General features: G+C 33.3%; 6 protein-coding genes and 1 long non-coding RNA gene across 8 annotated transcripts; 2 read left to right on the forward strand and 5 right to left on the reverse strand.

Moving 5' to 3' along the window:
• Window positions 1–1,772: 1,772 nt before the first annotated feature.
• Window positions 1,773–6,955, forward strand: LOC111989325 (BTB/POZ and TAZ domain-containing protein 3). The gene is given in 7 exon segments (XM_065775679.1): window positions 1,773–1,893; window positions 3,195–3,548; window positions 3,551–3,585; window positions 3,879–4,009; window positions 4,119–4,428; window positions 5,616–5,929; window positions 6,509–6,955. Coding segments are annotated over 6 exon segments (1,224 nt in total). The 5' UTR covers window positions 1,773–1,893; window positions 3,195–3,244; the 3' UTR covers window positions 6,639–6,955.
• Window positions 6,956–14,833: 7,878 nt separating this feature from the next.
• Window positions 14,834–18,943, reverse strand: LOC111989363 (uncharacterized). Of its 2 annotated transcripts, none has more exons than XR_010629833.1 (5): window positions 18,111–18,943; window positions 17,072–17,284; window positions 16,866–16,931; window positions 16,202–16,261; window positions 14,834–15,153 (listed from the first exon to the last, which is right to left on the reverse strand). It is a non-coding gene; the product is annotated as an uncharacterized LOC111989363 (long non-coding RNA). The 2 variants fall into 2 exon arrangements; XR_010629834.1 differs by having other exon boundaries at window positions 14,834–15,117; window positions 18,111–18,942.
• Window positions 18,942–22,596, reverse strand: LOC136068479 (putative disease resistance protein RGA3). The gene is made up of 2 exons (XM_065775664.1): window positions 19,023–22,596; window positions 18,942–18,964 (listed from the first exon to the last, which is right to left on the reverse strand). The coding sequence occupies exons 1-2, from the start codon at window positions 22,594–22,596 to the stop codon at window positions 18,942–18,944; spliced, it is 3,597 nt and encodes a 1,198-aa protein (XP_065631736.1).
• Window positions 22,597–23,811: 1,215 nt separating this feature from the next.
• LOC112016737 (uncharacterized) lies at window positions 23,812–33,722 on the forward strand. Its single transcript, XM_065775680.1, has 17 exons — window positions 23,812–24,149; window positions 29,115–29,222; window positions 29,316–29,370; window positions 29,469–29,600; window positions 29,688–30,296; window positions 30,396–30,542; window positions 30,655–30,768; window positions 30,859–31,767; window positions 31,870–32,040; window positions 32,129–32,232; window positions 32,325–32,409; window positions 32,494–32,580; window positions 32,723–32,824; window positions 32,897–33,040; window positions 33,139–33,248; window positions 33,337–33,406; window positions 33,493–33,722. The coding sequence occupies exons 2-17, from the start codon at window positions 29,119–29,121 to the stop codon at window positions 33,625–33,627; spliced, it is 3,078 nt and encodes a 1,025-aa protein (XP_065631752.1). The 5' UTR covers window positions 23,812–24,149; window positions 29,115–29,118; the 3' UTR covers window positions 33,628–33,722.
• A 979-nt stretch (window positions 33,723–34,701) lies between these two features.
• LOC112016736 (glutathione hydrolase 1-like) lies at window positions 34,702–37,341 on the reverse strand. Its single transcript, XM_065775665.1, is given in 5 exon segments — window positions 34,702–35,143; window positions 35,256–35,761; window positions 35,764–35,770; window positions 36,746–37,103; window positions 37,295–37,341. Coding segments are annotated over 5 exon segments (1,158 nt in total). The 3' UTR covers window positions 34,702–34,903.
• A 2,091-nt stretch (window positions 37,342–39,432) lies between these two features.
• Window positions 39,433–41,205, reverse strand: LOC112016641 (protein FAR1-RELATED SEQUENCE 5-like). Its single transcript, XM_024049170.2, has one exon. The coding sequence runs from the start codon at window positions 41,203–41,205 to the stop codon at window positions 39,433–39,435; it is 1,773 nt and encodes a 590-aa protein (XP_023904938.2).
• A 1,396-nt stretch (window positions 41,206–42,601) lies between these two features.
• Window positions 42,602–44,489, reverse strand: LOC111989344 (wall-associated receptor kinase 2). Its single transcript, XM_065775681.1, has 3 exons — window positions 43,864–44,489; window positions 43,537–43,759; window positions 42,602–42,851 (listed from the first exon to the last, which is right to left on the reverse strand). The coding sequence occupies exons 1-3, from the start codon at window positions 44,482–44,484 to the stop codon at window positions 42,613–42,615; spliced, it is 1,083 nt and encodes a 360-aa protein (XP_065631753.1). The 5' UTR covers window positions 44,485–44,489; the 3' UTR covers window positions 42,602–42,612.
• Between the last annotated feature and the right edge of the window lie 27,600 nt (window positions 44,490–72,089).

Genomic DNA, 72,089 nt, shown 5'->3' on the forward strand with positions numbered 1-72,089 from the left:
CTATGTTTAGAACTAGAAGCAACCTTAAAATAAATTGTAAAATTATCTATTGACCTCTTTTATTTAGCAACGCGTGAGATAGAATTGTTTCCTTACTTTGCTTCACCTAAAACAAAATTGTTTTTTAGAAAATTTTAGTAGAAAACAACTTTACTTCATATCAAATTAAATAAGGAAAGTTAAGAGATATTTTTCATTTGACCTTCTTATTTTTTTTAATACAAATAAAAAAAGTACGGAAAATTATCTTCACATAAGATATTCTATTAAAACAAACGGAACTCATGTATAAGACAATTTTCATGAACATTAGTCCATACCGAAAGAAATTGAGGGCAAAAGGAATATTTAAACCCCTTTAGGTACTAAACTGATACAATCGATAATTTAAGAATAAAATTGACTATAACAAAAAGTTATGTACCAAAATCATATTGCGAAAGAAAGAACTAAAAGAAATAACATTTTGAGCATTTTTTTTTTTTTTTAAATTCCACTAACTTGATAAAATTTAAGAAAATGGTAGAACAAAAAATCGACCAAAAAAAAAAAAAATATATATATATATATATATGACAACGAATATCAGATTCAATTTCAACAACCCACCCTCCCATGCATAAATCTGAAATTCCATATTCTCTCCTCACTTCCATTTTATCCATATACAAAAATTTAGACTTTATGTATTACTAAATGTCTTAATCATAAGAAAGGAAAAAATACTACAGTGGACTTATGCATCAAATAAATATCATGCATTAATCATTGAAGGTTAAGAAGTTTCACACTCCCAAAATTTAGAATCTAGTAAAAAATTGTATCTTATAAATACACTAAATTTTTTAGTTCAAGTTAAATTGTTTTGGAAGCCAAGCCTAGCTTTTATGAAGGCCATGACAAAGACTTAATTTTTTTTTTTGTAATTTAAAACGTATGTTTTAAACTTAATGAACACAATTTCGAACTAGAATGAAATCTTGCTTACCTCAATTTGTTTTTAGGGAATTAATTTGATTGGAGGCCAACAAAATTCCAGGACAGTGAGGAGCCAAAGTTATAACGTGTTCATAGCAAGCCAAGGATAAGTGCCATCCTTCATATATCTGGTGAAATTTGAGGTTAGTGAATGGCACCAAAATACCATATTGTGACAAAACAAAATAGTGGAGGGTGGAGCCAGATAAGATTGAATCTTACCAAACCAAATTAGAGTTAAATGGCAATGACAACAATTGGAGAATCGGAGAGATTATCAATGCCAGATTTCATAATTATATAGAAAAATCTAGAATTGGACTTATAGCATAGTTATTAAAAGTGGATCATATGCTAAATATAGTTCAATTATAGTTTTAATCAGTGTTTTCCGGGTGGGTTTTTTTTTTTTTTTTAATAGTTTCTAAGTTCTAGAAGATTTTTATTTATTTATTAAATTTTTTTTTTTTGGGGGTGAGCATATTTTACTAGAAGAAAATTATTTTGGCTCCATTGCTTCTTTGTGTTTTTATTTTAATAAAAATAATACCCATCAAATATTTTCCCTAAAAATCAAATTAAGTTCGTTTTTTTAAAAGTGTGATTTTTTGTTGGAAATTGAAATACATTTCCACCTTAAAAAGTTAGGATTTTTCTCATCAGAGAAATTTTATATAGTAGAAGAAAAGTTTAGGACTTTTACTTGAGGATGCTTTTGTTATTATGTTTTGAATACTATGATTGATTTGGGTTTTGATTTTTGTGAAGATATTTGAAGGGGCTTGTTTGGAATATTATTAATAACTTTTTTAAAAATTTGATTTTCAGGTTCTATAGCTCTGTACCATAAAGCTTCTAGGAAGAATTGCACAAATCTCAAATATTTTTGTGTGAGATTTGCTGCCTTTTCTGAAGGTAACTCTCCCCATCTGGTGTGTATGTATTTGATTGCCGAGAAACCTTTAAAAAGTTAATTAAATTTAACCCACCTGTGATTTGGGTCAAAGTTTGATCCACCAAAGAGTGATTTACCCACTTGGGTCTAATTTACACAGATTGTAATGTCTACACTAAACTCATGACTCATGAGCCAAAACTAAATACAGTTAGACCCAGGTGGGTTAAAGTGTAAATTTTTGAATCAGGTTGTTTAATTCATACTTGACCAGAACTTTTCCCCAAAGGAAAATAATTTTTGTAAGACTTGGAGTTTTTTATTTATTTTCTTATACTTCCTTGCCATTTAAGAAATTTCTACCATGTAATTATCGTTTGTTTTGTATTAATGGTTGACTAGCTGCCAAGCTTGGTTTCTATATAAAAATTCCTTTTAATTCTTCATATTCTATGGATATCATCTATGTGTAATAAATAAAAAGGAAGTCTTATTTATTATTTATTTACATATTATGCATGTTCTTGTAATCATTATTCAATATGTATCATTTGCAAATGTTTAATTGTTAATGTGTGTGTGAATGTGGACTTTTGTCTTGAATTTGACACTTTAATCATTATCGTAATCTCCAACTACTTTTTTTTTAATTACTTTTGTCATCAATGGAATAGATGCTATAATCCTTGTATGTTTTCGTTTGGTACTTTTATGATTAATTCTTTTTTTTGATAGGTAAACTTTTATGATTAATTCTTCTAACACATTCCCTATAAAGGTTACAGTATGTATGCGCATTTCAATGTCTAAATTTGTGTGAATGGCACATGGAAGGTTTATGGAAGATTCATTTAAACAATTAGTTATAATTTTAAGTAAAGTATCTGGTTAGGGTGGATTCTGAACTTTTGTGGCAAATTAATTTAAGGTTTCCTGGTATTGATTTTTGTGGGCATGGAAGAAATCTGTAACCTCAAAGCAAAGCAACTTTATGAATGTTCTACAAGTCATAGTAAAGGATGTATGAAATTGATTCTTTTCCTATTTGATAATATGGGGTGTTCTGCTTTGTTTGTTTACTTCTGTTTGGCATTCCTTTTCTGAAGAAGTTTGACATTATGATGCAAACTTTAGATCCCATTTAAGCAACTATATATCTAGATTTGTTTCCAACATAATCACTGTTTCATTAATATCATCGTCAAATACCATGCATGCTATGTTCCCTTTGTTTCATTGATACTCTTTTAATATCATTTTGAACTTTAGCCACTTGCAATTAATTGACACTTCTCATAATCTGTTTTTATCTTGTATGCAGATCCTTGATTAGAATTTGATAGCTGTGTAGTGCATAATACCTAGTATTTAATGGCTTCATCAGATCTTGACTATCCCTGGCCATCCTCAACTGGTGAATCCTTCTGTGGATCTTTTAATATACACCTAGAAGAAGATAATCCAGCCGATATTTTACCTGTGCTGGAAGTTCCCTCCTCTTCTGTATCCTCTAAATGTAATATTCCAAAACCACCTTCTCTCCCTAGTAAATCCTGTATTAGAATCAAATATTCCAATAGGCTTTCAGAGTGTAGCTCTGTCCCCAAGGAAACAAAAGATACATGGGACAAGCTTTTCAAGGAAGGATATGGTTCAGATGTCTATATTATTACAGAGGAAAATCATATATTCTGGCTCATTCCAGTATTCTGGTGAGTCGATTGAACTTCCTTTATAATTTTGAGCTAGCCCAATTTTTATTGCTGGTCCTGACTTAATAGTGTAAAGACATTCACTTGAAAATATTATACTGACAAAGTTGCAGCCTTTTCAATTTCTAGAAATGGTGGTTTAAATGAGGCAATGGGACTATTGAAACTATAATTAATCATCACATGCAAATTCTGGAATTTCTTTATTTTAGTTGCTGAGGAATTTTTGAACAGGGATGGGCCTAAAGGCTTTTTTTTATTTATTATTTTTTATTTTTTTTTTCACTATGCAGAGTGTTGCATCTCCTGTGCTGGGGAATATTCTACAGCAATCAAAAGTTAAGAATGGTATGAGATACATAAAGATTCCCGGGGTGCCTTATCAAGCTGCCTATGCTTTTATTCGTTTTATTTACTCGTCCTGGTATGTTGGAGTTGTCCTTTTCCATCTTTTTGCATCCCCATCTCTCTCTCAGATAGCGATTCTAGCTAAAATGCTCAAAGTTATTTCTTCTTAATATATTCTAATGCAGCTATGAAGAGGATGAAATGAAGCAGTTTGTTCTTCCATGGTCTTTGGTTTTATCACACTCCTACTCAGTCCCATCGCTGAAAAGAGTTTGTATATATGTTCTGGAGCAGGGCTGGCTGACCAAAGAAAACGTGATAGATGTACTTCAATTGGCAAGGAATTGTGATGCACCACGGCTCTCTTTCATTTGTGTTCGTATGATTATCAGAGACTTCAAAACTATATCTTCAACTGAAGGTTGGAAAGTAATGAAGCGGGCTAATCCTGCACTTGAACAAGAACTTCTAGAGTGCCTTGTTGAGGCAGATTCAGTAAGTCAGTTCCTGTTCTTTGTTCAAGGAAAATTATATCTGTCATCATGAACTGAGCATGGAAATTTTAATGGATATATAAATATATGCTTTCTATAATTTATGTACGTTAACTATCTGTTGAATTTATAACATTAAGGCAACAAGGAAGGTTTTTGCACTGGTATGTGGTAGATCCCTGGCTCAACAACCTCCTAATGGATCCACAACATACTAACTTCCTGGTTAGTTAACTTTTAAGCCTTGTAAAAAAAAAAAAAAAAATCCTACCTTTACTTTCTTACTGTTGGGATCTGCACAACATATCCTGCAATGGACTATCTACTTGGTCCTAGCGTGTAAAAATATCCAAATCTATGCCTTTCATAACATTAATATAGAAGATTATTTACTTTCCCCCCCTTCCCCCACCCTTCTCACTACCCTTCACATACTAGTACAAGGACCACTCCATTTGTTGAAAACTACTCTTATCTTTTTTAATCAATGGATTAACTCTATGTTTTTTCCCCTCAAATTAGGTAAAGTACATTAACTTCCCTTGTGTTTTGGGGAAATGTTAGAAATCCACTTTGATTTTTAAAATTTACACTTACTCCTTGTAGTTTTAATTTTCTTCATATAACCAATTTGGATAGTAAGCATTATATTGAGGTTATCCTGGATGAGAATTTAATTTGAAAAACATGTATTTTGACTTCATTTGTAATGGACATAAATGATCTTAAGGACTTATTTGTTAATATAAATCAAAACCTCAAAGAGGTGGATTTTCATTTATAAAAATAAGCGGGTTTTTCTTACATTTCCCCAAACCTTGAGGGAGGCTATTATAGTTTACCCTTTTTAATTTTAGGTCAATTTAAAATTATTTACATTGTATACTTGTCAATTTCTGACTTTCGTAAGTAGAAAGCTCATATTCTTTAGATCATTGATAAACAATTTGTTGGACNGTTTTTCTTACATTTCCCCAAATCTTGGAGGAGGCTATTATAGTTTACCCTTTTTAATTTTAGGTCAATTTAAAATTATTTACATTGTATACTTGTCAATTTTGACTTTCATAAGTAGAAAGCTCATATTCTTTAATCATTGATAAACAATTTGTTGGACAACGAATTTTTTTGTTCTCAATCATCAGCTTACATTTCTTTCATAATTATTTTGTTGATTCTTTGTTTCAGAGAAAAGAAGACCGATTGAAGAAAATGGAAGAGAAAAAGGTGTACTTGCAACTGCATGAGGCGATGGAAGCCCTCCTTCACATATGCAGGGATGGGTGTAGAACAATAGGGCCTCGTGACAAGGTTCTGAAAGGAAGCCAGGTTGCTTGTGGTTTCCCAGCTTGCAAAGGGCTTGAGACTTTAGTCCGTCACTTCTCCAGTTGTAAGACCCGAGTTCCTGGTGGATGTGTTCACTGCAAGCGCATGTGGCAGCTGCTTGAATTGCATTCTCGCTTGTGCAATGACCCTGATTCTTGCAAGGTCCCTCTTTGCAGGTAAGCATGAAATTTCTATCTTTGCCTCTATGCCCTTCATTGTCTGGGGAAAGTATATGATTAGTCCAATCCCCACTTCCCCAAAAAAAGAGTAATGAAAGATGTAGAATGTCATGTTGTGCACATGTCAGCCAAAGTCTCAGATTAACATTTCCTCAATAAGATCATTATCAAAGGTGAAAACCTCCTATTGAATGGCATTCAGGTTGAATTTCACCTAAGTTATTGACAGACATTAAAGAAAAAAAAAATCTATTCTAGAGACTTGAGAGTAGTTAGTTCAATCACTTGGGCAATGCTCAGTTGGCATTGAACCAATTACTTGGTAACTGGGTAGTGCGCTAACACTGGCAGAATCCTAATCTTAGTTGTGTTTATTTTGAGTGATTGATTTGGGCAACATTCCTATATGATAAATTTGATAATTGTCTTAATAAGATTATTTCTGTTCTCCTGCTTCTAGGCATTTCAAGTAAAAAATGTAGCAGCTCATTTTGAGTGATACATGTGGACAACATTCATATATTATAAATTTGATGATATTGTTAATAAGTTCTCTTTTTTCCCTCTTGCTTCCAGGCATTTCAAGGAAAAAATGCAGCAACAGGCGAAGAAAGATGAGGCTAGGTGGAGACTGTTGGTTAGCAAAGTGATATCTGCAAAGAATTCACTGGGGCCATTCTCAGGTCGGCGCTCTGCTTTTTTATGACCTTCTATATGAAATGCACCTTGTATATTCTAAAGAATGTGAGGTGATTAATGAAGCATCTTGGATTTGTTGGGGGAAAATGAATTAACGGGAGGTGCATAACCCCGGTCCTCGTAAGAAATAATGAAAATTGTGGAAAAAATTAATTAGATTATGTGTCCTTGTGGACAAAGAGAGTTTGTTTGCATGCAAGTCTTTTGGGGACTAAAGTTATAAACCAAAAAGGTTACCAAATTAAATTCAGTTCAGGTTGTGAACCATTGACAAACAAACTTATAAAATGCTTGTAATGGCAGCACAAGTGTCTGATTTTGTTACTGCATGATTGATGATGTTAAATTCTGTTGAATGTGCCACATACCAACCTGAGGCCATATTTCGCTTGACTTACGTAAAGTGGACAGAATAAGTTTATTTATAAGGCTAACACTTAAATACAGTATTTTAGTTCAAGTATTTTAGGTGTTGTAACTTGGGAAATTTCAATTAAATTCAACTTGCTAGCCATGGAAGCTGTAATTATACTCAAGGAAGTGCATTGGCCAAAAGTCCCATGATTGTGCTACACTATCGTATACGTAATATGGTTGAATTTATTTATAGAACCAAAGATATAATGTCTTAAGGAAATATACCAAGTTTTACCTTTTCTATATAATTACAAAACATGTTGAATTTATTTATAGAACCAAAGATATAATGTCTTAAGGAAATATACCAAGTTTTACCTTATCCATATAATTACAAAACATGTTTCAAAAGCATCCACTATGAAACTTCAAAAAATTCAATTCCTTTCGTATATCTATCTTCCTTATGCAATATGATTTTTCATGAAATTTGAATGATCCAAAATGGAGCATAAGGATGCAGGGGAAAACTGGATGTAACTTATGTATGCAACAAAAGAAGCTTCAACATGTTTATTTAGAGGAGCCAGTTTAATTTGCTTTCCAAACAAGCCATCAAGGTGCAGCCTAAGTGGTTGGAAGCTTGGGGTGAGCTATAGACCCTGACATCTTAGGTTCGATATTCACTAATGGTTCTTTTGAATTACTTGATACACGGCTCTGGTGGGTGGGAACGCGTATCCATAGTTTACTCTCTAAGAATGGGTCCCTAATAGTTCTTTTGAATTACTTGATACACAGCTCTAGTGGGTGGGAACGCGTATCCATAGTTTACTTTCTAAGAATGGGTCTAAAGGACCTTGCCTTTGTGAGGTTCTACGTCAATTTATAAAATAAAATAAAAATAAAAATAAAATAAAATAAAATAAAATAAAATAAAAAGCACTTCCCCAATGGAAATATATATGAGAGCAAACCTAGCCTATTTACGGTGGTATTATACCCAGTGGGCAAAATACTTAGCGGCCTATAATGAATAATTGATCCATACTGTTCAAAATACATAATGTATAAGCATGGCTTTCAGCATCTTTGCAAATCCTTACATGTTGAACCAGACATATATGCATATGATAGAATAGATGAGTAAAATAAAGAGCTAAAATGCGTAAGAGATATACTATACATAATGACACTAGTTCCTTTTGATGTCCCGTTTTGAAACCACATTTCTTCAAAGTATTACTTTTTAAAACTTCCTTTTTCTTTTAGAAACAGCTCTTTTAAATGGTCCATTTTTAAAAAGCAAAAGAAGTAAGTCGTAGCTAATAACTACTAAATCATATATAGGAATTTGAACCATAGTTTTCCTAATAATTAAAAACAAGATATACTATTGTGTTATAAAGTAAATAAAATAATGAAAAACAAGATATACTATTGTGTTATAAGGTAAATAAACTCAAATTCTTTAATTATTATATACAACAAGTTAATCTATATCTATACCAATAGGACAAAACTTAAGTACAGTACCTTAGGTGCTGTTCCTTTGGTTCTTTTTTTAAGATTCTACCATGTAACTACTTGCTTAAAAAAATACACTTTCTTCTCATGAGAAAAAATTCAAATGGCAAAATCTTAAAAGGAAAACCTAAGGAACAAGATCTAAGTAATGTACATAAATCTTTCTTATACCAATATTATCTATATCTAAAAGCTAAATTGCAACACGTTATTGTTGCTACGTTTCGGTTGAGTCACATCAGTGGCTATTTTATCATTTTCTTTTCATTATTTCTTTAAAAAATATTTATATAAATATCAATATATGTAATAATGCATTATGCCTTTACTCCATCCCAAAACTAATTATAACTTATCAATCATGATATGATAATCAACTTTCACAAGCTTGTCTTTGCACATTCTTCAACCTCAATTTAACTATAATAGAAAATAGGGATAATTACAATTTACCCACCTGTGGTTTGACCCGATTTCTATGTGCCTACCTGTGGTTTAAAGTTTGACACTTTGCCCACATGTGCTTGTTACCGTTACCCAGCCGTAACCCACCTCTCCTTCAGCCGTTACTCTAACACATGATATGTCAAAAACAAAAGCCTAAACAGATCAAAAGACTCCTCACATGAAGAACATACACAAATATGAAGAACATTAACCCAGCAAACTAATACAAATCAAATCAAGTAATATCATCCAACTTGCTCACCAAATTAACTTGCTCACCAAATTAAGATCCCAGATCCAAGGCAGTAAATTTATAAATAAATAAATAAATAAATAAATAAATAAAAAGCAAATTGCAACAGCACCCAAAAACAAAAAGCAATTTCCAAACCCCATTTCAAAAATCATACATTACAGCACAGAGAAAGAGCGAGAGACACACAGAGAAAGAGCGAGCGCGAGAGAGAGAAAGAGTGATCTGCAAAACTAAACCCAAGCATGGACCGCCTCTCGGAGAGAGACAGAAGAAGCAAGCGCACCAGAGACGATCGCGACCGAGACCACAAGCACCGATCGTCTCACCACCACCACTCTTCTTCTTCTTCTTCTTCTTCTAAAAAAAAAATCTATTCTAGAGACTTGAGAGTAGTTAGTTCAATCACTTGGGCAATGCTCAGTTGGCATTGAACCAATTACTTGGTAACTGGGTAGTGCGCTAACACTGGCAGAATCCTAATCTTAGTTGTGTTTATTTTGAGTGGTTGATTTGGGCAACATTCCTATATGATAAATTTGATAATTGTCTTAATAAGATTATTTCTGTTCTCCTGCTTCTAGGCATTTCAAGTAAAAAATGTAGCAGCTCATTTTGAGTGATACATGTGGACAACATTCATATATGATAAATTTGATGATATTGTTAATAAGTTCTCTTTTTTCTCCCTTGCTTCCAGGCATTTCAAGGAAAAAATGCAGCAACAGGCGAAGAAAGATGAGGCTAGGTGGAGACTGTTGGTTAGCAAAGTGATATCTGCAAAGAATTCACTGGGGCCATTCTCAGGTCGGCGCTCTGCTTTTTTATGACCTTTTATATGAAATGCACCTTGTATATTCTAAAGAATGTGAGGTGATTAATGAAGCATCTTGGATTTATTGGGGGAAAATGAATTAACGGGAGGTGCATAAACCCGGTCCTCGTAAGAAATAATGAAAATTGTGGAAAAAATTAATTAGATTATATGTCCTTGTGGACAAAGAGAGTTTGTTTGCATGCAAGTCTTTCAGGGACTAAAGTTATAAACCAAAAAGGTTACCAAATTAAATTCAGTTCAGGTTGTGAACCATTGACAAACAAACTTATAAAATGCTTGTAATGGCAGCACAAGTGTCTGATTTTGTTACTGCATGATTGATGATGTTAAATTCTGTTGAATGTGCCACACACCAACCTGAGGCCATATTTCGCTTGACTTACATAAAGTGGACAGAATAAGTTTATTTATAAGGCTAACACTTAAAGACAGTATTTTAGTTCAAGTATTTTAGGTGTTGTAACTTGGGAATTTTCAATTAAATTCAACTTGCTAGCCATGGAAGCTGTAATTATACTCAAGGAAGTGCATTGGCCAAAAGTCCCATGATTGTGCTACACTGTCGTATACGTAATATGGTTGAATTTATTTATAGAACCAAAGATATAATGTCTTAAGGAAATATACCAAGTTTTACCTTATCTATATAATTACAAAACATGTTTCAAAAGCATCCACTATGAAACTTCAAAAAATTCAATTCCTTTCGTATATCTATCTTCCTTATGCAATATGATTTTTCATGAAATTTGAATGATCCAGAATGGAGCATAAGGATGCAGGGGAAAACTGGATGTAACTTATGTATGCAACAAAAGAAGCTTCAACATGTTTATTTAGAGGAGCCAGTTTAATTTGCTTTCCAAACAACCCATCAGGGTGTAGCCTAAGTGGTTGGAAGCTTGGGGTGAGCTATAGACCTTGACATCTTAGGTTCAATATTCACTAATGGTTCTTATGAATTACTTGATACACGGCTCTGGTGCGTGGGAACGCGTATCCATAGTTTACTCTCTAAGAATGAGTCCCTAATAGTTCTTTTGAATTACTGAATACACAACTCTAGTGGGTGGGAACGCGTATCCATAGTTTACTCTCTAAGAATGGGTCTAAAGGACCTTGCCTTTGTGAGGTTCCACGTCAATTTAAAAAAAAAAAAAAAAGCACTTCCCAAATGGAAATATATATGAGAGCAAACCCAGCCTATTTACGGTGGTATTATACCCAATGGGCAAAATACTTAGCGGCCTATAATGAAAAATTGATCCATACTGTTCAAAATACATAATGTATAAGCATGGCTTTCAGCATCTTTGCAAATCCTTACATGTTGAACCAAACATATATGCATACGATAGAATAGATGAGTAAAATAAAGAGCTAAAATGCATAAGAAGATATACTATACATAATGACACTAGTTCCTTTTGACGTCCCATTTTGAAACCACATTTCTTCAAAGTATTACTTTTTAAAAGTTCCTTTTTCTTTTAGAAACAGCTCTTTTAAATGGTCCATTTTTAAAAAGCAAAAGAAGTAAGTCGTAGCTAATAACTACTAAATCATATATAGGAATTTGAACCATGGTTTTCCTAATAATTAAAAACAAGATATACTATTGTGTTATAAAGTAAATAAAATAATGAAAAACAAGATATACTATTGTGTTATAAGGTAAATAAACTCAAATTCTTTAATTATTATATACAAGAAGTTAATCTATATCTATACCAATAGGACAAAACTTAAGTATAGTACCTTAGGTGCTGTTCCTTGGGTTCTCTTTTTAAGATTCAACCATGTGGCTACTTAATTAAAAAAATATACTTTCTTCTCATGAGAAAAAATCTACATTGCAAAATCTTAAAAGGAAAACCTAAGGAACAAAACCTAAGTACTGTACCTAAGTCTTTCTTATACCAATATTATCTACATTTAAAAGCTAAATTGCAACACGTTATTGTTGCTACATTTCGGTTGAGCCACATCAGTGGCTATTTTATCATTTTCCTTTTATTATTTCTTTAAAAAATATTTATATAAATATCAATATATGTAATAATGCATTATGCCTTTACTCCATCCCAAAACTAATTATAACTTATCAATCATGATATGATCATCAACTTTCACAAGCTTGTCTTTGCACATTCTTCAACCTCAATTTAACTATAATAGAAAATACATGTAATACAAATACCTAGGATGGCGACATCATTTATTTATTTTTAGTTTATAGTTACTTTAAAAGAAAGTCTCATTCCATAATTGTATTCATATCTGTATGCTAATATAGTATTTAAGGCCAAGTTTTCTAGTTTCGCTCCTATTTAGAGAACCATATGTCATTTTTCAATAACTTCAAGAGATAGAGATAATAAAGGCCAAATGATTTTATTTTTTTTCATTTCTTTTTGTTTTTGTATAAAATATTACATGCAAGTGGTTTTCCTGATACGCTTTTTTGTGGTATACCAACATTCTCTACATCTTTCAAAAAAAAAAAAAAACTCTACATGTAACTAAATTTGACTTGAATAAAACCTTCAACAAGTACATAGAATCATAAATGCATACATAATAATTTAGTTAAAAATTTGATTGATGTTACTTTAACAACAAACCACTTCCATCATGTTGGAATACATTACTTATCACATATTATGGTTTTTACATCACTTTATTAATATAATTATTATTAATTTTTTTGAGTTATGTTTACTAAGTACGGTTTGGAATTTGGTCCAATTCGGTCAATTTCGGTTCATTCAGTCCACTTTGATCAATTAGGTCCATTTTAGTTTATTAGATCTATCTTGCTCCATTAAGTTCATTTTGGTCCACTCTGGTGTACTTACTTAAAAATGGGAGAAAATAGGTTTGAATTAAGAGTGCTATCAGTTATTTGAGCAATATCAATTTTAATTATTTGATAAGTTTTGATTATTATAATAATCTTTTTAAAAGAATGAGAAATTTGAATAATAGATTTGAAATTTAAACATTTTAGTTGTACCAAAATAAATTAGGCAAATATAATGCATAAGAACAATAGCTAAAAAAATATGGAACATTCCAAAAAAGAATAAGATCAATAAAAAACACCAAAAATGATAAACTTATATATATATATATATATATATATATATATATTAAAAATAGAGTCATAAATTTCTTTTAAAAATTGTTTAATTTTTAGGGAGAACAAATTATTTACAATAAAATTTAGAGAATAAATCATACATTATACCCATCTCAAAATAATTATATATTCTTATATATTGCATAAGTTTGCGACTACGCGACTGGTAATCTATAACAACATTTCTTTCTCATTCTCATGTCAGTTGCAAGGCCTATAAAGTGGTCCTTGTGACATTGAATAAGAAAAATAATAAGAAATGAAGTGTGGTTTATTGATTTGTTCACAGTCAATGTATATGGCAATAGAAGAGTAAAAGACTATTAATTTTCATATTGCAGCAGATTATCATAGATTCTCCTCGTATACAATCATCTTTAACACTTACACCATTTTAACTTCTAATTTGAATGAAGGAGAGGGGGACAAAAAAAGAACTGACAAACATCTTGGCTTTAATCTAGCTTAGGCACCTAAAGCAGCGAAACCATGGGTTGCCTAACAGGAAAGCATATCTTTAAAAGAATAAAAAAATCCATATTAGAAAATTGTTGATTAAGTAAATTGTACACATCTCTAGCAATTAATATGAATAAAAATTTCAAATTCTTTAAAATTTACGTTTGTTTCAAACAAAGTAACTTCTGGTAGAAGATGAAATTGAATAAAGTCCAAGATACATTTTTTTTTTTTTTTTTGTTGTGAAAATGACTTGTTTTGACTAAGGGTGTACACAAAAATTTTATGCTTGAAATTTTTTACCTATTGACTATGATCTTTAACCATCAAAGTAGCCAACAATATTGAAGGGGTGATTAATAAAGATAACTAGCCATAACTAGCTTTAGGTCTAAGGATAGTTAAAAGGTTAGCAGAGAACATTCAAAGTCACATGATTAAACATTTTCTAGTATTCTTCCCAAGCTTTGAATGTAAAACCAAATGTGATGTTCCAAAACCATTTCCCTAAACAAGAGAGAACAATAAACATTCTCAAAGTCACCTATGATTAAAAATTCTCAAACCATTTCCTCTAATGTTATTTTTGGATTTCCTCTAATTTTTTTTTCTTTCCCTCAACTTGAATACAAAAGATAATGACTTTCAAGTAAAGGAAGGCAAAAGTTATGAATGTCATAAAAGTGTCTATTTACTTTTTAAAAAAGACAATATTTTGAACGTGGTGAATTGGAGTAATCCAATATACATCCATCCAACACATGGAAAGGGTATAACATAATGAACTCAAGCTCAGTGCAAAGAGTAGAGTTGTCAATTTCTTAAGTTCCAAGAAGTAGCTAACCTCTATATAGAGATCTAATATATATAACCATAGAGGATTGGCATTAGGGTATGGTGAATGGAACAGGTTAGGCACCAAAAATTGTCTAATTTGAAGATTAGCCTCTGTCAAGAAAAATAGCCAATTAATTCAACACACAATGGAATTATTTTCTTTTCTCTCTTTTGAGAATTCAATGGGTATTTCAAAAAACTAGCAAAACATAATAACCAATATTTAAAATTAAAAAAAAAAAAAAAAAAAAAAGAAGAAGAATGTAGAAACAACCCACAATCAAGACACCAAATTTTTACGTGAAAACCCTTCAATGGGAAGGGAAAAACCACGGGACCTAGTCCAGTAAAATCTTCCATATAGAATAATGTGTTTACAACAATCTTTCTAGAACAAATGCTAGAGTCTACAAAAACATTAAAAAATAAAAAAAAAAGGCCATTCTTGGATTACAAAACAATAACAATAACAACTAGAAAAGATCTCACGAAGTGGGTCCTACCATCCGTGCAAATGGAGAGGGATTTCAAGCAACACCAGTCAACATGAGGCTTTCTTTGTCAGGAACAACATTCTGAAACTTCATCAAAATAGGAGTTGACCTTCCAATTTGGCTTGAAAGTAGCTGGTTTTGAAGAAAAGTTTTATGAAATCTTCAACTCTAACAAGCAGATCAGAGTTTAATGAACATGAAAACACAAGGGAAAGGGATAATTCAAGAACTGCACAAATAGAGCTAAAATTTAAAGATACACAAAAGCTATGCAGTAAAATATGTTGAAAAATATGAATTAAAGGTTTGACACTAGACTCTTGGAAATCATTGGCAATATATATAAAGCAAACAAGTGAAAGCAAAGTGGAGAACAAATCATGAACATTTAGTTGACTTCAAAGTGAAAAACAAGCAGACACAAGGAGGTTTGAGAGACAAACCAGATTTAAATGATTTTGACCTTGGAGTAGGATGCATCAAAGGTTTATCTTATTCACTGGAACATGAGCAATTTTAGACCATTTTGTGCTAAACTAAAAGACCTCTAATTTGGGACAATGAAAGATCACCGGTATTTGTAATTTTGTGACACAATACACTTACACCACTATAGAAGATATTCTCACTATTCAGTTATGTGATTTTCAAATATGTTACTGTAGTGTTCAACATAGATGAAGAGTAGAAAAAAAATTAAGCCACCCACATATATAAGAGCCTATTTTACACTATTGACATGTTACTGACTGAGAAAAGACTGACTCTTGTACTTTTCCTTTTACAATACAAAAGAATTCCTCTGATTTTAAATTTTAATTGTGTATTGCTGGTAAGAAGAAATTCAAGTGCAACAAAGAGGTTCAAGATGCATCAGGGTTGACAAATTTTATAAGCTCCAATTACAATTTACTTTCTGGATAATCACTAATATCATTTATATATTTGTACATGTACATGTTTTAGCAAGGAGCAGCTTGCTCTATATATAATATAGTCCATTGAAGTACACCTCTAAGGCTGGATCTCTGATAATAAGCTATTGTTAGAAAAATTGTTCAAATGAACAAAAACCTAGTGTCATTTGAAGTGTATGTATTAGTACTATTTCAGAACTAGGCAAAGACATTTGTAAGAAAATAATAACAAAAACACAGTTTCTCATGCATTATATTATGAAAAGAAAAATGCCTTAGTAAAAAGGAGAGATAAGTACCTCGACTTGTTCCAAATAGATTTGAACTATCTCCCAGTTGAAAATAACTACAAAATAGCCCTTCAAGAGCATGATGCCCAAATGTTGTTAATAACTTAATAAAAGCGAGTATATCAGTGAAGAAATACTAGGTCACTTATTTTCATTAAAAAAAAAAATACTAGATCACTTATTTTATTAAAAAACAATACTAGACCACTTATGAAACACATATAAGAAAAATAAATAAAGAAGAGAGTAGGAAGTCAGCTTGTGAGGTGTTTATCACTTGCTTTCTATGATGTCTGTATTATTTGAATTTAGGCAATCTTAGGACACAAGATACCCTTTCCCTTGGCATATCCTTCTTTTACATGAAGGCAACTAGAAATCAGCAACTTTGGTGAACAGGTTAAGAAATACGGTGTGGCAATAAGGAAAAACTAACATATTCCAAAGTGAAACATTAGACAAAAGGGCATTGGAGAGAGTTTATCTGGATATTCAAAACAGGGAAATCTGAAGAACATTGTGCTGAAGTACACCTCGAATTAGGATATGAAGGATAATTGGCATCTGTAAGTAGTATAAATAATTTAACCTAGAGAAAAGGGGAATCTTAGTAGGTTTTATTGGAAGAGGTGAAGGAAGCGGGAGGGTAGCCTTCAAATTAGAGTTGAAGTACCTGCAACTATTTGTGCTTAAGTAGATCTCAATTCTCCCGGTAAAAAATGAGTATCTGAAACTATCCCTGCAGACACATCATTCCCAAATTTGTGACTAACTTCAAGGAAGTGGAATATGTTAGGAAAGATAAGCTGATATTTTAGTAATATGAAAAAAAATTGTTGAAGAAGGGAATGGAAGGAAGTCTGTTTTAGATTGACTTACCAGTGGATTTCTATGATAAAATATGAACAATCTTTCTATTTGTATTATATTTGGACAATCTTGGACCACCCTGGCTCTTTTCAGTTTTCCCTCGGCACATCCTTTTAATGGGGACAACAAAAATCTGCAGTATCCACTATATGGTGAGGCATTATATCAGCTTTTTGCAATCATAATTACAATAAGCAGGTCTTGAAAAGAACCTTCCTTTTCCTAATAGAGCAAAGTATTAGCACCATTAGTACGTAAAATTACTTTTGATAATTCCAAAGGAATTCTGATAGATTCAAAGGAATTCTAAGGAGTCAATGGGCTGGAAAATCTCCGGATGTTCTTGATCTAGTAAGGTGAGTCCTGAGAAAACAAAGAAAATCAGCAGAGAAGACCGGTGGTAGCCGGCCTTTGATTCTCCGATGGTAAAGTTAGAAATCTGGAGGATAGGAAAGCTTTCAGTGTTTTACGTTTCTCAAATTCTCTCTCAGGAAAAAGAAAGAAGAAGATCCCCTTACCTCTGCACAAACAGGCCTTTATATAGCAGTAGAAATTAGTTACTTCTGCCAATCGTTGTAGAGTTTGGAGGATTCAGTGGGTAACTTCCTTAACTGCCACAAGGGTTACCTCTTCAGAAACTGCGTTGAGACTTGAGCGATACAGCTTTTGGTTGAAAGGGTGCTTAGACTTGCTGTGAATTGACCTCGTCCGTCATTAATGATAGACGAGGTCTAGCTCTTTGTTAACCCATCTCGTCCGTCACTACTGAAGGACGAGATATGCAGCCCGCTCGTCCTACACTGAACGAGCGTGCATGGGTATTGGTGTAATGGAGGGACGAGGGTATTAAACACAGCTATGAGCACTGAGGTGGACGACCATAAGGACGAGTGTTTGAACTTGGATGTTTTCTGGCACCATCAACTTTAATTCCACAATAGCTAAAGAAATCTTTTACTATGTACAAAGCATGATTCTATGTCATGTTGATTCTAAATAACAATTCAACAGCACTGTGCAAACAAACACAAAAGATTCATGAGTTCACCATTTTATATATTGTGGCCAGGTACATCCATAAAATTTGGCAAACTTATTTTCTTCATGCAAATTCAGGACCACCTGGCTCTTTCCCTTCACACATCCTTCCTTTAGATTTGGACAATAAATGCTTTGCAGTTTCTGCAAAATGGTGAGACATTGTGTGGGTACAGATGCATCAAATTTTCGAAATCATAAGTAGTGTATGCGGGATATAAAAGATCCTTCATTTTTCTACTAAAGCAGAGTATTAGGGCTATCAGTAATAGATAAATTAATTTTAATTCCACAAGTACCAAAAGATCTTTCCGCTATGGTGAAAGCATGATACTATTTATTATTATGAATTTCAAAGCTCAAAGCATGATACTATGCCATGAATATTCTGAATAAATTATCAAATTTGAGAAACAATACAACAGAATAAAACTAGGCAAACACAAAAGATTCATGAGTTCACCATTAAAAATTGTATGTGGACATGTATTAATATCCAAAAACGTTGGGGAATATATATTTTCTCAAGGTAAATATCTAATCAAATCTCCACAAAATGAAAGAAGTACATAGTCTTGAATCCAAAGTGAAGAACAATCTTGTCAAGTCATTAGAAAATGAAAAAGTGGGAAAATTTTATGTAATGAAAGTATCACTCTAAAATCAAGAAAGAGAATAATAGTTTCTTCTTGACTTCGAAATTTCCTACACTTTATACATGGCTCTTAAAATCAGAAATTCACTGTTAATTAGTTGCGGAGGAGAAAAGAACAAGGTTGGTGGTGACTTGGCAGGTTAGATGGATAATTGTATTGCATATTTGCATTATTACAATACTATCTCAAGATATAGATTTCATAAAGGCTNAGTCGAGTAAGAGAAGGCAATTCTTTTAGAACTGGAATTGATATCAAATTAGAACAATCCCTAATTTCTAAATCGGTAAGAGAAGGCAATTCACGCATATCTGGAATCGATATCAGATTAGGACAACCAGAAATTTCTAGTCGAGTAAGAGAAGGCAATTCTTTTAGAACTGGAATTGATATCAAATTAGAACAATCCCTAATTTCTAAATCGGTAAGAGAAGGCAATTCACGCATATCTGGAATCGATATCAGATTAGGACAACCAGAAATTTCTAGTCGAGTAAGAGAAGGCAATTCTTTTAGAACTGGAATTGATATCAAATTAGAACAATCCCTAATTACTAAACAGGTAAGAGAAGGAAATTCTTTTGTATCTGGAATCGATATCAGATTAGGGCAACAGGCAATGATTAAGACGGTAAGAGAATGCAAATTTCGTAGATCTGGAATTGATAGCAGATGAGGCCAATGGTCTATATACAAATGTTGAAGAGACATACAGGATTGTAGCCCAGGTGGTAGAACTTCATCACTACAGCATAACCTTAAGCGTTGAAGAGAGGATGCGATACCTTTTATACTTGGAAAGGAACTCAGGTTAAGACACGCTTCTACATGAATATCCTCAAGGCAATGAAGGTTGCACAGTGCACGTGGCAATGTCCTCAGTTCGTCACAGCGAAATATATGGAGTGATCGGAGAGAGGTGCAGATGGGCCATTCATGGCCACGTGGCAAGATTGACTTCAAATCAGCACAATTCCATATTCTCAAATCCATGAGACTCCTATTTTTTTGCAAAAAATGCTCTGGCAGACAAGCAAGTTCTGAAATTTCCCAAATCTCGAGGGACGTGAGTGTGGTAAGCTCGCTAATAATCTGTTCAAATGCCGGGCCTCTGATTCCGGAAATAAATAATTTCTTAAGAGACGGAAAATGATGTGGAGCACTTGTTAGTTTCTCGCATCCCCAAACCTGCAAACGCTCAAGGCGAGGAAATATCATTCCTAATTCTGCTGTTGGTTCCGTCACGTCATTCCATTCTTCTAGATTACGCATGTGACCCAAAACAAGTTTTTCCAAAGCTGGGAACAACACGGTGCTGCCACTGCCACCTCTACTATTACTTGATCCCTCACCATTAGAACTGCCGTAAAATTCAGTTCCTATGCATCTCACGTTATACATTTCCGCTATTCCAAGAACTTTGAGACTGGGTAAATGTCCAAGTGTAGGAAGTTTTTCACACTTGCTACAGTAGCTTAAGCGAATCTCCAATAGATGATCGAAAAGTAACAAGCCACCCCTAATATTATCACTCCCCAATAGCCATGAAGGGAACTTCTCACCTTTGAAATATTTTATCTCTAAGCTTTTCAAATTTGGGTGAGGCTGAAAGCCTTCCAGTACATCCTCATCATTGTTGTTGCCTTCCCTTTCATCCCACCAAGACCAAAAGAATTCCAATTTGTGTACTTTTGGTTTTTCTGCTAAATTTGCAGTTTTGGCTTCTTCTTTATCTTTCACGTGCCCTAAATTATAAATACTCAATTCTCCTCTGAGTTGGCTTAAGCATCCTAGTTCTCCAATTTGACTACCAATGTCTTGACCAACGCCAAAGAAAGGCAGTGTTTGAAGGCAAGTCAACCGCCCAATATCAGTCGGCAATTTCATTCTGCCACAAATGCTGTCGTAGTTGTCAATATCAATATGTCTCAAGTTAATCAAGTTTCGTAGATCTTTTGGAAGCTCTTTGAGAAAACAACAACCCTTGATTACTAGAGTTTGCAAGTTGTAGAGCATGCAAACAGAATTGGGTATTACTTTGATGTAGGTGCCCTTGATGCGAAGAAGCCTTAAATGTCTCAACATACCGATGGACTCAGGTAGCTCTTTTATGCATTTCCCAGATAACGATAGACCACGCACGCATTTAAACTCCAATAATTTGTCTCCAAGATCAACCCAATTCAAAAAAACTGTGCGTAATCTACCCATGCCATCTTCAGATAATGGGATTGCAGGTGTCGTATGGCCATCGGATATAAGAGATAAACGTCGAGTATGAGAGACATCAATGTCATCCCCCAAATTGCCCTCCAAATGCAAGGTTTCCCCTTCTGAAATTGAGAGCGCAAGATCATGCACAAGATCATGCATCTTGCAGCTTCTAATATCACCATAAGAATCCCTTCCTAAATCTTGAAATAAGGAATTTGCCACTAAGAAATCAAAATACTTGTTACCAATATCCTCTATCACTGAAATACTTTGTTTAGGTGTTTGAAGGAACCCTTCAGCCATCCAGAGTTGAATTAGTAGTTTCTTTCCAATAATAAAATCCTTGGGAAAAATTGAACAATATGCAAAACATTGTTTTAGAGATGGTGTTGGGAGATGATCAAAGCTTAACTTTAATATTGGAAAAACTCCATTATTGTCATCCATTGAATCCCAAGTTTTACTATTTTGAATCAATAACCATTCACTTTTATCCTCTTTAAAGCGCATCATTCCTCCTAGAACACTTGCAGCCAATGGATTCCCTCCACATCTTTTAGCAATCTTTCTTCCAATATCCTCCAAATCTGGAGTTACTGGAATTCTTTCATTTGCAAATGCCTTCTCCTTAAATATTAACCAACATTCATCTTCTGATAGTTTTTCCAATTTATATATGAGACTTGTCTTCATGATTTGTGCCACATTGTCCTTACGAGTAGTTATGAGAATATTATTTCCATTATTTTGATTAATTCCCAACAAACTACTCCTTAAACTATCCCATTTCTTACGATCTTCATCCCACACATCATCAAGTATGAGAAGATATCTTTTTCCCTGCAACTTCTTTTGAAGGTTTTGAAGTATAGCGTTTTTATTTTCTAACCCACTACAATTATGGTCAAGGGCTTCAAGAATCTCTCTTAAAATCCTTTTAACGTCAAAATTTTCAGATACACATACCCAGATCTTTTCATCAAAATGTTTCTTTACTAGTTCATCATTGTAAACTAGTTTTGCTATAGTTGTCTTTCCGAGACCTGCCATACCGACAATAGGAATGACAGAGATAACTTGTTGATTGTTTGCCCCAATCATCAATTTGACAATTTTTAAGACATCATCTCCTCGTCCTACAACTTCTGAACCATCAATAAAAGAGTCTGTCTCCCGGTCCAGACCAGTCTGGGGGATTGGGTTCAAAGACGCTATAAGGCCAAGGACAGGTATATCTTTCTTAATTTCATCCAAGGATTCATTGATGGTCTTTATTCTTTTTGCCATCTTGACACGGAAAACAACGGGATTGGAGGATGAAAAGAAGCTGCGTACCTGGTTTTGAGTCTCTACCTTTTGTCGAAGAATCTCGTAGCCATACTCATCAAGCACATCGTCAGCTACATAAGCTACATCTTTAAGCTGCCGTAGCCAGATCTTCACAGACTCATCATGTAGTTGTTTTTTCTCAGCATCATGTAACAAAGCTTGAATCTTTGTTAATGAGACTTGAAGCTTTTCTATCTCCTCCTTGAAACCCCACACTGAACTGATATGCTCACTAGCTAGTGACGTAGCATTGGCTATTACTCCATCTACAACAACACTTAGGACTCGTTCAGCCATATTTTCCTGGTTGCTCGGTACAAGAGAAAGTGGTACGAAGAGGTTCGCAAAGTATAGAGTATGTTTCTGTGAGAAATAAACGACTGCTTTATGTCAATCACTGCATCCCACAAAAATTTATTGCAGAGCAGGTGTACAGAACGGCAATTTTGCCTACCCAGATGCGTGAAGATCGGTGAATATGAAGCAGATCTGAAAAATAAACCAACAAAATATTTGTTAGCAATTTCCTTATGTGAAGTACTAGAGAGAGATATGATCAAACTTATAAAATAAGAACCAGCTTCGGCAAAGAAAAAATAAAAAATAAAACCGGACCCAGATGCGTGAAGAACAGAGCAATATGAGCAAACTTTTCTCACCTTTCGGAAGCTGAACAGAGCAATATGTGAAAGTGAAGAGAGGAAATGAGAGTGAATGAGATGATTGTATTAAAGCTGAAATTGGAATAAGTGCATATAAGTTCTTTGCACTTGCTCTGCATGGGATGGGACGGGACTTGACCTTCGGCTGGGACCCACTTGACTTTAGTTAATTACAATTTTGCCACCATCACTCATCTCGCATGATCCGGAAACAACGGAAATGTGTTTTCATTTTTCATCGTTCTAAAGGGGTGTTTGGTACTTTGCTTATACACATCTTTTTAGTTTTTAAATAATACATTTTTATATATTATTTTTATTTATACATATTTTTACACATATTTTCAAATAACAAAACACATACTTTCAAACACATATACCTAATGCCCTAACTCATTTTTTGAGTCATAAGCGATAGAAAGTGAGAAGTTAAAACAAGGCTAAACAAGTACAAATAGTGTGGATTTCCCTAAAAGTGAGTAATGAGAATTTAATAATGGGTGATGAGAATTGGACAACCCAAATATGGCCTATATATATCTATAGTGGTGGTGCTAGATAAACATCTGTATGACAATAATTTCCTTCTTAATTTTTGATATTGTGATTATTAATTATTCCTCTTCAAATATTAATTTGTCTTCACATTATTTGGGTCAACTGGCTAACGCAGTATTTGATTAATGGGTCATTCTACCGTACCCCCTCAAAAAAGGGGGGGTACGGTACCCACCTATATCTGAGTCGTTGATTTATTATAGTTTTGATCTTGTCCGTTGATATAATTTTAAGGGTTTTGGGTTACCGGTTAAACAGGTTTTATTATATAAACAAAAAAACTAAAACATTCATCACGCTTCAGTCCTTTCTCCCGTTATCACGTTTGCTTCTCTACCTTTCTAGCTCGTTGCTCTGTTTGCCTCTCTGTAAACAAAATCCTCAAATTAGACAGTTGATACCACAAAACCCTCAGAGCCCGGCGCACCCACAACCTCAAATCGAAGGCGCTTCTTCTCATCCAATCCACTCGTCGGCACCGCTTTCTAGCTTATTCTCTTCCAATCCATATTCACATCAGCGGCGCACTCATATCCAACCCAACTCAGCGGCGCTTCTTCTCTTCCCGGACGACTCAGCGGCGCTTCTTCTCTTCCATTCTAAATCGGCGGCGCCACCCACAATCTTCAGGTTCTCTCTTTACATATGATTAACGCTGATATGGGTTTATATTATTTCTCTAAACTTTGTGGGTTTATGATATTATTGTTTTGTTTTTGAGTTTCGATTCTTATTTATTTGACAAATTAATCTTTATACCGAAGGGCTTGACAGTCCACCATTGATTGCCTAGATCTCTACTGCGATGTGAAACGAAATTGTAATAAGGTTGCCGATGCTTTGGCAAAGAAATCTCGGGTTGGGCTAAAATTAGAACGTCAAGTTTGGGTTGAAGACTTACCTAGGGACATTATCCCCCTTGCTCTGTTTGATTAGTTTTCTTATGTTTTAATAAAAGCATCGGTCTGTATCACAGACTGGTTTCTCAAAAAAAAAAGAAAAAAAAAACTTTACACTTTTGAGTTTGGGATGTGAGACGTGGAACCCTTATCCATAAGTTGGGATAAGATTAGATTTGGTTGGGAGTGTGGGGAGGACACGATACTATGAACCTACGGACTTAGGAGATTTTTTTTTTTTTCAACTGCCTTGGCAGTAAGAACACCAATTTTAGTGTTGGTTTCCAATTTTAGAGTTGGTTTCTCTAAAATTTAGAATTTGAAAGAAGCCTGGTGAGTTTGCTCAGAGTTTCAGGAGCAGATATTTTATCTGGATGATGTTCACCATAAATTGAAGTTGTAATAAAAACAGCCTTCCTAATTAGATCATCTCCTGTATCAAAATTGTGTCCCTCTTTTAGCATTAGTTTCAACAACAGATGCTGCACAAATAGTTTCAGGTTCAGCCCAGTGATTACTTTCAAATTAGGATTAGCTAACTATTTTTCTTTTTTCTATTTTAGTCCAGTTACTGTGAAAAATCAGGTTACATTATTTCTCATTGAGAGTTTATTCTAGCTTTGGTTTTTCCTAGGTGAGGTGAGGTACTCTGAATCAAGATGATACCGAATAAACGACTAACCATCATGATTGGCTTTATCCCCCTTTTTGAATTAAAAATCCAACTACCTGCAACACTTGCTTAATCAAAAAATTACATCACATCATCTTCAATCTGGAGCAAAACTTGAAGGTTTAATAAATTGCATGGTTCATCTTAGCGACATATATTATTATTTGGTTGTGTAATGGCATCTCTTTTCACTTCATCCTAGTTCTACCCCACAGGTTCTTTATATAGAACATCTATAACGAATGTGTAAAAGTTAGAATTATTGACTTTTTCCTCTCATGCTTGTCTTATGCACTTAGTACTTACAATTCAATTAAAACGCTAAGGTTTTAGGTGTGACAAACCAAATCAAAACACATCTCTCTCTCTCTCTCTCTCTCTCTCTCTCTAGCACGTGTTCATGGGATGTGCTTAGTGCACACATTTCATATTCCATAATGCTAAAGTAAAAAAAAAAGTGAACTGGTTATAGTTTCTCTCCCCTCTTGACTTTATGAATAAAAATCTAGGTAATGTAAGCATGATGGCTTTGTAGTTTGTACATCTTTCGTTATAGAAAGAGAGTTCATTTCTTTGAGGCTAAGAAAACAAACACTTTGCTGCATATTAGCAGAAAAGAAAAAACCAATGAAACAAAATGAGTTGGTATTGATACAGTAAAAATTAGAAAGGCAATAATCTACGCATGTAAGACCATCCAAAGCCTAGAAGTCAGAAATTGCGATTCACACATTTTTTTTTAATGCCTTAGTTGGTTCATTACTTCATTTTGCTTCCAAGTTTCAACTAGGTTCTGTGATGTTTATGGTTTACCTTTAATGATGTCTATGTGGTTTTGGTTCACCTAAATGGCTCAAAGAAGAAAAGAATGGAAAGGTGCATATTTTGTGGATCATGTAGGTTCATCCCTTGATAAACAAGATTGGAAACCAGCATTTATTGAATCACATGTATCACCATACCTACTACAGATTATCTAGTTCAGTTTGTCATTGCAAAATGTTTCAATATAAAACTATGATCTATGAATGACATGGTTGGACATATCCAATCTAACTTATATATGACAATATACTCAATAAGTGGCGTTCAGAACGTAATGCTTGACCAAATTTTAGAAAAATTTCCATCCCAAATCCAAACTTATCCAAATCTGCCCATTTATGTTGTTATCCTGAGAGAATTAGGAGCCTTTAGTTTAACTAGTTTTTTTTTTAACTAGTTTTAAAATTGTTGCAAACCCACTGTTTGATCTTGGCATCAATTAAATCTTAAAATTTCAACGGCACCAATTTCATATTATAGTTTTAAAATTGTGCAATCTAGATTCTCGGTGAAGTAATGCTACAAACATAATACCCTGTCTTATTTATGCTAGTTGCACTAGGACAAATACCCTGTCTTACAGTGCTTAAAATTTGTTATGTAAATCAGAGATATACACAAGCTTGTTTTGTTCTCATTCTATATTGAATGACATAGTAGGGTAACAGTATCAGAAATTGAATTATGACTGTCCAATACGAGGACATTCCCTAACTTCTCTGTATCCAAGCATAAGTTCATCCTCTTTAGGGCCAAAAAATGGTGCAATCTTTGCATGAAATCTTTTTTTTTTTTTTTCTTTTCCATTTCTATGCTTGAATCTGTGTTTGCTGCAAGCATCTTTTTTCCTTTGTTTTTCTTTGACTTTTGGCAAAGCGATGAAGGAGGTAGTAGAACAATCATAAAATGCCAGAATTAGATTCTTGGATCTCTCACCAATTTTTCTGCATGTACGGCTTCAAATTTTGAATTATAAAGTGTGTTGACAATATGTTGGACATATAGGGAGGTCACATTTAAGATAGAGGACATCTATAAAAAATAAAAAAAAAATCTTTAGATCATTCACTTCTAATATTCTGACTGAAGCTCTCTTTGAAGTGTCTGCACAAAGAGAGATTTCTTGTGGGATTTAAATGAGTTTCCTTTAATAAAATGTGCCAATAATTGAAACATATTGTGAAAATATTGAGAGTGTCTTGGACAATGTGTGCTAAAATTTTGAAATTGCGGTTATGCAACATCAGCTGTAGTCCAAAGGATGGCATCATGTGTCAAGTACTATCAGATGAAATGATATTCATTGAATATTTCAGCAGGATTTAATCACTTCTTTCATACCTTTTTGGGATTTAGGGAAAGCTTGACATTTTTTGATCTACCTAGAAGGTTTATGTAGATTACAGACTCAAGAAATCTGGCGACTAACTATGAGAAGATAATCCTAAAATATTCACCAAGTTTTCTTACCTGATCATATATTTCAGGTAAGAACTATGTTACAAACCCACTGTTTGATCTTGGCATCAATTAAATCTTAAAATTTCAACGGCACCAATTTCATCTTATAGTTTTAAAATTGTGCAATCTAGATTCTCGGTGAAGTAATGCTACAAACATAATATTTGTAACAATAAATTTTAGAAATATTAAGTTGTCAAGTTATTAGTGATTTTCATTTGGGCTCATCACTACCACCATTTTATTGTTTACCATTTATAATTTATCATCTTGATGGTTGTGAAAATTTTTGTGAAAAAACTAGTGACTTTAGACTTATTGTTTTTAGGTGCCTATTAACTAACAGGGTTTTAAATTGAATTTTTTAAAAGTAATTTTTTGTATATAAACTGAACTATTTTTTCTAGATGTAGTTTTATTTATTTATTAATTTACCTGATTTTCAAAAGGCTGACATTAATTTTACCAAGTGGGTACTAATAATCAATTAAAACTTAAAAGCAATTGAAGCTCACCTGAGTTACTCTTAAGATCCTTTTTTCCCCCTTCATGTGGATCCTAGTTATTTTAAGGCAATTTTGGTACCAAAATACCTCTTGCCATTCATAAAGAATTATTTTTAAGTCTAGGTAGGTCTTAAGTACAGCAAATATAAAATTTTATTGAATATAGAGCCATGAAAGGTTTAACTTGTACCAAGTAGAAACTAAAAGTTGGATATCTATATAATTGTAACTTTATAGTTTAATTTAAAACTAAAATTAAATATATGATCTCCTTGCTCTACCTTTTGTTTTTCATGAGGTATCTCTTTGATTATACTTCTTTTTACTTATAAAAAAAAATATGATCTCTATTTTATAATTCTTTCTTTAAAAAAAAAAACTGTATAATGACTTATTAAATTTACACATTCAACATGCTTGCAAGTCATACATGAATATTTATGTCAACTCATGTGGGTCTTCATGAATTAGGATAACAATTATTCCTCAGGATTTGTAAGTGCGTATATAATATGTACCTTCAGTTTATGGTCATGTCCTAGAGGATATATATACTTCTCTCTGCCGAACCTCATGTCTTTCTTCCAGTTTATGGTCATGTCCTAGAGCGTGATTAAAAATTTATAAAAACCTTTATTTGAGTGAGTGAGTGAGAGACAAAGAGTGTGGAACTTAAACAAAAAGGTCAAGATGGACAATGGAACCCCACAAAACCTTATCTTAGCTTATCCTACCCAGAAGCAAAACCCACCAGTCCACAATGGAAGGCCATTATATTTAAAGTGTACGGCTGGGAAGAGATAACAAAAAAAAAAAAAATCTTCTTTGTCCTGTCATATGGACAACAATCGAATATGTCATAGAAATCTCTTAAGCTTCAGACCTATTGGGTCATTGGCATTTTACATTATTTCCAGTGCTGCTTGTATTGTATCTTGTTCAACCTTTTTGATTATTGATAATCTGGCCTACTTTTTTCATTTCTCTCATTATTAGGGACCCTATTCATCTATTTGGGCTTCTGTTGATTCAAGATATATAAATTATATGGTAAATAATTCATTGATTGGAATATATGAAATATCAAAGTCAACTGTGAAATGTATTTAAGAATTATCAACCATTTAGAGTGAAAAAAACGTTTGTAGGATCTTTCAACTGTGAAATGAATTTATTTTTTAATGCATGTTATTGCTTACCTTGTTTTTTTTTTCATGCTATATTGCGATAGGAGTATGGGGAGAGTGAAGAACATTGAAGAGCAAGATGCCATTGAAGAGCAAGATGCTCTCCAAGTTAGGCCCCCGAAAAGACCACTTGGAGCATTTATAATTTATTAGTAAGATTCACGCAATTCAGTATATATTCTCTTGTTTTATTTATCCTATTGTTATATTCAAGAAAGTGAGTTTTGTTCAATTTGGATTTTTAGTAAAAAGCAAGTAGAAATGATGAAAGCTGAAGGCATTGTCAAGATAAGCAAAGCTGTAAGTTGAATAATACCTATATTTTTGTATGTTATTATTATTGTTTAGTTCACATGTTCATGGACATCATACTTGAGTATGAAAATCTAAAATTACAGGTTAAGGATGAGATTACAAAAAAGTGGAATAATCTTGATGAAGACTCTAAATTAGAGTATAGGAGGGAAGCACGTGAGAATTGTGAAAATTATGCAAATTTAAAACATAATATTCCTTGCAAACCACGTAAAGTAAGTATTTACCTATGAAACTTTTAGAATGCATCACTATGTATTAAATTTCGTTATAAATCCATTTTTATTCATTTTATAATGCAGGTTTCATTAGATACTCGGTGTACCCTTGGTCGCGTTCTTTCAATGGTTAACAAATTGAATCTAAGACAAAAATCTGTCATTCAAGAGTTAGGGTTTGGTAGTTTTTTGAATTTAAAGTTTATAAATTTGGATAGAGATTTATGCAAATGGTTAATTGATCATTTTGACCAAAATTCATGCGCATTGGATATTTGTGGTAAGAGGTTACCAATTTCCACTGAAGATGTAGAATATATTTTAGGAATAAAATCAAATGGGGTTGATATATCTATTGTTGGGAGCGCAGAAGAGATAAATCATATGTGCCAACAATATGGATTAAAAGTGGAAGGGGACATACCAATTAAGCTCTTAGAGGATGAGTTGAATAAGATGGAAACATTCGGAAATGAATTTGTGAGTTATTTTTTGTTGTTTATAGTGGGTACTCTGTTATGTCCCACTACAAAATCTTATATAAAACGGTCTTTTGTTTTAATTTGCCGCAATGTTGAAGAGACTAGAAACTTGAATTGGGCGAAGTTCGTGCTAGATTTTCTCATTCAAGGTGTACGCAAACATAAAGACAATAATCTTGTAGCAGTTGATGGTTGCGTGTTGTTATTAATGGTAATATGTAGTAAATAGTTACATTTAAGAATACAATTTTGTTTCTTAAATTTCTATGAATCTTGATTATAATTTTATAAACATTTTATACATTTGCAGTTGTTTTATTTTGAACACGTTAACGTTGAAATTGACGTTGAACATGTTTCCAAACGACTTCGACCACGTATTTGTTTTTGGGGAAAAGAGGAAGTTAAGCAAAGGATGCTGAAATTACAATCAATTGGAGGTTTTGATAGTCCTAAGGTAACAATTGATTTTTTTATAATGTTTGAATACTTATTATTCTATTAAATCTAGTGCTTATTTGAATTTTTACCGTATGTAGTTGACATTATTTATTTTATGTTTATCATAGTTAGTAATAACACAAATGGAAGATGGATATGAGACTGCTAGTATTCCATTGGAAAAGCAATGTATTAATCAGTCTCATGCTATGCCATGTAGGGATGAACACAAGCCAAATATGGTATCATTTCTACCTAATAAATTTTATGACTTTGATGATTTTTTGATAATGGACATGTTTTTATGATTGTTCCTATAAATTAATCCACAGGATTCTGATGAAGCAACTCGTACATTTGAGCAATCATTAACAAGTATTAGAGATTATATGCTAGTTTTGCATAACAGCGTGAATGTCATTGCAAAAAATATGGAAACATTTAAGAAAGATATTGTTTTGGAGTGGAAGAATGTCATTGCAAACAATATGGAAACATTTAAGAATGATATTTTTTTAGAGTTGAAGAATGTCATTGCAAACAATATGGAAACATTTAAGAATGAGATTGTTTTGGAGTTAAAGAATGTCTTTGCAAACAATACAGAAACATTTAAGAATGATATTTGTTTGGAGTTAAAGAATGTAGCAAAAAGGGAACATACTAGACATACCATTGATTTGGACCTATATGATATCGTAGAAGACCTTAAAAATGAGACAATGGTGCTGCCTAAGAAAGAGTCTACATCTCTAGTCCAAGACAAAATGGACCAGGATGATACAATTCATGTTAAAAAAGAATCTAAGAAAGAGTCTACATCTCCAGTTCAAGACAAAAGGCGCCAAGATGATACATCCAAACCTATTTGTTTGGAGTTAAAGAATGTAGCAAAAATGGAACATAGTGGACATACCATTGATTTGAACCTAAATGATATTGTAGAAGAGCTTAAAAATGAGACAAAGGTGCTACCTAAGAAAGAGTCTATATCTCTAGTCCAAGATAAAATGGACCAAGATGATACAGTTCATGTTAAAAAAGAATCTAAGAAAAAGTCTACATCTCCAGTTCAAGACAAAATGCACCAAGATGATACAGTACCCATTAAAAGAGAATTTAAGACGGTGTCACCATCTCCAATACAAGACACAATGGAGAATGACCGCAATGTTCACATGGTTGGGCTAAGCAAATCCATTCAAAAACCTGGTAGCAAAACAGTCCTATCTCGTAATGTGGTAAGCAATAGAGTACTTGCTAGTTAATTATTTTAAAATTGTTTAGAATTTTTATTAGCTACACAATTTTTTAATTTTGTTTATTTGTTATATATTGTGCAGGATGTGGATATGCTACAATTAACTTTCCCACATAACAATAGAATTACTGCATCATGTGTTACACATTCTGCTAAGAGTAAAGTCACCAAATCTCTAAAACGTAGTCCAATTGTCACCTCCCAAGTTGTTCCGAATTTGAAAAAGAGGAAAAAAATCAAAGATACATCCCAGGTGAATCCTTTAATGTGTACATTAATAAATTAGGGTGTGAATACAACATATTTTCCTATGTTAATTATTATATACTATATTGTTTTAGGAATCTGGACTGGTTGATGAGGAGAGTATCAATGAGTTCGCACCATTTACTGAATTAGAGAAGATCATATGCAATTATATTTTCAATAAGGATTTAGATGGGAGGTTTGTCATTTTTGTTTTTTATATAGAAACTAATATTAATGCATTTTTTGAATAAGATCTAACTAAATAATATGTCAATAAATAATGTTCAGCGAAGTTCTTGCGAGTATGAAATATGAATATGGTGATCGTGCGGCTTTTTTTTCATTGCTCCCTAGCCAATGGATAAGCAGTCAGGTTAGTTTATGAAATTAAAATAGGAAAATATAATATTAATTTTGTTTATTTATTCACTAATTGTAACAATAAATTTTGTGCTAGATTATTAACTTGACCATTTGCATGATGACTTTGGAAGAGAAAAAGTATGGAGAACTATATGCGTGGCATTTGCCAACACATTTCTCGGTAAGTTTGCTTTATTATTTTTGGTTGTGCATATAGTATTTAATTAACACATTACTTTTCATTTTTTATATATGTTTCGGGTTGTGCTTATAGTATTTAATTCCTTAGTTATTTCTATATATATATATATATATGTTTGTAGCAAAAAATGATTGAAGAAGATGGTAATCCCACACTAGAATGGTTTAAAAGGACATATAGGGACGACGACAAGTATATGTCAAGATTGATGTGTTGTGAACAGGTAAATTTATTCAACACACTTGTTGGATTTCTCATTAACACATGCTAATACATTGCTTGTTTGTACTTGCAGATTTATATTCCTATGAATGACAATAATAGTCACTGGTACTTATGTGTCATTGACTTTAGTTCAAGAAAAAAATGTATACATATATTGGACTCTTTGCCAAGCACAACTAGACAAGACATTCGAATAAAAAACGTGCAAACAGTGGTACTGTCTCTTTTTTTATTGATTTCAATAACAATTTTGATATGTGGTTTAGTTAAGTTTTGTACTTAATAATTGCTTATAATCTCACTTTGCCATAGGTAAAAGGTCTTGATAAGTTATTGAGTTATCTGGAGAAAGACAGCTACACTAATAGTATTACCAAATTTCCATTGAAATCACCTCCGTTGGATGTTATACAAAATAATGGGTACGTACTAAATTGTAGATTTGCACATACGGATAACTATTGTGTGAATCTTTGGGTTTTTAAAATTTTAATTGTTTTCATATTTCAGGTATGATTGCGGCATGTATGTTATTAAGCACATGCATACAAAAATCATCAAACAGAATCTAACCTTGATGGTAATATATTTATTGGAAGTATATTTTACAGTTTTTGCATAATTTGCTTAAGCTTCTTATTCATCAACAATGTCTACTTTTTTTAGGAGAGTTGGTCGGAACGTATTCGATACAAGTTGGCATCAAATCTAGTGCTTTCAATGGAAAATGAACAACGTTCAAAAATAATAGAAATTGCTAGAAATACTCCACTACAAGATATTTTTCGGTCACTGGAATGACAGTGATTTGTATAATTTGATAACTGAATGTTTTGAAAAATGCTGCAATTTAGTGAATTTTATTTTTAATTGAAAGGGAAATTGAATTTTGTGAACTTTCTATTGGGAAAAATCATTGATTAACGACAACCGCTTAAAGTAAAATAGTGTATGCCTGAACATATGTTTTTTAATCATATTGTACAACTGGTAATTTTAATCATATGGTCTCTCTTGGCCATTTGAAGCCATGCTTTACATACTTACCGATATGGTCTTGCTCTAATTTTCCACTTTAGTTTCAAGGGTGCAAATCTTTCATTTGAATGAGAAATTGAAAACAGGATCAGGCTAGCTCTGCCAGCCCACTGACAAGTTCCTCTTGTTGCTGCTTCAGTAATCATTACTTTAGACATTTAATAATTAGTAGTTAATGACCGTTAGCTTATTTGGTTATTTGCTTATGTACAACTTTGAACAATTTTTAAGACTCTCACTTACAACTGTACTTCTATCAACTTTCAACAAATAAAATTTTCTTAATTAAATTCATTAAAACCATTGTTCAAATTTTCTTTATATGTTTGTACGGTGTTTTCTATCAAAAGGCACTTGGGTTTTGAAAAAGGTTTTCAAATTGGTTTTTAGTGAGTGAATAGTTTTGTATTGCTAACATAATTTAATTTTCTATTTAATTATAGATTTTTTTGGAGTTTTGTTCAATAAATTGTATTTTTTTCCTAATGTATCATATAATATTACATATTGTGGTACATGTTATATACTCAGGAGCTTCCCCGTGCATCGCACGGGTTAGCGACTAGTTAGAATAAATCGAACGTTCAATGTCAAGATTATAATGCTTTATAAATCATCTTCATACTCGTCCTAGATTTATTACATCTCCACGGTACTCAAATGGACACTTTCATTACCAACTAAATTGTGACACAACTAACATAGACCGCAAATTGATGATTTATTCAATGTCTGAGGAGCATCACCAGAAAAATAAACCAGAAAAAGTTCAATATTTGACACGCAAACATCGCTTTTCCGGATTAGACACTTCAATTTTTTCATATAAGAACCAAAAAGTGAACTAAATTTAAGACCTTAACTTTGGCACTAAGATGACACAACAAGATTGGATTCTGTAAAATTACATGCAAGAATTTAAGACAGCACAAAGCTAAGTTCTTCAAAAAATCAATATAATATAATATAAAAAGGTTGGATATAAGTTATTTATCTTTAAAATCTTATATACAAACCGATTCTCTACCAATGCAACAGCTTACCTGCCACCATAAAGACTAGGATCAAATGTCATATTGTCATTTATTTGTTTCTTTAATTCTTTAGCGAACTTAGGAGAGAGCATATCAGCTAGAACTTTTGACACATCAACAAAGTCAGGATCACCAAGATTCATCCTCACAGCAAATACATGTTTCAAAGCCTCAATTTCTCTATGGAACCCAAGTGTGCCAGATACGCCCAAAGGGATGGCATATTGAGAAAGAATGTTTAACATCTGTGGTAGCAGACAAATAAAGCTGGGTCAAAAAAAAATCCAAAAAAAAAAAAAAGTAGAAGAAGAAGAAAGGAAAGAATATGACACCAAAGCTGATCAGAAATATACTCACAAGTATCATTGGAGGACCCCCTGAAGGAGGAGGCATTGCAAGCAATTTAAGCCCTAAAATGTTAGCAGATATTGGTTCTTTCAATTTTACTTTATAACTTAGCAAATCCTTCATTGTCAGTATGCCTCCAACCTTCTGAATATCTCTAACCAAATTGAATCCAATTGAGCCATTATACAAGGCCACCGGACCAAATTTTGAAATTTTTCTTAGTGTATGTGCTAGTTTCTCATTGCGACAGATATCACCTGCCTGCAAAAAACTTCCATTTGAAGTAAATATATCTCTGAGTCCCTTATTGGCCAAGATCCCAGATTCTGTATTGACCATCTGCATGCGGAGATATGGTGATATCTTAAATCCCAAATGAGCATGACGCTCAGCTGGCCTCACAAGCCTCTTCCAAGGAAGCCTTCCATGTTGTTTCCAAGCTTTGTAAAGGCCTGCAAGTTCCCCTGGAATTGCTATGGAGAGGGCACCTTTACCTTTCAGAGTAGCATTGCCACATACATATTCTGATAATGAATAACTATGTAAGAGTGATTTCAAGAATCATTTACATGCAACATAAAGTTTAACAAGCAATATGAGTTCACAATTACAATTCCAATATATGTCAATTTCATCTGTATCTTAAAATGGTAAGTTTCCCAGATGTCTTCATGTTCGAAATATAAACTATGCAGATATGTATTAATTGCAACAACTAATTTTTATTTATAAGGATTATTGGGTCATAATCTTTGGACATGCATGTGCAAAAACTCTTTCAGTTTTTGGGGGAGGGGGTGGTGGTAGGGAAGTTGGGGTGGAGAATTGGACGGAGCTAAATAGAAGACCATTCATGGAAAAGAAATTGAGTGTTGTAGATGGGATGAATAAACATGGGAAATTACGCAAATTATCAGATGGTAAAGATCCATTCAGCTAGGCAATGTTTTGACTGTCTTGGGTCTTCCAGGTGCAGAATTTTATCTAGCCAAACACTGGTGCAAGCTTCTGACCATGTAAACCAGGTCCATTATTGTAATAAAAATTGAGTACTAACTAATAAGAGCTCTTCAACCAAAGCATACAACTCAAATGCTCATCAACAGTAGACATGAATGAGGTAGAAAAAATAAAAAGATTTTACTAATGTGTCCTTAGGACATACATTAATTTTTATTTTTTAAAATTTTTTTTTTTAAAATTGAAAAAATAATGACAGCTTTTTTAATTTTCAAAAAAATATTTTTAAAAATAAAAAACTTAATGTGTGCCCTTAGGGCCACACGTTAACCGGACCCATATATCATTTTTTTTTCTTTTTTAACATGCAAGAAATTTATTAAAAAGTGCCAATTGTAATGTAACCCTTGTAAGGAAGTATAAAAAGAAAGAAACCCCATTCTTTTGTTACAATTTACAATATTGAGCTTAATAGGAACTGTTTGCACTCAAGTTCAAAACCAATCCAAAGAAGATTTTAGTAAAGATATTTGGATTACCTCAGAAGCTTTCAAGGGGGCAGTTTCTCTCATATCAAAGGCTTGTGCCTTCCCACTGGATAGCCTGAGAAGCATAAAGGCTTCTCCACCAATGCCACTTGATGCTGGGCTTACAACCCCCAAGCAAAGAGCAGAAGCCACTGATGCATCAACAGCATGACCTCCTTCCCGAAGAACTTCCATCCCTATTCTGGAGCATCTACGATCATCAGTGGCAACAGCACCATGATGTGCCACAGTTACCTCATGTCTACGTTTGGTTGGACCACTGACTGCATTAAGGCTTGAAGTTGGACGCAACAGTATAAAGAAGAGAAATGTAACGGCAGGCCATAAAAAAAAAAAAAAAAAAAATGAGCTGCAGCCAAGAGATACAAGAGGGTTTAGTTCCCCAAGAAAACTAGTTATGATCAGAGGGAGTTAGATAGCTTACATGTAGATGCCATCAAGTAGAGCAAAAGATCTCAGATTATTTTGCTAGAAGATTTACTTTACACAATCAAGGAGAGGCCTAATACTAGGCCAAGAGATACAAGCAAAAGATCTCACACTTTTAAGCCCAAATCCCCACTTGCTACATATCCCGCATCTTTCATTAGCTCATTTAATCCATCCAATAAAGTGTAAAAATCCCAAGCCCATGTCAATCCAAGCACTGCCAGGAGCCTTCCTCACACCCAAATCCCTCATGGAAGTCCTAACCTTAGCTACCATGTTCCAATGACCATCAGCAGCATACATATTAGCAATCGAGACGTAGTAACCTGAATTTTCAGGCCTCATTTCTAACAGTTTCTCAGTTGCCCACTCCCCTAATTCTGTATTTCCATAAATCTGACAGGCTCCTATTAGTGTAGCCCACATGGCAGGAGTTGGCCTGTAAGGAATTGTTTTGATAATATCTTTTGCTTTGTGCAACAAACCAGCCCTGCCAAATAGATCAACCATGCAAGAGTGATGCTCCAGTTGAGGACTTATACCATAAACACAAGGCATTTTTTCAAACAGCCTCTAGATCAACCATACCATGTTCCAACAATTTGCCAATAACCATCAAAACCAGTATTTGAGTCTATTGTGAATGCAGGTGCCTAAAGCAAATCAAAATGCTCACTGTCAGTATTTAACTGCAAATAAACACCAAGGTAGATGCTGGCTGAGGAAATTCAACAAATAAAACCTTGAAAATGAAGTTTTGTGAGTAAAGTTGAGTTGAATTTGAGTATTAAAAATAAAAACTAAAAAGCCAATGGGACAACCAAAAAAACCAAAGGTAAGAGCTTTATACCACTATAGGGAGGTCATCAGAATTGTGATTTCACCCATGCATGTAGCAATAAGTGCATTTCTAATGTGTCAAAATTATTGATCAAAAAAATTGGCAAACAATTCATCCAATTGAATAGCAAACTGAATAAAAATTTTAAAAATAAATAAGGAATTAAAGAGAAAAGCCAGACGCATACCTCTGCACATCTTTCTTCAATCAGCTTCTTATCCCGACCCCCTTGTAGAATTATTGTGTCATCAAGAGAGACAGACACCTGTTATTTTATTTTACTTTTTTGAAGTTAGTTGTGTCCCAAAGAAATTCAAATATCCATTGCCCACTCTGCACAAAAACATAAACCTTTTTTGCAGTTCCAAGCATTTCAAATTGAACTTTGTCAAGGGTTAAACCACGGTCTTCAGTGATAACCTGCACAATAAAGGTCTTAGCATAAAAAGAAAAATATAAAAGAGAAAAGGTATCATTTGATAGAAGTCTGGCATTGCTTTTAAGAGTCACATGTAATTTTGAAGATAGGCCCAGAATTATTCCAGAGCTTGAATTCTATACATTATTTTGTTTACTCCATGTGGAAATATCTCAAGATTGAGAACTCTTGATTAATAACTCTTTAACTTCTTGGGCACACCATTTGTGTGTCCCAATATAAAAGTTTCTCTTTTTTATTTCTTGATTTATGGGAGGAAAAAAAAAAAAAAACCTTAAGAAAACCTTTCATAATACAGAAATATGAAGTCATTTAACTACTTAGAAAAACTCTTTTTTTTTTTGGGGGGGGTGGCGGCAGTGGATGCAATAATGTAGCTCTGCCCCCCAGATGTTTCAGTTTTGATTTTGCTTCTTGTCAAAGGGCATACATGTACTTCAACTATCTATATAGCTCAAGCATGAAGAGCACACAACCGCGGAACATCATATTGCTACCAATAATTGTGTGGCCCTCTTGAGAAAAATATTTCAATGTCCAAGGACGTATGAATTACTAGAAATACATATACTATCTCATAAGGATTTCAATATCATTGCAATTCATTAATGGTCCCTATATAGATATAAAACTAACAGTACTAGTCCTGGAATACAGAATTAGAATATCAAAATAAAAGCAGAACTAGAACAGAAAATTTCTAACCATTAAGCCACATGACTAAGAACTCGGGGTTTGCTTCTAAGATCAGTACTCAAAGAGTTTTTCATATTAGAAAACATAAAGCAAGCAACTAAAAAGAACCAATGATAACAAGATGAACTTAATACCAACTCCAATCCATTAACTCTATTCCAAAAACTAACAATGTGATAACAATAACCAAAAATGAAGTTTAACCAAAAAAGCTAACAGCTGGAAAAAAAAATTCATATGTTGTCTAGTAAATATCCCATCGACATTTCACTATTAAAGAAAATTATAAAAATTTGTTTCCAAATCAGGTGAGCCAAAAGCTGGATGTTCCATGGATTCAGGGACGTTGTCACCATCAACACGTTCACCTTGTTGAATATGTGTAGATGGACATGTGCGCCTTGTGTGTCCAACATCTTTACAACTGCTGCATCGCCTAACTTTCGCATGGTTGTGGCTGTTGCTTGTGCTACCATGGTCGCCTTTAGTCTTGACAATGGCTGGATCACGAACATTTAAGTTTGCTTTATTGGACGCAGTGCGTATCCCATCTTCAGCAGCTTCTTTACTTGAATTATAAAGTTCTTCCATGCGGCGTGTCAACCTTGCAATTTCAACCTTCAATTCTTCAAAGCCTTGTGTTGTTCTTGAACCAAAGTAACACATTTGACTACAACTAGCAGACAATGCACTAAACCGTGCCATACGTATGATATCAGGAGAAATTTGGGATTCAAGTTTGCAAGGCAGGTCGGACTTTGCTGTTTTCAGCCATCTGTCCATTATACATGTCGGTGGAATCTGTTTCAAATGTTCAACCTTCATAATAGCAAATAGGTGCCCACAAGGATATCCATATGACTCGAATAGCAAACAAGAGCACTTCATAGATTGATCAGCTTGACAATACTCAACCTCCCATCTTGAGTCAGGGGATGCATACTGAGATAAGGTGTACGTACGATAACCTTCCTTATCTATGTAGTAAAGCACAATGAATTTTTGTTCATTCAATAATTCTTCTTGAACCATGCTGAATATCTCCCTTGTGAATATAGTGGCAGCATGTTTCTCTATTTCAGCTAATCCAGTAATCAAAATAGGTTCAGTATAATTTGAAGAAAAATCTGCCCCCATCTCATTGTGTCTAATACGTGAAAGTGCCCTATCAACTTGCTGGAACAACTCATAAAGCCTAGTCTTCCTATCCAAAAATCTATTCAAGAATGCATTCATGGCTTCACAACGTTGTGTACTCCTACACCCAGAAAAAAAATGACCTCTCATGTAAGCTTCAGCCCATTTCATTTTTTTAGCATACATTTCATGCAACCATTCATGGTTATGTAAATTGTAATTGTCGACCATTTTCTTCCACATGTCTTCAAATTCATCTGGTGTAACATATCGTACCATACACCTAATAAAACTTTCATATACTTTATCATGTAGATTTGCAAAAGCATTCCTTTCAAGATGCCACACACATAAACGATGTCGAGACTTTGGAAAAACCGTTTTAATAGCTTTACTCATTGCTTTGTCCCCATCTGTCACGACTGAAATAGGAGTCTTATTGTTCATTGCTACAAGCATATTTTGCAACACCCAAGTATATGTTTCGATGGTCTCATCAACCAATAGTCCAAAACCAAATACTATAGTTTGCCGGTGGTGGTTGACTCCTACCAATATAACAAGGGGTTTTTTGTATACATTCGTCTTATATGTTGTATCAAATGCGACTACATCTCCAAAACATGCATAATCTAAGCGACTTTGAGAATCTGTCCAAAACAGATTAGCCAAACGGCTTTCTTCATCAGTAGTGTATTGAAAAAAAAATGAGGAGTCCATGTCTGCTTTTGCTTGTAAATATGCCAAAGCACATTCAGCATCACCATCTCGCGTACTATTGTTGCGAATTGTCGCTAGATAATTGTAGAGGTCTTTTGAAGTGAACCCTATATTCTCGTATCCTCCAGCTTGTTGGATCATATGATCCATGATTTGATTTGATTTGACCCCAACATTATGCAATGCCATAATCTGAGCCTTATCAGAATCCTTAATAGTCCTGTGTGAACGGAGAAATTGAGTCTCCAATTGCGGAACTAAGTCATNTAACACTAAAAATTAAAGAAACAATTACAAGCTATTACAAAAAATTTATCCAAGTATATTTCATGGGTTCATCCCCACTTCCTTTATCATGGATAGTATTCATAAAATAAATAAATAAATAAATAATTTATATTGTTATTGCTAGCTACTTATCCTCCCCCCCCCCCCCCCCTTCCCCCTTCTTTTATCATTATAGGGCCTACTTCAAATAGTATTGAAATATCATCCAACTGACAATTCTCATTAGGGAGAATTTATCTTCGTTGGTTTTTTTTTTCTTTAAAAATTAATTTTAGAAATATATATATCTTAGTTGAAGATGGAATCATGTAAGATGTTGAATTAACTTGTTTTTTAATATATAATTTGAAGTTGCATATTAGGAATTAATGAGGGAATTGAATCATGAATGTCTCGGTCGGAAACATTACAAAATGCTAGTTAAGGTATGATACTCTTAACAAATCAACCCAAATTTATGTTTTATAGATTTAAAATTTTATTTAGCTAAATTTAATATTAATAAATACTTTTACATAAGATAAGCTTTATTCATAGAATAACCCAAACATAATTAAGTATTATAAATACCCGGTTGTCATAATAATTCATTTTATTCAAGCTATTAAAAAAAGAGTAATGCTACAGTTACAAACTATTTTACAATATTTTTACAAACTGTTGATGTGACCAGCTTTTTATTAGTTTTCATCTAGGCCCGCCATTACATCACTTTTTTATTTACCAATAATTACTCATCATATCAGTAATTTGTAAACTTTTTTGTAAAAAAGTTTGTATCTCTAGTATTACTCTTAAAAAAATAACTATTAAAATTTAGAGAAATGATATGTCTACAACAATTTTACAACAAATCCTAAGTGGCAAGTTGTTACTGGTTATTATTGTTGGGGCAAAAAAGTAATCTTAGTGTTGGTTTCAAATTTGAACCAATAACAACTAACCACATGAGATTTGTTGTAAAAATGTTGTAAAATTATTGTAGATGTAGCATCTCTCTAAAATTTAATGTTACATTTTAAATTGTTATGGAGATCCTTTGAGTACATAATGTGTGAAATCCAACACTTCATCCTGGTCATTGGGTGAGTTGGGCCGAATGGTACCTCACTAAGCCTTAAGTGCTTGGAGGAATGCAGATCACGAGTTAAAAAAAAAAAAAAAAAAAAAAAAATTAGAAACCATCCTAGTTCTCTTCACAACATTGTCCACAATGATATAGAAAAAGTGCAAAAAAAAAAGAAAAAAAAAAGAAACTAAAAATAAATATGTATAAAAGCAGCAATGAGAAGCTTAATTCACACACAATCAAAGCAAATTCCACAGGAATATATTAACCGAAACATGCAAGGGTGCAATACAGTAAATATACTTACCAACCAGAACCAAGCGGTTAAGTTTTGATTGATTGGTAACACAGAGTTCCACTCCTGCACTTCGGTCCAAATGGTATCCCTTGAAGCAAAAACACGTAAAATTCCCTAATCCGTTAATGCACTTTTGTCCAGGGAGATTGCAGTTATTGGGGTTTTCACATTCGTTGATATCTGTAGATGTAAAGCTCATGGCTAAGTAACTTGACTCGTACTATAATGAATCAAAGGCAATGACACATTGACACATTCAAGACCGTGATTTAAAATTAAATAAATAAATAAAGCAGTGACTTTTATTATTATTATTATTATTATTATTATTCCTCCTAAAAAAACAATGATGTTATTATTAAAATGAAAAAAATAAAAAGTAATACAACATTAGAATTCAATTGAAAATACGAGATGTCAACAGGGTGGAGAAGACCCACATAGCGTGGGAGCACAGAAGGTCTATGATGGGAAAAAATATTTTATAACAAATAATATTATGTTATCTGTATCAAAATCAAATAAACAAAAAATATGTGTATAAAAATAACTACCAACTAACACATGTTTTTTAATTATTAGTAAGTTAATTATTTTTGTGTTGACCGTTGACATGGTATTATTTGATACCAAATACTTTCTCTTAAGATAAAGTGTGGTAGAATCTTAGAAGTATTTTGTTATTCGTAATGTGATGGTTTCATTAAATGATTAAATTTAAGATTTTCTAAAGGTTTAAACTTTTGTATTAATTGGTAATTTATTATATATAAATAAATAATAAATAGCATAGGTATAAAATGATTTAATTTTTTTTTCATAAAAAATAAAAAAAAATTTATATAAAAAATAATGTAAATAATACCTTGGCAACCTTGAGGGAGGTATGGATTCCCATGGTAGCCGTCCTTGCACTTGCAGCGGTACCCGGTGTCAGAATTGTAACATGTGCTATTACCTCCACATCGGTTTTCAGCATCTTCATTACAAGACTCAGTACCAATCGTCCAATCAAGAACCATGGGCATCATTTTATGTCCCGTAGACTGGTAAGGGAACCAACAGAAAAATTGAACACGCCTTTTTTGCTAACAAAGGCATAGCCACAAGGATTGAAATTCCGCACTTCAGTGTGATTTTTAAAACTAAAGGATCTGATAGTAATATTTCTTAACGCAATAGGAATATCTACCTCGCAACACCCAACACCAGAGCAGAACCCATCGACCATGTACCTTGTGCTTCCACAAGCGGTCGTGCATCCGGTGGTGTAACTTTCATTTTGCTGGAAACCTCCAAGGTATGCGTAAGTGTCACACCCAACAACCACAAACTTGTTTTGGGTGTTAGAGACGCTGAAATTGTGGTAGGACTTGAGCCACGGTGCGCTGGAGGTAATATCCCGCACACCATGTTCATAACAGTCATGGGCAATATACATCAATATGTCCATTTGGCCTTGGAGGGAAATCTTTGTAACAGTGATGGTTCCAGACAATGGTTGCGTTTTTCCAGACGAGTTGCTAGAACAATTGACGTAAAAATAACGATCTATGTAACAACCTTCTCTTAGGCCAAATGGATATGGAATTTCCACATCTCCACACCTGTCCGGGCAGCCGGGCAGCGCAATTGGAAGTGCTACTGCTGCGGCTGCCAATTCAAGAAATATCACAGCAACACAAGTGACTTGTATAAGAATCCCAAGGAAACCCATATCCCCACTGTTACGGAGAAAAGGAGGTAAGAAACCAAGAATATTGTGGTTGTGCGCGGAAAACTTTCCATAAAGGATGGACTTTTTTATAGGCATAAATTACGGAACTATAACTTGTATTCGTACTTGTCAAATTGTAAATAGTAGTGTCTTAGACTTGGAAAGTTGTAGTCCAGCATCTCCAATGATATAGTTAAACCCAAAATTCTTTCTATAATAAAAAATGAAACCATAATTTATTGCTCCAACAGCCTCTCTACTTCTCAAAAAGTTTTTTGCTGAACAGTAACTCATCAAGTTTGATGAGTTACTGTAGATTAGCAAAATAATTTATCACAATAAAAAAATTCTAGAGCTAACTTTTTTGTGCCCGCATGAGTAAAAGAAGAATTAAAAAAATATTGAAGAAATAATGAAGAGATAATACTTTAATAGAATAGAGAAAATATAGAGAAACTATTGAAAAATGTATTTTATAAAGTGAGTAGATAAAAGATAAAAATCATTATTCACTCTCCAAATAATACAAAAAATTAAAAAACTTGTTGGAAATACTCTTAGGATTGTAAATAGTAAATAGTACTTCCAAAGACTTCGAAAGTCGTAATCTTAGAATTTTGGACTATATGATGCAAATGGCAGAATAACAAACTAAACGTGTAGTGATTGAACATGTAACAGTGAGGGCGTTTGGCCTCTGCGTTTTCAGTGTGCGTCCACGTTTGAGTTTTTCCTTTTTTTTTTTTCCTGGCCAGTGAACAGTAAAATCACATGATTTTACTGTTCAGAGGAAAAAAACACTGTTCATGCACTGTTTAGCACTGTTTACAACACTGTTCATGCACTAAAAAATATTAAAAATGGGTCCCACAGTACTATTTACACATTTAAAAATTATTTTGCTACAGTGTTTTCAGTTTTCAGTTGTCAGTTTTAGCAACAATAAGTTCAATCCAAACGGACCCAATAATGTTATCTAGGTCCCTTTTTTTAAATGGAAAATTATTAGGTATTCCCGGAATACCATAAATGCGTACTTCTTCATCTCACATAAATGGTGGATTCTACCATGAATTTAATTAGTAGAACCCTTCATTCATATGAGAGGAGGAGTATGCATTTATGGTACTTCAAGAGTACACAATAATTTCCCTTTTTAAACCAAGCCAGAATGAATATGTAAAAATCATGTAGTCTAGGTCCGTTTTATGTTACCTATTTATTTTTCCTCAAAATAAATTAGAAAAAAATAGAGAGACTAATTTATAAGTTCAGATCTATGTGTAATGATCCTTTGCAATAATCAAGAAAAATCAATAAAAGTTATTTTTATACATATTTATTCAAGTTTAAAGTACATAACTTTAATATATTTTTAAATTAGACATTTAAATTTCATTTCCCTCCATTTTAGTCTTTCAACTATAATCTAAGTATCAATTTAGTCATTTTGTCAATTTTGTCCAATCTCACCATAAATTTTAGATTTTTCACTTTATAAAACGATGTTGTTTTAGTGAATTCTATGAGGTGGATTAAATGGAAGAGCTAAATTTAAAATGACTGAAAATTAAAGGACTCAAATTTTAAAAAAAAAAATTGAAAAAAAAAAAAAAAAAACATTGCAAAAAAGCACTGAGTTGAGAACAATGCAAAATTTGAGTAAAATTTGCAATTTAGCCTATATTTAATGAGTTTTATTCAATAAATCAATTAGATAATTTATAAAGAAGGATAAACCTAATTTAATTAAAATTTATTTAGAGAAAATCAAACCTAAATTAATCCAAACTTTATACAGTGTATTTTGTGTATTGTTGCATTATCGTAAAAAAAAAATAATAATAATAAAATTTAAAAAAAAAGCTGTGAATTATAATTTGTTCAAGAGGTTTAAAGTCTGTGCTGTATATTCAAGAATTAGGCTATTTTGGTTATACACCATTATAAGTTTCTTTATAACCTTCTCATCTCTTCCCGTGTTAAAAATATTTAGTATTCTAAAAACAAAACATAATTTCACACTAGTTAAAACTCCAAAAAATTGTCAGGCCCTATACTTTCTTAGAAGAGAGGAAAGTATCACTAATCTTCACACTAAGACTTTAAGCCAGTAAAATGTTTCAAAAAGTCATTGGCCCATGACAAGGAAAATTAAGGTCTCATGTCTCCTCAAAAGGACAAAATTAAGGTCTTGTGGGTCACTTTATTAACTAGCTTGAATTGTGGTTTGTGGAACTCTTGTTACTTGTCAAAAGCATGGAAAATTTAATCTCTTGTGGGTTACAGTATTTTTATTATTTATTTATTTTTTGAATGGATGGTTCAACTTTTTTTTTTTTTTTTTTTTTTTTTTTTTGTATAAGAACTAGTTTTGAAAGTGAAAAAAAAAAAAAAAAAATCAGATTATCGGGCTCAAATTTAAGAAACTAAAAACTCCTTGTACACAAGAATCATAATAATCCCATATGCTCTAGATCTAGATCCACTCGTATTGATACCTATAGTGGATAAATTTGTCTCTTTCTATTTAGGACCATTAGCTTCTAAAAATAATAAACCTATGACATTTATGCTAGACATTTAGCACATTGTAAAGGACCCACCCACCTAGCAAATAAGAAATAAGGCATCCTCTTGGCATAATTGTTGAATTGCTCAGTTCTTATTTGCTATAGAAAGAGTAAAAAAAGACGTGAAACTTAAAAGAACCAATTAAAAACAAGTCAAAGTTAGATGTGTAATTTGTAATTTAGTTTTCGTTTAATAAGTATTAATGAATAAAAATTCAATTAGAGACCTTTTAGAGCAAGGTTTTGAAACCTGGACTGGACCATACGGTCCGACTGGAAAAATATCGTACCTCTCAGTTGTGAGGTTTTTTTAGCTTCAACAACCACTCTATGGGAAAAAAGCAGGGACCCGTGTGAACTGTCGTCGGACCGTATGATTTTGAGAACCGTGACCGGTTTTTGAAGTTCGGACGATTTCTTTTTGTTTTAACTTTTCCGGTGAATTTTGGCCAATACACCGGTATGAAGTTATAATCAGATTTAGAAGAAATGAAAGAACACAAAGAAGAACAAAGATCGGAAGGACATCTGATAATTTTAGATCTTGAACAAAGGGATTTGTAAGGAAAAAAAAAAAAAGAACTAGAGAAGAAGAAGACAAGTTCCTCAAAAAAAAGAAAAAGAAAAAAAAGAGAAGAACACAATGAAGCAAGGTCTGCGCCCAGTTGAAGCAGCAGCCAATAGGTTGCCAACACAGTTACCGATCACACCTTCGTCTTCTGCTGCTGCTTCTTCTTCTTTTTTTTTTTTTTTTCTTCTTCTCTTTCTTTTTTCCGTTGATGGAGATCACTCTGTAATTTCCTCTTTTTCGCTGACTACTACTACTATGTGTTCTCTTTCTTTTTTTGTTACTCTTTTTGAATTCCGAAGTCCCTCATGTGGCTAATGTTGGAATGATGAAAGGTTTTAATTTTTTAATAAAAGAAAAAAAAATTTAGCCATTAGATTCAATTTTTTTTTTCAGCTACCCAGCATGATGTGACATGCATTGGTAGGTGCATTAAATATTTTAAGTATTTTTTAGAGGAATAATATTCCAGGCACAAATTATTTTACAATATTTTTACAAAATGTTGACGTAGCTAACTTCTTATTAATTTTTATCTAAGCTCACCATCAATATCACATTTTTATTTATCAATAATCACTCACCATATTAGTAGTTTGTAAAATTTTTTGTTAAATAATTTGTATCACTAACATTATTCTTTTAAGAGTAATGTAGTATCACAATATTTTACACAATTTTTTGCTATGACACATGGCAAAGTGTGAGTAATGAAAAAAAAAATTATGGGTTTACATCTCTATCACTCACATCTCGTCACGTGAAAAATTGTTGCAAAATTTGTATAAAATGTTACGGTACTATTATTGCTCTAATTTTAATTAATATTTACAGTTAAGTATATAATAATTATTAAATAATTATTTCAATTTAAAATTATTAAATATTTTATTTTATTTTATTTGAGTGTCTTTCTAATTCTTATATAATAATAATAATAATAATAATAATAATAATAATAATTACGATTATTATTATTATTATTACAAGTTTAACTAATCAATATATAAATAAATAAATAGATATTATATTTAAATTTGCTTAGGATTTGATATTTATTATTTGTCTTGTAAAAGTTATGATATGAAAATATATATTTGAAATATAAATATTTATATTTAATTGGATTATTTTAGTTAAATTTTCTATTTATACTAATTTAATATATTTATTTATATTAAAATAATTACTAAATTAATTATAACGTAATCACGGTTCGACCCCAGTTCAACCTCAAAAACTTTGAACCTCTCTCTTTTACAGTTCAATGAACGGTCCAGGTCTGAAAACCTTATTTTAGAGTAGAATATACATATTAATTGAAATTGGTTCAAGGAAACATAATCAAACCTAAATTAAAATTTATTTAATGTTAGGTTGCTTTATTTGAAAAGATAGTATATTCTAATTGGATATAACTAGAAATGGAGACATCAAGGATTTTAATCTTCCCTCTTCTATATAACTATTGAATTAAAAAAAAAAAAAAAAAAAAAAAACTTCAAAAGATGTGGTACTATTATAGAAGACTTTAATCCTGATAATGTTGCAATAAGTCTTTGATTAGTGTTCGTGAAATAAATTTAGACTTGGAAAGTAATGGCCACTTGGTCCCACTATCAACTAGCGTGACTTTTGAGCCCTATAATTCTTTGATGATATACAACTACTCTTTTCAAGTCATTGATTCTCTAAATTCATTCAAACTTGAAAACCTGTGTTATGGGAGAATATACTTCAAAACCTGTGCCAAGATTTTTATAGCTCAATTAGTTGACACCTCCTAGTATCTCCATGATTCAAAGCCTTCTCATTTGTTATAACTATGGAATTATCCAATAGACTTCAAAAGATGTGATTATGTTAAAAGACTTTAATTTTAATTATATTGAATGAGTCTTTGGTTAGTGTTCAAAAATTCAATTTAGACTTGGAAAATAATGGTATCATGGTCTAGCTATTAACTATAATGACTTTTGGACTATATAATTATTTGCTAAAGATTCATGCTAGATTTTTTCCTTTTTTTGAGAGTTTTAACCTATAGCGTCTACTCCTGGTGATAGCTCTTTATCATTAGACCAAGACACTAATCGGTTTTTGATGTAGATAGAGATTGAACCCTAGATTTCTTATTCAACTATCGAGACTTTATCAGCTGAACTAACTGGAACCCACGTTTCATGCTAGATTGTACTAGGAGAAAACGTGTTAATTATCCTGGTAAGTTTCAAATTAGTGTTTTAATAAGATATCTATGGTGAGCCAAACACAATAATTTCTTTGAAGGGAGGAAACTAACACTAATCTCATTCTTCTTCCAACTGTTTTTCGTAATGAATTAATTTCTAACTGGTTCAACCCAGTGGGAGACCATAACCACGATTATCAGCCACAACACAATTATAATCCCCAGTTTTAGCGTATTTTAAGGGTTCTTTAGCTTCTCAGCTTTCATTATCTTAGAAAAGACTTTAATCGAGTAAAATGTTTCAAAAAGTCTTTGGTCCATGACATGGAAAATTAAGGTCTCGTGTCTCCTCAAAAAGAAAAAAAATTAAAGTCTTGTGGGTCACTCAATTAACTAGCATGAATTGTGGTTTGTGGAACTCGTCATTTGTCAAAGGCATGGAAAATTTAATCTCTTGTGGGTTACAGTATTTTTATTATTTATTTATATTTTGACTGAATGGGCTACTCTATTTTATTTATTTATAAGAACTAGGTTTTTTTTTTTTTTTTTTTGGATAGGTATAAGAACTAGTTTTGAAAGTGAAAAAAATCAGATTATCGGGCTCAGATTTAAGAAACTAAAAACTCCTTTTACACAAGAATCATAATAATCCCATATGCTTTAGATCTAGATTCACTCATATTGATACCTATAGTGGATATATTTGTCTCTTTCTATTTAGGACCATTAGCTTATAAAAATAATAAACCCATGACATTTATGCTAGACATTTAGCATATTGTAAAGGACCCACCCACCCAGGAAATAAGAAATAAAGCATCCTCTTGGCATAATTGTTGAATTGCTTAGTTCTCATTTGCTATAGAAAGAGTAAAAAAGACCGGGAAAAAGAGCGAAACTTAAAAGAACCAAATTAAAAATAAGTCAAAGTTAGATGCGTAATTTTTAATTTAGTTTTCGTTTAATAAGTATTAATGAATAAAAAGTCAATTAGAGACCTTTTAGAGCAAGGTTTTGAAACCCGGACCAGACCATACTGTCAAACTAGAAAAACATCGAACCTCTTAGATTTGCAGTTTTTTTTAGCTTCAATAACCGCTCTATGGAAAAAAAGCAGAGACCCATGTGAACCATGGTCGAACTATGACTGGTTTTTGAAGTTTGGACGGTTTCTTTTTGTTTAAGCTTTTCCTGTGAATTTTGGCCAACACATCGGTATGAAGTTATGATCAGATCTAGAAGAAATGAAAGAACATGAAAAAGAACAAAGATTGGAAGGCAATCTGATAATTTCAGATCTTGAACAAAGTGATTTGTAAAGAAAAAAAAAAAAGAACCAGAGAAGAAGAAGGCAAGTTCCTAAAAAAAAAAAAAAAAAAAAAGAACACAACGAAGCAAGGCTTGCGCCCAGCAGCCAGCAGGTTGCCAACATAGTCACCAACCACGGCTTTGTCTTCTATTACTACTGCTTCTTTTTATTTTTTATTTTTTTTATTCTTCTCTTTCTTTTTTCCGTTGATGGAGATCACTCTGTAATTTCCTCTTTTCGTTGAATACTACTGCTATGTGTTCTCTTACTTTCTTTTGTTACTTTGTTATTCCTTTTGAATTCTCAAGTCCCTCACGTGGCTAACGTTGGAATGATGAAAGGTTTTAATTTTTTTAATAAAAGCAAAAAAAAAATTTCAACCATTAGTTTCAGATTTTTTATTTTTTATTTTTATTTTTCAGCTGCCTAGCATGATGTGACATGCATTGGTAGGTGCATTAAATATTTTAAGTATTTTTAAGAGGATTAATGCTCTGGGCACAAATTATTTTATAATATTTTTACAAAATGTTGATGTGGCTAACCTCTTATTGATTTTCATTTAGGCCCACCATTAATATCACATTTTTATTTATAAATAATCACTCATCACATCAGTAGTTTGTAAAGTTTTTTGTAAAATAATTTGTATTTCTAGCATTATTCTTTTAAGAGTAATGTAGTATCACAATATTTTACATAATTTTTTGCTATAATTTCACACATGACAAAATGTGAGTAATGAAAAAAAAATTTATGGGTCTACATCTCTACCACTCACATCTCGTCACATGGGAAATTATGGCAAAATTTGTATAAAATGTTATGGTACTATTATTGCTCTAATTTTAATTAATATTTGCAGTTAAGTATATAATAATTATTAAATAATTATTTCAATTTAAAATTATTAAATAATTTATTTTATTTTATTTGATTTTCTTTCTAATTCTTATATAATAATAATAATAATAATAATAATAATAATAATAATAATAATTATTATTATTATTATTATTATTATTACAAGTTTAACGAATCAATATATAAATAAATAAATAGATATTATATTTAAATTTGCTTAGGATTTGATATTTCTTATTTGTCTTGTAAAAGTTATGATATGAAAATATATATTTGAAATATAAATATTTATATTTAATTGGATTATTTTAGTTAAAATTTATATTTATACTAATTTAATATATTTATTTATATTAAAATAATTATTAAATTAATTATGATGTAATCACGGTTTGACTCCAGTTCGACCTCAAAAATCTTGAACCTCTCCCTTTTACAGTTCAATGAATGGTCCGAGTCTGAAACCTTATTTTAGAGTAGAATATACATATTAATTGAAATTGGTTCAAGGAAATATAATCAAACCTAAATTAAAATTTATTTAATGTTAGGTTGCTTTATTTGAAAAGATAGTATATTCTAATTGGATATAACTTGAAATGGAGACATCAAGGATTTCAATCTTCCCTCTTCTGTATAACTATTGAATTTATAAAAAAAAAAAAAAAAATTCAAAACATGTGGTACTATTAGAGAAGACTTTAATCTTTTTTTTTTTTTTTATGGGAAATCTGAAACTTTTATTGCTCAAATAGAAATAGATGTTACATCATGGAAAAGAGCTTGCGCAATACAGCAAGGGTCCTCTTCAATCCACGCAATATAATCAGCAATGCCAGATGCATGCTTAGCTAAGATGTGGGCTGGTACATCTTGATAATGTTGCAATAAGTCTTTGATTAGTGTTCGTGAAATAAATTTAGATTTGGAAAGTAATGGCCACTTAGTCCCACTATTGACTAGCATGGCTTTTGAGCCATATAATTCTTTGATGATATACAACTACTCTTTTCAAGTCATTGATTCTCTAAATTCATTCAAACTTGAAAACTTGTGTTATGGGAGAATATACTTCAAAACTTATGCCAAGATTTTTATAGATCAATTAGTTGACACCTTTTAGTATCTCCATGATTTAAAGCCTTCTCATTTGTTATAACTATGGAATTATCCAATAGACTTCAAAAGATGTGCTTCTGTTAGAAGACTTTAATTTTAATTATATTGAATGAGTCTTTGGTTAGTGTTCAAAAATTCAATTTAGACTTGGAAAATAATGGCATCATGGTCTAGCTATTAACTATCATGACTTTTGGACTCTATAATTATTTGCTAAAGATTCATGCTAGATTTTTTTTTCTTTTTTTGAGAGTTTTAACCTATGGCGTCTGCTTCTGGTGATAGCTTTTTATCATCAAACCAAGACATTAATCAGTTTTTGATGTAGGCAGGGATTGAACTCTAGATCTCTTATTCAACTATCAAAGACTTTACCAGTTGAACTAACTAGAATTCATGTTTCATGCTAGATTGATCTAGGAGAAAATGTGTTAATTATCTTGGTAAGTTTCAAATTAGTGCTTTAATAAGATATCTATGGTGAGCCAAACACAATACTTTCTTTGAAGGGAGGAAACTAACACTAGTCTCATTCTTTTTCCACCAGTTTTTCGTAATGAATTAATTTCTAACTGGTTCAACCCAGTGGGAGACCATAACCACGATTATCAGCCACAACACAATTCTAATTCCTAGCGTTAGCGTATTTTATGGGTTCTTTAGCTTCTCAGCTTTCATTATCTTAGAAAAGACTTTAACCAAGTAAAATGTTTCAAAAAGTCTTTGGCCCATGACATGGAAAATTAAGGTTTCGTGTCTCCTCAAAAAGAAAAAATTAAACTCTTGTGGGTCACTCTATTAACTAATGTGAATTGTGGTATGTGGATCTCTCTCTCATATTTGAATTTTGGTTTTTGAAAAATTTGTGAATTTGACTAGTATTTCTTGAAATCTTGCATCAAGATATGGCTCATTTAGAAATTATGAGTTCCAATAATTAAAAATATGTTTTGTGTATTGGTTTACTTAGTAAGTTTGATGGTAAAGTGCAATTGGTGGATCTGGTTCATGGATGAAGTGCATACTAGGAATAGTATGAATAATGTTGATCTCGATGTACTGTGGACACAATTAAAGTAAATAGTTGTATGACAATAGAGCAAAGAAAGAAGCATGCTTGCTAAGTTTTCTTTGTAAACTCATCTTCCAGGGGCTCAACTTCCCATTTCATTACTCATGGCAACATTTGATATTTTTAGCAGATCGATCCCATTTCATTACTCATGGCAACATTTGATATTTCTACTACAGCAACATTACTGATGGGAGATTACCAGTACATAATGGAGCTAAAAAGTTTTTATGGCAAAACCAAAATGAAGCAATTACATCACCAAATACATCAATGATTATAATTTCATACTCTAGCAAAACAAAAATTAAAGACAAATATCAAACCCAAACAACAAACAACCAACTAGAGAGTGAGACCCTTACTTGACATGAGGATGTGCAATGTGAGTGCTAGGATTGTATGAGAGTGAGAGGGGGAGTGAGAGAGGGAAGAATTGATTAAGTGTTGGGATTGTATGAGAGAGAGGGAGTGAGAGAGGGGAAGACAAACTGCTGAATGTGTGTGACCTGAGAGACCCAGACAATAAAAACCAGATCTATAGGGACCCAGACATGATTAGCCACGTGTCCTACATCTTGACCACAATTTAAAAATCGAGTTTCTGAGACTCGGTTTCACTTTTAGCAAACCGAGTCTCTAAGGCTTGATTTCCATGTGGCATCTACGTGGAATATTAGACCACAGAAATCGAGCTTGTGAGGCTCGGTATGAAAAATTAGACTCAATTTTCCACGTGGAAAAGATTCCACGTCAGGGTGCCTCAAAACATGAAAATCGAGCCTTTGAGGCTCGGTTTATAAGCCCAAAATCGAGCATTTTAGGCTCGTGATGCTTCTATGTTATATAGTTTGAAAAAGTGGCCTACTAATTATATTGTTTGGAAACCGAAATTAGTTTCCTATTTTCGCCTGAGAATTCAGGAACAAGAAGTGGAGAAAGTGGGCCAAATATGACCTCAACAAACACCTCATATTTCCTTTTTTAAGAAAACAAAACAAGATTGAATGTACTTCTGCCCTAAAAGGAGATAAAAATTGAGATGGCATAGATTGAATATTTATATGTTTGCCCATTGAATAGAAGCCTCTCTATCCCGACAAAATTGTTGCCAAAGACTTTAATGTGTGGCACACGCATTAGTTGAAGACTTTAATCCTGTAAATGTTTCGCCGAATATGGTGAAAGACTTTGAAATTTATGGTCTGGTGGGTCTCTCTATTATGTAGCGTCAATTGTGGTCTATGGACTTGTCGCCAAGTACTTTGAAAAGGAAATACAATTTTTTTAGAATAATTTTTTACTTTACTTTACTTTTTTTTTTTTAAACAAATTGTTATTGTGGTGGGTAGTTGTTACTTATTAGTAAGTGAAAAAATTATATTAGTGGTGAGTTCAGATTAGAACTAATAAAAATGTATCATAGTAACAGTTTGTAAAAATGTTGTTAAATAGTTTGTTGTTGTAAAATTATTTCACTCCTCCATTTTTTTATTATTTAAAAATAACTTGCATTATGCTTGTGCGATGCACGGCTTAATCAAGAATAATGTGTAAACTAAAAATAATATTTTATTTACTTTATTAAAAGTAAATATGCTTGTGCGATGCACGGCTTAATCAAGAATAATGTGTAAACTAAAGATAATATTTTATTTACTTTATTAAAAGTAAATAAAAAAATATATAATAAAACTAAAGTAAAGTTTTTCTATTAAGAAAATCATGGCAAATTACAACTTACAACTTACCCACATGTAGTTTGGCCAAAATTAAGGTTGCATACCTGTGGTTTGAAATTTGACACTTTACCCATCCGAGGTTAGCTCAATTAGAGTTCCGTAACCTACCTCTATAAAAAAATATGGCTAAATATGTAATTTTGCTATACTTTTATATCTCTTTTTCAAAAACACAAAAACCATAAAAATACAAGATCAAATAAGATAAAAAAGAATCCAACGGACACTTGCATCATGGGATTTCAAACCACAAGTTGACAACTAAAATTTTGGTCAAACCTCAAGTGGGTAAAAATTATATTAGTAGTGGGTTCATATTATAACTAGTAAAAATTTATCATAGCAACAGTATGTAAAAATATTGTTAAATAGTTTGTTGTTGTAGCATTACTCTACTCCAATTTTTTTACAAACAAATGTGGAGCATACCAAATCAATGGTTTGAAAAATAGTTTGTGGCTTAAGCATTACTCCACTCTTTTTGTTGTATTTCTAATTTCATGCAAGGAGGAAAAATGATCTTGTAAAACAATTTTTTTTAGTTTTTACAAACATGTGTTGATCCTACATGTTTGTCCCACACATAGGCATGTCTCATGAGCAGGGGCTACCCGCCAACTCGACTCGATCCAACCCGCTAGGTTGGGTCAATTTTTTAAGGTTGGTGGGTTGAGTTAAGTTATGATTTTTTTATTTTTATTTTTTATTTATTTTTAACAATGGAACAGCTTGAGTTTGGGTTATAAGATTCACAAATCCACCTAACCCGACCCAATCCACCTCTATTTAATATATAAAAAATATATAATTTCCCAATTTTGTTATTTACTCTTTTACCCCTCTTTCTAAAAAAAAACCTAAAACCTAAATTCTTCTCATATAGTTTGTATTGGTTTTGTGTTATACTCATGATTATTTAGTTATAAATTTGCTCTTATTTGTGGCAATGTTGTTCTAATAATAATAATAATAATAATAATAATCCGACCCAACTCGATCCACTTGGATTGGGTTGAACCCCTGCTGATAAGATACCTTCTTGAGAAAGAGCAGGTGATTAATGATAACTACTCACATTTTCATTCAACAAAAAATTGTTAAAAGTAAAGATGAAAATATAATAATAATAATAATAATAATAATAGTAATAATAATAATAATAGATTAGCATTTTATTGTTTAAGGGTCTGTTTGATTGTAGAAAAAATGGGAAAAAGAAAAATAAGGGAAAAAAATGTGTTTGGTTAAATAGATGAGAGGTGAAAATGATAGGCCCAAGAATTTTGTCCTTAAACCCATCATTTGAGGTGAAATGGTTTTCTCCCCAATTTGTGGAAAAATTGGGAGAGACGGACTGGGTGTGAAAATGGATGCTGGTTGAATTAAAAAAATAAGTGGAAATTTTCTGTCAAGCATTTGTATGGGACTAGAAAATGCATCCTACTAAGGCACCTAGCCCCAATGGTATGTCCACAGTCTTCTTTCAAAAATACTAGTCTATTGTTGGCAATGATGTAACTAGAATGGTTCTCAATGTACTCAATAATAATATGTCTCTAGCTAAAATTAACAGAACCAATATCACTCTTATCCCCAAACCCAAGTTACCCACCAAAATGACTGAGTTCAGACCCATTAGTCTTAGCAATGAGGTGTACAAAATCATTGCCAAAGTTCTTGCAAATAGGCTCAAGGCCATCCTCCCCCATGTCATATCAGATAATCAAAGTGCTTTTATTTCTGAGCGCTTAATCACGGACAATGTCCTCACTGCCTTTGAAATTATGCACTACCTTAATAATAAGAGAGTTGGGAAGGATTGCTCAATGGTGGTGAAACTCGATATGAGTAAAGCCTTTGATAGAGTTGAGTGGTGTTTCATTGAAGCTACTATGGAAAAACTTGGCTTTCATGAGAAATGAATAAGTCTTATCATGCACAATATTACTACTGTTTCGTACTCCATCATTATTAATGGATTTGCTTATGGCTGCATTACTCCATCAAGGGGACCCCCTCTCCCCTTATCTCTTTCTCATTTGTGCAGCATCCTTTTCCTCCCTCATTCACAATGCAGCAAGATCTAGGGAGCTGAATGGAATTTCCATTTGTAGGGGCTGCCCATATGTTACTCATCTTTTCTTCGCCGACGACAGTTTGCTCTTTTGTAAAGCAAGCAGCAAGGAGTGCCACACACTAACTGAGATCCTTAGAAAGTATGACGCTGCCTCTGGTCAGAAGATTAACACGGACAAGTCTTCCATTTTCTTTAGTCACAACACCCCTCAGGATACCAAAGATGAGGTGCTTGAAATCCTAGGACCTATGCAAGGTTCTTGCCACTCTAAATACCTCGGGTTGCCATCAATTATTGGAAAATCCAAAATTACGATCTTTGCTAAAATAAAAGAAAGGGTGGGTAAAAAATTTTCTGGTCGGAAAGAAAGGACGCTCTCTATGGGGGGCTTGGAAGTTCTCATTAAAGCTATTGCACAAGCTGTCCCTACCTATTCAATGAGCTACTTCCTCCTCCCAAAGGAACTTTGTGAAGACCTAAAGGCCATGATGAGAAACTTCTGGTGGGGTCAAAAGCAGCAGGAAACAAAAATAGCGTGGGTTGCATGGAAAAAGATGTGCAAATCCAAATTTTAAGGGGGTATGGGTTTCAGGAATCTCCAAGCTTTTAATCTTGCCATGCTAGCCAAGCAAGCCTGGAGGATCCTAAACAATCCAAATTCTATTATTTCAGGAATATACAGAGCCAAATATTTTCCTTCTTCGGATTTTCTCAGCTCTAAGCTTGGCTGCAACCCTTCATTTGCATGGCGGAGTATCCGTAGCAGCATTGAGGTCATTAAATCAAGCATTAGATGGCGTGTTGGAAATGGAAAAATGATCCATATTTGGAAAGACAGGTGGATGCCAACTCCATCTACGTACAAAGTCATCTCCCCTTTGCCGCATCACTTTGATGATTTTCCCATGGTATTTGCCCTCATTGATCCAGACACGAGGCGTTGGAAAGCTGACTTGGTAAGAAGAACGTTTCTTCCTTTTGAGGCTAATACTATACTTAACTTGCCAATCAGCTACTCCCTCCCTAAAGATAAAATAATCTAGATTAGCAACAAAAGAGGTGAGTTCATAGTTAAAAGTGCTTATTACATTGCACTTACAATTTCTGAACCATCTCAAGGGGGAGAAAGTTCCTATGGTAACCCATGCTCCCCCCTCTAGAGGAAGATGTGGCAACTTAATATTCCAGCCAAGGTCCGGATTTTCGCCTGGAGATGCTGTATGAATGCTTTTCCAACGATGCATAATCTCCGAATCAGGGGTGTGAACACTGATGGCTATTGCCCTATTTGTGATCAATGCCTTGAAAACACCTGTCACGCCCTCTTTCACTGCGATATCCCCAAATCTATTTGGGGCTATTGGCCAAACTGCCCCATTAATCCTTTAAACAACTGTTGAGACTTCTCGGACCTTGCCCTTCAGCTTTTGTCCAATGGCTCCACACGTGATCTTGAGCTCTTCCTGATCACTGCCTGGCTTATTTGGCACAATCACAACCAAATAGTACACAATTCATCATCCTCGCTCCCTAATCAAATTTGGGACTCTACCATTAGATTAGCTTCAGATTACAAAGGTGCAATCTCGACAACAATTCCTCCAAAATCCAAAGCTTCCTCTTGGACTCCTCCCCCACCTGGCTACCACAAAATAAATGTGGATGGTGCCTCCTCAGTGGACGGTAGACCTTCAAGCATAGGAGTTATTGTCCATGACTCCAATGGTCTGGTGGATGCTGCCATGTGCAAATCGTTGTATGCGTGTCATCCCATCGAAGCTGTTGAAGCCATTGCAATCAAAAATGGCATCCTTCTTGCCCAGGAATTACAAGTCTCCAAGATCGTCATTGAATCTGATGCTTTATCCTTAGTTCAATCCATCAACTCTAAGAAACTTGGTGGTGAGTTTGGTCATATCCGCCATGGAATTCTCATCTCCTTAGACCATTTTTGTGGCTGGAAATTGCAGCACCCGAAAAGGGACTACAATAGGGTCGCCCATGACCTTGCTGCCTATGCAAGATCCTCAGGCACCTCACATGTTTGGATGGGAATGCCCCCTCCCCTGCTCCAGTATCTTCGCTATCAAGACCCTCCTTAATTCTGTTTTGCTAGTTTCTTGTACTTTCCATTGTTGTAATCCAATTTCTCTTATGAAATGAAATTAACTTTCACTCTTCAAAAAAAAGAAAAAAAAATACAACTTTACTTTCTAAAGACAAGAAAACGTGTGGTACAGTTTAAAAGACTTTAATACTGATGTTTCACCAAGTCATTGGTTATTGTTTGGTACTCCCAAAGACTTAGAAAGTTGTAGTCGGGAGATTTTGAACTATCTAAGATTCGGGATTTTGTATTTTGGACTATATGAAAATTGGTTGATTGATTGTCTGAATCGTGTGGCAATCAATGAATGTAAAGCAATCATGTCATTAGGGTCACTCTATTAACAAAGCCAGATTTTTTTTTTTTGGGTTGGGGGGGGGGGGATTGAATGTGCAGTAATCATGTTATCCGGGTTAATTTTATGGAATCCATTTATTTTTCCTCATTTACATTGATATTGATTTATAATCCCATATCTACACATTAGTATACCATGCAATGATTAAAAAAAAAAATCAATAAAATTAAATAATTTATTGTTATAAAATACATGTTTATTTAAATTTAAACTACAAATATATATATATATATATATTGGTTAAACACGCTTAGAATATACCACTACGTGACAACCAATCTATTACAAAATAGCTCAGCTTTGTCAAAAGTTACCAAATTATCCACCACAGGCGGTAGTTCATACAAAATAAGGAAGTTAGTTAGCTGAACCGCTCCCATCTTAGCAAGCCTATCTACACATCTATTAGCTTTTCTAAAAATATAAGTCATTGTACAGTTAGGGAAGGCTTTAATCAGGATCCTGCAATCATTCAAAAGGGGTTCTAGCAATCATTCAAAAGGGGTTCTAACATGAGATTAATAGAGGAAGGGTTAGTAAGTAAATGTACTGAACATTAGCATCTAGTTCTATATTAATATTTTGTAAGTTTAATTCCCGAGCCAGAGAAAGGCCATCTTTAGGGGCCCAGAGTTTTGCCATAATGCTAGTCATACTCCCAAGCTTTCTTGCAAAACTAGCTACCTAGTCACCATTACTACAACGCAACACCCCACCTCCACTAGCCTTTATAGGATTTCCAAAGACAGCACCATCAATATTGAGCTTCACCCAACCTGGCATGTGTTTTTTCCAGTTAACTTGGACTTTGATTCTAGTCGACTTGTTAGAGTTGTTAGGGATAGTAGCAAAAAAGTTTGCTCCCTTCTTTACACATTGAGAATGAATGTTAGGATCCGTTCTCCTTGTTTGGAAAATGAATCTATTTCGATGGAGCCAAATCAGCCAAACAGCATGGGGGAACACTAATTTCTAAGCGATACGGGGGGTGCAAGAGAAAATCATGGGATTCACAATTATTTTTCAACCATTCCACTAGATAGGTACCAAAGAAATCCTGTCTAGCATCATTGATACCCAACTTCCTCCAAACATCTCTTGCCATATTGCAATCACGCATTACATGAATGATAGATTCAACACTTACACTACAAAGATCATAGGTAGTATCAAGATTGAAACCCCTTGAACCCAGTACTTCCTTAGTAGGGATGCTGGAGTTAGGTTATAAAACATTCTTTTTAGTTTCTACAAACATGTGTTGATCCCACACATGTTAGTCCCACACATACGCATGTCTCATGAATAGGGGCAACCCACCAACCCGATTCGATCCAATCTAACCCGATAGGTTGGGTTGGTTTTTAAAGGTTGGTGGGTTGAGTTAGGTTATGAAATTTTTTTACAGTGGGTCAGGTTGAGTCCCAGTCATAAGATTTACAAATCCGCTTAATCCAACCCAATCCACCTTGATTTAATATATAATTATATTTTAAAATATATATTATCCAATTTTGTTGTTTACTTTTTTGCCCATCTTTCTAAATAAAACCCAAAACCTAAATACTTCTAATATAGTTTATGTTTGTTTTGTGTTATACTCATGATTATTTGGTTATAAATTTGCTCTTTTTTGTGGTGGTACTATTCCAATTGTTAGGTTCTAAAGACTTAGAAGTTAATGTATTTAGAACTCTAATATGTATTGTTGGCAAACCATGATCAAAACAAGTTGTTTAGTCTTTTTTAGACTTGCTCAAAGTTGTATTATTTATGTAAAGTTGGAACAAGATGATGCAGGAATTAATAGTGCTTCTCGGCCTGGTTCGATTGATCGAAGCTTAGGCTCGATCAATCGAAAATTGGGTCAGATGCATTTTTTCTGCGGAATTTCAACTCAGCCCTAACTTCTAAAACGTTTAGGGTTTTATGTTTTTGCCCTAGGTATATAAGGCAAACCCTAGCCACATTTTAGAGGTTGCTCATATTGCTATCTTGTGTAAATCTCTTGTGAGATTTAGAGGAGCTTTCCTTTACACAAAACTTAGAGTTTTCAAGGAGGAAATGTTATCTACACCTTGATGATCAACTCAATTGCTGCCATTGAAGTTTAAAGAGAAAAAGCATGGGTACTTGTACTTGCTGGAGAATCTAAGAAAGAAGGAGTCCATGGTCTCGGAGCTTGCACGTGGTCGTGTCAGTAAGTTCTACTGGTGGGTAGCAATAAGAAGTCAAGCGTAGGGGCTTGTAAGCCTTATTGTATGAACTTCGATTCTTTCAAGATAATGGATTCAAGTTTACCTTGAGGATAGCTAGGTTAAATTCTCCCCAGGTTTTTACCGTGTGGTTTTCTAGGTCATCATATTTTTGTATTATTTATATTTTCGCTGCTATATACTTGATATGATTGTTTGATTGTGATAACCTAGATTTGCATAATTTGACTAAGTTAATCACTTTGCTATACTTAACTAGGTTAATCTGGTTGTATTAAGGGGTCTAAAAACCGTTCACCAATGCTCAATTTTATAATAATAATAATAATAATAATAATAATAATAATAATAATAATTATTATTATTATTATTATTATTATTATTATTATAAAATAAGATACCTTCCTGAGAAATTTAATAATAATAATAATAATAATAATAATAATAATAATTATTATTATTATTATTATTATTATTATTATTATAAAATAAGATACCTTCCTGAGAAATAGCAGGTGGTTAATGATAAATACTCACAATTTGATTCAATAAAAAATAGTTAAAACTTTAAAAGTAAAGATGGAAATAAAATAAAAATATATTAACATTTTATTGTTTATGGGCCTGTTTGGTTGTGGAGAAAATGGGGGGAAAAAAAAAAAGGAAAAGAAGTGTGTTAGGTTAGAGAGATGAGCGGTGAAACTGGTGGGACCAAGAACTTTCTCCTTGGGCTCATCATTTGGGGTGAAATGATTTTCTCTCTATTTTGTGGAGAAATTGAGAGAGAGAGAGAGATTGGGTTTGAAAATGCAAGTTAATTGTTTTCATCAAATAACAATAATAAACCATTTCATGAAATTTTTGAACTCTTATGGGAAATAGAAAATATTGTCAAAAAATTAATTGTTTTCTTTATTTTCCCATAAAAACTTTCCCAAAATAGTGCACTAAAATATCCCTTAGAGCATCCATTAACCTTTTCCTAATAAAATTCTAATTACTTATTGAAAAAATAAAAACTTTAAAGCGTGTATATAAAGTGAAAAGTGTGGAAGTTAAGTCTTTTACATTAAATTTTAAAGTGGGTTCTAGTTAGCTGAACTGGTAAAGTCTCTGATGGTTGTATAAGTGATCTGGGGTTCAATCCTCGCCTATACTAAAAAATTATTGGTGTCTTGGTTTGGTGATAAAGAGCTATTATCAGGAGCGGACACCGTAGGTTGAAACTTTCTCAAAAAAAAAAAAATTTTAAATTTTAAAGCGTGTATATAAATTTTCATTGATTCTCTATTCTTTATCTAAATGTCTCTTCCTTCTTAGTTTCCTTTTCTCTTCACTTCCCAAACTCTCTTATTTCTCTTTTCAGTTTCTTGTTCTTTGCTTTCGACTCAATCATTCATCAACCTTGAAAACACACACTGGTTAATTGACAAGACTATAACTTCCCAAGTCTTGTGGAAGTTCCAAGCAAAGACCAAAAGACTTGGTGAAACACACGGTGGTTGAATGAAAGATATCTGCCATCAATTTGAATGGAAGAAAACAAAATACGACTATTCTTAATTACTAAAAGATTAAATGAACCTTGAAAACATTTCGCAAGTTTTTGGTCATTGCCTGGATTCTTTGGAACTTCCAAAGACTTTGGAAATCTGAAGTCTTGGAATTTTGGACTGTATGTATGATAATTGCTTTACTCTGATTGTAGAGTTGCAATCAGGATGTGTGCGTGTAGCAATCCGGCTATCCTTATCTGGGTCCCCTTTATTAACCATGCTAGATTGAACGTTTGACAATCACGTTTTTGGGTTAGTTTTAACTTTAATATCACTAGTTTCTTTTTCTTCAAATATATATATATATATATATATATATATGGATTACACTACACAATATTTTTTAATTGGATGTAAATTTCTAAAAATTCACCATTAAATTACATTATCTTCATACAGTCTCTATGCTTGTAAAATTTCAAAATAATCAAAGATTAACAGTCATGTCATTAATTAATTTTTTAAATTCAAGTCTTTGTAATTTGAAATAATCATAAAATAATTATATATATATATATATAATAATGCATAAAATTTGAGTTTATGGATTGAATGGTAAATAACATGTAATCTAACGGTGAAAATTTTCAAAATATGAATTCAATAACAATGATCGGTCTAAAAGGCCAACAAAAATTCATTTAATTATGACCATATTATTTAAAGTTAAATTACATGTTATTTGAGTACATCCTCTAAATTATTCATTCATTCAATCTGCTTGGGTTTTCACCAAATCTTTGGTAATTGTTTGAAACATTCAAAGACTTGGAGAGTTGTAGTCTTTATAGAATTTTGGATTAAGGTGGACTCGATAGAAGGCTTGACAATTAGAGAATTACTGGGATTAGTTACATTAGGATGTAATCAAACTATTTCTGTCCATTTGGTCTAATTTAGTATATTTTAGTCCATTTCAGTCTAATCAATCCATTCGGTCCACTTCAATTCATTCAATCTACTTCAATCTTAGGTTTTTTGATAACCAAAAAAAAAAAATAAAAACACGAAGAAAAGAGAGATTCACAACATAAAATGGAAACCCAGAAGATTCAAGAGAGAGAGAGAGAGAGAGAGAGAGAGAGAGAGAGAGAGGAGAGAAGAAAGAGAGAGAGGGGAGAATGAAGTAGTGCAACCAAATTTACATTTTATCTGCTTAGATAGCACCCAAGTGTCCAAACCCTTTGCACCAGACTCATAATGTACCAAGATCTAAGTTAGTAAATGCCATCTTCAATCCGGCTAATATCTGGTTAAGAAGTTCACTTTTTTGTTGTTGTTGTTGTTGTTGTAGTTGTTTGGTCTTCTAGTATATTAATTCATTTTGATTTTGTAGATAAGCAAGCAATAACTTCATTAACCAAACATTCTTTATGTGTTGGCTGATAGTAGGGTTTTTTTTTTTTTTTTGGGGGCTATGAACGAGCAATAACTTCATTTACCAAGAACAAACCACACAAGCCACATCAAACAGGCTACTAAAGTATCTAAGAAAACAGTGCACAACAACATATAGCAGAAAGCAAAACGAAACTAAAAATTATTGATATGCTTGTGACCTGAAGCAAATAAAGTGCATCAACTACATATCAGTAAACTGTAGCAACTAGAGCAAGGTTACAGATAATAGCTCTGAAATTCCTTTTCTGTAACTCCCTTATGTCCCATTCAATCACTCTCATTTACCAAATAAAGCTCCATATTATGAACGAGCAATAACTTCATTTACTAAGAACAAACCACACAAGCCACATCAAACAGGCTACTAAAGTACCTAAGAAAACAGTACACTACAACATATAGCAGAAAGCAAAACGAAACTAAAAATTATTGATATGCTCACGACCTAAAGCAAATAGAGTGCATCAACTACATATCAGTAAACTGTAGCAGCTAGAGCAAGGTTACAGATAATAGCTCTGAAATTCCTTTTTTGTAACTCCCTTATGTCCCATTCAATCACTCTCATTTACCAAATAAAGCTCCATCTTATGAACGAGCAATAACTTCATTTACCAAGAACAAACCACACAAGCCACATCAAACAGGCTACTAAAGTACCTAAGAAAACAGTACACAACAACATATAGCAGAAAGCAAAACGAAACTAAAAATTATTGATATGCTCGCGACCTGAAGCAAATAGAGTGCATCAACTACATATCAGTAAACTGTAGCAGCTAGAGCAAGGTTACAGATAATAGCTCTGAAATTCCTTTTCTGTAACTCCCTTATGTCCCATTCAATCACTCTCATTTACCAAATAAAGCTCCATATTATGAACGAGCAATAACTTCATTTACCAAGAACAAACCACACAAGCCACATCAAACAGGCTACTAAAGTACCTAAGAAAACAGTACACTACAACATATAGCAGAAAGCAAAACGAAACTAAAAATTATTGATATGCTCACGACCTAAAGCAAATAGAGTGCATCAACTACATATCAGTAAACTGTAGCAGCTAGAGCAAGGTTACAGATAATAGCTCTGAAATTCCTTTTTTGTAACTCCCTTATGTCCCATTCAATCACTCTCATTTACCAAATAAAGCTCCATCTTATGAACGAGCAATAACTTCATTTACCAAGAACAAACCACACAAGCCACATCAAACAGGCTACTAAAGTACCTAAGAAAACAGTACACAACAACATATAGCAGAAAGCAAAACGAAACTAAAAATTATTGATATGCTCGCGACCTGAAGCAAATAGAGTGCATCAACTACATATCAGTAAACTGTAGCAGCTAGAGCAAGGTTACAGATAATAGCTCTGAAATTCCTTTTCTGTAACTCCCTTATGTCCCATTCAATCACTCTCATTTACCAAATAAAGCTCCATATTATGAACGAGCAATAACTTCATTTACCAAGAACAAACCACACAAGCCACATCAAACAGGCTACTAAAGTACCTAAGAAAACAGTACACTACAACATATAGCAGAAAGCAAAACGAAACTAAAAATTATTGATATGCTCACGACCTAAAGCAAATAGAGTGCATCAACTACATATCAGTAAACTGTAGCAGCTAGAGCAAGGTTACAGATAATAGCTCTGAAATTCCTTTTTTGTAACTCCCTTATGTCCCATTCAATCACTCTCATTTACCAAATAAAGCTCCATCTTATGAACGAGCAATAACTTCATTTACCAAGAACAAACCACACAAGCCACATCAAACAGGCTACTAAAGTACCTAAGAAAACAGTACACAACAACATATAGCAGAAAGCAAAACGAAACTAAAAATTATTGATATGCTCGCGACCTGAAGCAAATAGAGTGCATCAACTACATATCAGTAAACTGTAGCAGCTAGAGCAAGGTTACAGATAATAGCTCTGAAATTCCTTTTCTGTAACTCCCTTATGTCCCATTCAATCACTCTCATTTACCAAATAAAGCTCCATATTATGAACGAGCAATAACTTCATTTACCAAGAACAAACCACACAAGCCACATCAAACAGGCTACTAAAGTACCTAAGAAAATAGTACACAATAACATATAGCAGAAAGCAAAACGAAACTAAAAATTATTGATATGCTCGCGACCTGAAGCAAATAGAGTGCATCAACTACATATCAGTAAACTGTAGCAGCTAGAGCAAGGTTACAGATAATAGCTCTGAAATTTCTTTTTCTGTAACTCCTTTATGTCCCATTCAAGCACTCTCATTTACCAAATAAAGCTCCATAACCTTTTCCAAGATTCTCAAAGTAAAATAAAATCAAAATTAAATATCATTCTACTGAACATACATAGATTGTCTTAAAGAAGCCAAGGCTTTTCTTGGAAAATTTTTTACTCTTTTTAATAATCTTTATTGTTTCGCATTTCGCCAATAAGGTTTACCTCAAAAATGCACCGTTTCCCTTGTAAGGCTTATATGGTGGTGGAGAACTCCGTGGGTCTAATGACCATTGGTGTGCGTAGCTTATGAATAATTTTTTTTTTCTTCACTTAAAATTAGACCCCCTACCCCCACAAGGCTCTTGCAGGACTTCCTAGATTGAATGTTCTAGAACAAACTCATGGAAACAAAGAGAGAGAGAGAGAGAGAGAGAGAGAGAGGGAGAGAGAGAGAGATTTAAGAGAAAACTGAAAAGATATGATTGCTCAACTAACTGAATTATACATCATACATCTATATATATGATAGGCCAAGAATGTGACCCATTGTAATGAATTAACAAATTAATTAGCCAAGTTAATTAATTAATTCAATTAGCGTGCAATATGCGTGGTAGCACAAACAAATCACCAAATAACTAAATGCAGCAGAAATTAAATTGACATGGTGATTTGTTTACGAATGGGGAAAACCTACATGGAAAAAACTCCACCGGGTGATTTTAAGGTCACCATTCCCGAGAATCCACTATTATCAAAACAAGTTATTACAAGTAAAGGAATCCTAGTACCTTATACCAACCTATAGCTGAACTCTTATCCCAATACATAATTGGACTTGTTTTGTAATGACGATCTCTCCTTTTATTGCACGACTCCCAGTACGTGACTAATCAATTCGATGCGTGGATCCTAGTATGCGGCTTTCTCACCAAATTGAGAAAGATGTTGGCCACAAAGTTCTTCAGTTCATCACACAATGAAGATCACGAAACTCCTTGGTTTCAAAACCCTACGGTGTATAGACACAATAGCTTCTTCAAGAAAAAGATGAATTCGAGCAAATTCTGTCTCCGATCACAATTTGCATGAACACACTTTACTTCACACTTGCGCAACCTTTGACGGCCCTTAAAACAATCCTTATATGTTTAGGGTTGTGAGAAAAGAAAGCCTAAACATGTATTTACGAATTTGATTGAAATAAGTTCTGAAAAACTAAATTTCATAAACCTCGATAGATAGCTTATCTATCGAGAAGCTATCGAGCATGGGCTTCAGTGATCTTTTAAACCTTGATAGATACTAGCTGTCGAGCTTTAAAATCCAACACTTCTTCACTTGTTTCTTGGATAGACTTGCATGGCTTTAACACTTGAATTTGAAACCTTGTTCCTTGAAGTATTAAACACATCCTAGACCTATCCAATTACAAGTAAAGCATGTTCCTAACATTAAATCACATATGTCCTAAAAATCTCTCCCTTTGGCAATCCGTGACAAAACTATAACAAACAAATGAACATATGAGAGAAGTCATAAATCACTTAACTCATACTCATTATGTATATGACTACTCTCATATAAAAACTACTCCCCCTTTTTGTCACGAGTAACAAATGGTAAGTACATCAAGTAGACATCTCATCATCATTAGGCGAGCTAGCATCCTCATCCTCATCCTCATCATTATCATTGGAGTCACTGTCATCATCCTCGTCCTCAGATTCCTCTGGAGAAGGAGAGGGAAACGCCACGAAGCCACCAAGGCGAGCCTGCCATCTAGCAATACGGCCGACACAAGTGTTCACCTGACATAACTCATCACTGAGTGTGTCAAGGCGAGCATCCATGCATTGTAGCTGTGCCATGACCTCCTTGAGGTCACACCACCCGTCGATGAAGAAGGTGGAAATGTGGAAGAAGCAGAAGAAGCTGAAGGAGTTGCCGTCTCTGTCTGGGGCTGCCTTGGTCTAAGCTGTGCCACGCTCCGTCTAACGGTAGCAACGTCTATGGCACCCATAATCGTAAAATGAGGGGACTCGAGAAAGGAGACAGAAAAATGGAGAAGAAACCTCATGATAGCGGAAGGAAAAATGAGCTTATCACGAGTCACTATGTCTCTATAGACATCTATAAGGGATAAAATGAAGTGAGAAGGGAAGTTGATAGAAATGTCCTCTAAGAAAGATAACAAAAAGTGAGCATGAGGCTCTGTGATGGAGTTATAGTGACAATGGATGGAGAACAAATGTCATCATCATGTTTAGGAACCTCGAACCTTTTGCAAAGCCCGAGCAAGGGGTGTTTTGACGATCACCCTAAGAAGGAGGTGTCTCACAGAATCGAGACGAGAGCTTGTCTTTGGACATAGTCCTTAGACGCTCACAACCAAGGCAGTTAGCAAACTCTACCCTCGGTACACATAGCACCTCGGATACAATATTCGGAGTAACTATAATGCGTATACCTCGAACGCGAGTGATAAAATGAAGTGCTGAAGTATCAAATTCGTGCATATTTGAGTAAAACTCCTGTATGAACATGGAGGGAAAAGTGACAGAGATGTCACACAATGGCTCACAACCTCGATTGTAGATGATAATGGGAAGGTCAATGTCGGAAAAGTCCGATTGAACGACGTGGCGTTCCAAATGAATGCCTCGTCGAGAAAAGTTCTCCAAAAAGTCTTTTCGGGCTTTATCATCATGGAACCGTACATGAGAAAGAGTGGGATTAGAATAAGACAAAGATGCCCTAGAACTAAGATGGTTTTGGGATAGAATGGATTTTCGTTTAGGTGCCATAAAGCAACTAACGAAAGAAAGAGAGAGGGAGAGAGAGAGACACGCAGACTAGCACCAAAGAACATCAATATATAATAATATAAAGAATTAAAGGTACATATGCATAAAAATGCATGAACATGTGACATGAAAACTTAAAAGCATCATGGGCTCAGCCTAATCCAAACCTATTAGCGCACAACAATTTAACATAGGAATCACACATCTAAAATGCATGAACATATAGTTAAAATGCAAATGTGATGCAATGTATGAACATTTAGGATCATTTACACAAACCCATCCCAAAAATTTCACCAAAACTTCATCAATTTTGAAAAACCCCAAAAAAATTTCAAAAATCCAAGAACCTAGGTCTAATGCATGAAATGCATGAAGAATGAAGGATTAAGAACCCTTACCTGTGAAGAAGAACAAGATCTAGGCCGAAAGCTATTGGGATTGAAGTTTAGAGTGAGAGAGAGAGAGAGGTTTTGGGAGGTGAAGAGACAAGATCTGTCGAGAGAGATAGAGGAGAAATGAAGAAAAATCGCGCTGAAAGGTATATATAGAAAGTCATAAACCTCGATAGATCGAGAGGTGTTAAGATTTAAAACGCGTGAAATTGCTATCGAAGAGCTGTCGAGGATCTGTCGAGAGGTGTCCACAACAAAATGATCTTGATGGATCGACGAGCTATCGAGCATCCAGAAAGTTTCTTGATGGATCGAAGTAGCTATCGAGAAGCTGTCGAAAATGTGATAAAAAGCAGCTAAAGGGTCTCGATAGATAGCCTAGCTATCCAGAGGTGTCGAACAGCTGTCGAGATTGCTTAAAAATAGTTTTTTAAGAAGAAAAAAACACAGGTATGAATGCAATCAAGCATGCTTCATAACCAAAGATCCAAATAACATTTTAAACTCTCAAAATCATCTCTTAACAAGAAAAATGTCAATCACATAGATCCAAAAGCGCACACACACACACACACTAAACAAGTCTAACCAATTTTATATTTTTTTTAAAAAGTTAAGATAGTTTAATAAGCACACATTAACATATGTATTCCTTGTGATGGCTAGATTACATTGTAGCTGCACATGTATTAAGATTAGTAAAGAATATTGCGTGTTGTGTGTGAAAAACATCGCAAGATTGCATTAGTGTCTACATGTTATGACAATTTGAGATATGAGAAAATCACTTTAACTCATACATAAGCATAACTTTTTGATGGAGACTATCACCTTCGAGGTACATCCTATAACTCCCACATCTCCTAAAAGACATGCTTACAATCATATATAAAGTATTTTGATTCTTTTTGCTTTTTATTTTTCTTTTCATTTTTTCTTTTGTTAAGCATATCATGCATGGGCATATAAGAGAGAGAAAAGAAAATACCCAATTATTTTAAGCTTATGACATTTCACTTTTACTATGTCGAAGCATACATATGTCATTTCATAATTGGATGTCATTTCATAATTGGCGGGCAACAGTGGTGAGATGG

The sequence above is a fragment of the Quercus suber genome, unplaced genomic scaffold (assembly GCF_002906115.3).
Source record: "Quercus suber isolate HL8 unplaced genomic scaffold, Cork oak 2.0 scaffold_117, whole genome shotgun sequence".
In the NCBI taxonomy this organism is placed as follows: domain Eukaryota; kingdom Viridiplantae; phylum Streptophyta; class Magnoliopsida; order Fagales; family Fagaceae; genus Quercus; species Quercus suber.

Bases quoted from the DNA above. Each gene is read 5' to 3' on its own strand.
- LOC112016641 (XM_024049170.2), bottom strand. From the start codon at position 41,205: ATGGCATTGCATAATGTTGGGGTCAAATCAAATCAAATCATGGATCAT.
- LOC111989344 (XM_065775681.1), bottom strand. From the start codon at position 44,484: ATGCCTATAAAAAAGTCCATCCTTTATGGAAAGTTTTCCGCGCACAAC. The intron at 43,760-43,863 runs GTAGATATTCCT...TGCCTTTGTTAG, and splicing joins CTGGTGTTGGGTGTTGCGAG to CAAAAAAGGCGTGTTCAATT. The intron at 42,852-43,536 runs GTATTATTTACA...TTACATCTACAG, and splicing joins CCTCCCTCAAGGTTGCCAAG to ATATCAACGAATGTGAAAAC.
- LOC112016737 (XM_065775680.1), top strand. From the start codon at position 29,119: ATGGGGAGAGTGAAGAACATTGAAGAGCAAGATGCCATTGAAGAGCAA. The intron at 30,297-30,395 runs GTAATATGTAGT...ATACATTTGCAG, and splicing joins GTTGCGTGTTGTTATTAATG to TTGTTTTATTTTGAACACGT. The intron at 31,768-31,869 runs GTAAGCAATAGA...TATATTGTGCAG, and splicing joins CAGTCCTATCTCGTAATGTG to GATGTGGATATGCTACAATT.
- LOC136068479 (XM_065775664.1), bottom strand. From the start codon at position 22,596: ATGGCTGAACGAGTCCTAAGTGTTGTTGTAGATGGAGTAATAGCCAAT.